The 72,089-nt window shown below is 33.0% G+C and overlaps 1 protein-coding gene across 1 annotated transcript; it reads right to left on the bottom strand.

Moving 5' to 3' along the window:
• Positions 1-28,490: 28,490 nt before the first annotated feature.
• On the bottom strand, positions 28,491-51,956 carry LOC142222689 (uncharacterized). The gene is made up of 4 exons (XM_075292924.1): positions 51,945-51,956; positions 50,140-51,843; positions 49,895-50,097; positions 28,491-28,647 (listed from the first exon to the last, which is right to left on the bottom strand). The coding sequence occupies exons 1-4, from the start codon at positions 51,954-51,956 to the stop codon at positions 28,491-28,493; spliced, it is 2,076 nt and encodes a 691-aa protein (XP_075149039.1).
• Between the last annotated feature and the right edge of the window lie 20,133 nt (positions 51,957-72,089).

The following is a 72,089-nucleotide window of genomic DNA, read 5'->3' as shown; positions in this document are numbered from 1 at the left end:
GATTCGAAAAACACCTATCGCACAGAAAAAAACTTTCACGAAAATTTTTCCTATTAAAATCTTAATTGAGTTTTAAAAAGTATTCAATTAAAAATTTAATTGGTTCAACAAATTTTTTAATTGAAACAAAAATCAATCACACAAATTAATAGTATCAATTAAGTTTTTAATTGGATCAATTAATTTTTTAATTGACACTATCATTTATGTGATTAAAGACATTTCAATTAAAAAACAAGTATATACGGCCGTAAGTTCGGCCAGGCCGAAGCTTATGTACCATCCACCATGGATTGCGTAGAAACTTCTACTGAAGACTGTCATCCACAATCGAATTATTTGGGTTGCGGTTGCCGATGATCATAAAACTTCCTAACACCGTCTTCTAAATTGCAAGGTAATCAATATGTGGTATATATTAAACTAAAAAAGGCCGCTTATATACGTATATAATCAAGATTTACAAAATTTTCTATAGAAATAAAATTTTGATAAAAGTTTCTATAAAAATTAAATGTTGACAACATTTTCTATAGAAGTAAAATTTGGAGAAATTTTTCTATAGAAATAAAATTTTAACAAAATTTTCTATAGAAATAAAATTTTGACAACATTTTCTATAGAAATAAAATTTTGTCAAAACTTTCTACAGAAATAAAATTTTGACAAGATTTCCTATAGAAATAAAATTTTAACTAAATTTTCTATAGAAATAAAATGTTGACAAAATTTTCTATAAAAATAACATTTTGATAAAATTTTCTATAGAAATAAAATTTTGACAAAATTTTCAATAGAATTAAAATTTTGACAACATTGTCAATAGAATTTCAATTATTGACAACATTTTCTATAGAAATAAAATTGTGCCAAAATTTTCTATAGAAATAAAATTTGACAAAATTTTCTATAGCAATAAAATTTTGACAAAATTTTCCATAAAAATACAATTTTGACAAAATTTTCTATAGAAATAAAATTTTGGTTGCTCGAGTGGCAACCATGATTATTAACCGATATGGACAAATTTTTGTGTGATTGGGGATCGGCTATATATAACTATAGACCTATATGGACCAATTTTGGCATGGTTATTAGCCATATACTAACACCACGTTACAAATTTCAACCCGATCGGATGAATTTTGCTCCTCCAAGAGACTCCGGAGGACAATCCTTGGGATCGGTTTATATGGTGGCTATATATAATTATGGACCGATATGGACCAATTCTTGCATGGTTGTTAGAGACCCTATAGTAACACCACGTACCAAATTTCAACCGGATCAGATGAATTTTGCTCCTCTACGACGCTCCGGAGGTCAAATCTGGGGATCGGTCTATATGGGGGCTATATATAATTATGGACCTATATGGACCAATTTTTACATGGTTGTTAGAGACCACATACTAACACCACGTACCAAATTTCAACCGGATCAGATGAATTTTGCTCCTCTAAGACGCTCCTGAGGTCAAATCTGGGGATGGGTTTATATGGGGGCTATATATAATTATGGAGCGATATGGACCAATTTTTGCATGGTTATTAGATACCATATATTAGTAGCATATACCAAATTTCAGCCCGATCAGATGAAATTTGCTGCTCTTAAAGGATCCGCAAACCAAATCTGGGGATCGGTTTATATGGAGGCTACATATAATTATAAACCGATATGGACCAATTTTTGCATGGTTGTTAGAGGCCGTATACCAACATCATGTACTAAATTTCAACCAGATCGGATGAATTTTGCTCCTCTAAGAGGCTCCGGAAGTCAAATCTGGGGATCGGTTCATATGGGGGCTATATATACCCAGCAAAAAAATCGTCGCCAAAAAAGTAGTGAATATGTTCTTTTTGGACCCGGAAGTGGTGCCAAATTGACGCAGAAGCGGTGAATTTAACATGGGCTTGTCATAGGACGGATGTCCACCATTTCAACAGCCGCTTCACTGAATTTGCATCACTTCTTAAGGTTTTAGGCGAATTCAGTGTTTTGGATGTGAATTAAGAAATTTTGTGATTTTTTGACAAATAAATAATTTGTAAAATTTTTTATGATTTTTAATGCATTATAACGCTTGTCTGGAACTTTTGTGATCAAATATTTTCAAAAATTCGAAATTTTTCTACAAAGGATTTAGCATTTTTTTCGGCTAAATTTAAATAATTTCTACCATTTTATTAATTCTTAATCTGTTTTTGACTTATTTGAAACACAAAAAAATTTCCCTTTACAAATAGGAAAAAATTAGTTATAAAGAAATTGACTCAATTGAACTTCCTGTGCAGTTAAAATAAAGAACATCTTTGGGAGAACATTTTTGGAAGTTCTTTTAAAGTTGTGCCTTAAGAAGAACTTCCAAATTTTTTTGCTGGGTAATTATGGATCGATATGGACCAATGTTTGCATGGCTGTTAAAGACCATATACTAACACCATGTACCAAGCGACTGGGCTTATTTCATCTGACGTTATAACCACTATATTTGGATCAAATAGACGCAAAGTAACCTAAGGATCAGTAAACATATGCGACCTCAACATTGCATGTATGTTAGCAGGAGTTGGAAAATGTATGTATTCTATTCTATGCGAAATTATTTATACTTTCTCACAAAGAAAAATATAATATAAAGTTATGAATTACATAATTGATTCAATTAATTTATTGCCCAAATGAAAAACAAATTGCTTAAGTTAATAGTATATATTAATTTTTATACCCTGCGCCACACTGTGGAACAGGGTATTATAAGTTAGTGCATATGTTTGTAACACCCAGAAGGAGACGAGATAGACACATGGTCTCTTTGGCAATAATGCTCAGGGTGGGTCCCTGAGTCGATGTAACCATGTCCGTCTGTCCGCCTGTCCGTCCGTCTGTCTGTGAACACATTTTTGTGATCAAAGTCTAGGTCGCAATTTAAGTCCAATCGCCTTCAAATTTGGCACGTGTTCCTAATTTAGGTCAGAATATAACCCTATTGATTTTGGAAGAAATCGGTTCAGATTTAGATATAGCTCCCATATTTATCTTTCGTCCGATATGCACTAATATGGACCCAGCAGCCAGATTTTTGGCCTAATTTGGTTGAAATTTTGCACTTGGAGTACAATTAGTAGTATAGTCAAGTGTGCAAAATTTGATTGAAATCGGTTCAGATTTAGATATAGCTCCCATATATATCTTTCGCCCGATATGGACTAATATGGTCCTAAAAGCCAGAGTTTTGGCCCAATTTGGTTGACATTTTGCACAGGGATTATATTTAGCATTGTAGCTATGCGTGCCAAACTTGGTAGAAATCGATTCAGATTTAGATATAGCTCCCATATATATCTTTCGCCCGATATGCACTTATATGAACCCAGAAGCCAGAGTTTTATCCCGATTAGCTTGAAATTTTGCACAAGGAGTACAATTGGTAGTATAGTAATGTGTGCCAAATTTGATTGAAATCGTTTCAGATTTAGAATAGCTTCCATATATATTTTTCGCCCGATATGGACTTATATGGCCCACGAAGCCAGAGTTTGGCCCAATTTGGTTGAAATTTTGCACTAGGAGTACAATTAGTAATATAGTCATGTGTGCCAAATTTGATTGAAATCGGTTTAGATTTAGATATAGCTCCCATATATAGTTTTTCTGATTTCGACAAAAATGGTCAAAATACCAACATTTTCCTTGTTAAATCGCCACTGCTTAGTCGAAACGTTGAAAAAATGACTCTAATTTTCCTAAACTTCTAATGCATATATATCGAGCGATAAATCATAAATAAACTTTTGCGAAGTTTCCCTAAAATTGCTTCAGATTTAAATGTTTTTTTTACTAACATTGTGATCCACCTTAGTGCATTAGCCGACTTAAATTTTGACTATAGATTTTGTAGAAGTCTATCAAATGCTGGCCAGATCGAGTGATATTTAAATGTATTTGGGACATCCCAACATATTTGACGGATGTGATATTGTATCGAAAATTTAGATGTACAAAGTGGTGCAGGGTATAATATAGTCGGCCCCGCCCGACTTTAGACTTTCCTTACTTGTTTTAATTGTTATTGAAGATTGATACTGAAATTTGTGTGATTACTCGAAAATAGTTTTTTTCTGCTTCTTCATATATTTATCTTTTAACTAAAGGCCTTTTATGGGCCAGCACAAAAATTCGCATCCATTATTGTGGTTGCTATTGCTTCTCATTGCTTTTCTATGTACATTCTATTACATTGCGAACGTTTGTAAATATTTGATTACTTAAGTGGATCTCTTCAAATGTTGTCTAGTTGACAAATGTGTATAAACAACAAACCTCAAAGGGTACAAAAAGCCTAACTATGAGAAATTCCCTTTTGTGCTTGTTCACTTTCGAAAACTGTGTGCCCTCTAGGACATAAAATGAGATATACCATGATATTCGAATGATTCAATATCCATATTGGCTTACAAGCATTTTAATGCAATTATTGGAAACTGCATTAATGTAGTCATAAAACTACTGCAATGAGTTTTGAAAAAAAAAATTGACATAATAAGTTGTCGTTTATACTATGAGGGAGAGGTATAAATAAATGATCTAAAGAGTCCTTCGCCGGTAATGATTGACACTTTAGTTTTTTTTTTTTTTGTCAATCTTAACATACTTTCCAAAATGCCTCAGGTGCAATAGTCCAATGGATACAGATCTGGTAAATTTAGTGGTCATTGCACGGTAGAAATAAAACCACTTGTGGTTAAGGCATTTGTCTGCCCAGGGCTTTGATACCCGCTTTAGGACATTTTCCAGGTAATATTCGTCATTTATATTGAACCCACCATGGATGATTACGAACCTGGAGCGACTATCGGCCTTTACAGTGGGAAATTCTACTTCTAGTTTCATGTAATTTTGATGCCAATTGGATAAAAGTTCCGGTGTCTAGATACTCAAGACCCCAAATCGATCGAGAAATCGATCTATATGGGGTTGTACCAAAATATGGACCGATATGTACCATAATCGGCAAACATCTTTGTGGAACTCAAGTAGCTCTAGATTTTCAATTTCAGGCAAATTGGGATGTCAAGACGCCCAAGAAATCAAATCGGCAAGTTGATTTATATGGGGATCATATAAAAACCTGGACCGATATTGCACGTCTTCGAACGTAGCCTGCGTGCAGTTAAAGAACGAATCTCTGGCAAATTTCAGGATGCCATTATTGAAGGCTGTAGCGTGATTGTTACAGACGGACATGATTATATCGATATATTTCTCCCTTAAAAAAATCACTAAAATTTTACAAATTAAAGTCTTAATTGAGTCTAAAACAAGTATATACGGACTTAAGTTCGGCCGGGCCGAATCTTAAATACCCGCCACCATGAATCAAAAAATATAATTGTTTCCGTAGAAAACTCTTCATCAGGTTACTTGAAAATACATATATATATATAGGCTTTCAGGTGCATTTAATGACATGTACTCTGCCAAGCAAATATATATACCAACATGGAAATCGGTAGACTTAACACATGGGAGCTACACCAAATCATGGGCCGATCCACACCATATTCGCTACACCTCTTTATAGACCGAATATCTCTCTCAATTTTGAATTTCCGGCAAATCGGATAAGAAATGCGGTGTCTCAAAGTCAAATCGGGAGATCGGTCTCTATGGGGTGTGTATCAAAATTTATTTTTTAATTGAAACAAAAATCAATCGCAAAAATTAATAGTATCAATTAATTTTTTTAATTGGAGCAATTAATTTTTTAATTGACTTTAAATTAATTTTTTAAATGATACTATCATTTCTGTCATTGAAGACATTTCAAATAAAAATTATTTGGATCAATTAGTTTCGTAACTGAAGAAAAAAAAATATTTTTTTGTGTGCTTTCCGTTTCCGTAATGCAATGGCAAACTTTTCCTACGCCTATCACCATTCTATGTTGGTGGATATAAAAATAATTCATACTATTAAATTTTGTGATTGATTTTAGTTGCGATTAAAATTGTTGTTGAAACAATTAAATTTTAATTAAATTTTAAAATTTTTATTGAAAAAAATTAATTTTTTCCTGTGTAGCTTTTGACTCCTTGTACCTTTGACTCCTTGAACATCTAGGTGTTGCAATTTTGATACCATGTAATAGAATGTATATAAAATATTTTTAGTAATTTTATATCTATATGTTGTGTGTATGTATTTTATACCAATAGTGGAATATGAACCAAGACATTTTTGTATTCTAGAAAAAAAAAAAATATCTACCAAACCAAAAGAGAATAAAATGTGTATTATTTTTTTCCTTGATGTTTCTTTTTTGTTTGGCCTTGCAAAATGGGTAATATTTCATTTCAGTACCTCTGACCTCTCATGCATATTCGCCAAAGTGTTACAGAATGACAATAGTACATGACAACACTTTTTCACACACACACACACACACCTACACATGCTTGTCGTTGGGTTGTGGTCTTATTGCCATGGCAACATAAGGATTGGCCTATGTATGAGTATGCAAATGAATTCATTAGAAGATAAAGGACAATTTATTACAAAGCCTATTTGACAAATAAAGGAAGTACCGAAAAGTTTGGTTTCTGCGTAATTTTTCGGGTCACTAAAGACAAATTGTGTTCGAAAACAAAAGTTTTGTTCTTCATTTTGAAAAATTACAACATATTTGAAACATTTCGCCTTCACCCAGAATGAAAGCAAACTAAATTTTGTTAATTTTTTTTTTTTTAAATCTGTAATTTGGCAGTGGCATGAGGTATTATTATTTGTTTGTTGGGTTCGTTAGGGGGAGAGAACTAAAATTAATTGCCATGAATTTAGTTGATCGAATTCATTGTCAAATAATTTCAATTAAGAGGACGGGTTGGCGTAGATCACGTTGTTTAACTCAGCATAAATATAAAAGGCAGTGACCGTGATATTGAATTTAAATTTAAATTAAATTAAAATAAAATATTCATAGAATTTCTAAAAATTAACCCTTTCACTACCGATATCCACCTAAGAGGACATTAGAAAACGACACCAAACTCTATTTCCCCGTTTAGTTTCGATTTTTTCTCGATGTTATTTTAAAGTATAGGCTTTAATCTAAATAAACTATAAATATTTGGTTAGCACTAAATATATTGGTTAGCACTAAAATATATGTTTAATAACTTCTTTAGCAATAAACGAAAAATACGAAAATTTGAGTCCATTTTTCTACTGTATGTCTCTAGTAAAAGAACATTCGTACAAAAACTATAGCTGATATTGTTTCGGATTATATTTTGTATTTTTTCTCACACTTCGATAGATGTAATAGGTCAAATAGCGCTTATTTTCATAGAGCTATTTGGTCACAATTCAAGAATCAAGTTTTCAGAACAAACGCATATAGCTCTTGAAGTAATTGAGGCAGGTCCTCAGAATTACAATTTTAATTCTACATGCTGTTAATACAAGTAAAAACAGAAGAAAAATTAAAGTTTGTAACATTAGGTTTATTTCGGTAGTGAAAGGGTTAACCATAATATGATTAGTAGGGCCATGATATGGTTCCAACGAATTTTTCTTGGTTTTCATGATTTATTTCAGGCGGATCAAATAAAATATGATCCTCCAGGACAAACATACAATTTAGAAGACGATGTGAAGAAGCAACCCAAATAATTCGATTGTGAAGTACAGCCTTTAGTAGAAGTTTCTGCGCAATCTATGGTGGAGGGTACATAAGATTCGGTCTGGCCGAACTTACGGCCGTATGTACTTGTTATACCCACTACGGGGTATAACAAGGGTATAATACGTTTGTCATTCCGTTTGTAACATATTGAAATATCGATTTCCAATATATATACTTGATCAGGAGAGATTGTAAGACTATATAAGCATGCCCGTCTGGCCGTCTATCTGTCTGTTGTAATCACGCTACAGTCTTCAATAATGGAGCTATCGTCTTGAAATTTGGCACAGAATCGTCTTTTGTTTGCACGCAGGACAAGTTCGAAGTTGGGCTATATCGGTCCAGGTTTTGATATAGCTTCCATATAAACAGATCGCCCGATTTGGGGTCTTGGGCTTATAGAAAACGTAGTTGTTATCCAGTTTGCCTGAAATTGGAAATGTAGAGGTAGTCATGAAGACATGTGCCGAAAATGGTAATTGCCCCCATACAGACCGATCTCCCGATTTTACTTCTTGGGCTTCTAGACTTCATAGCTTTTACCCAATTTGCGGGAAATTGGAAATCTGGATGTATCCTAGGACCATAAAGAGGTGTGTCGAAAATGGTGATTATCGGACCATGTCTTGATATAGCTCCCATATAGACCGATCTCCCTATTTTATTTCTTGGGCTTCTAGAACCCGTAGATTTTACCCAGTTTTCCTGAAATTGGAAATCTGGAGGTATTCTAGGATCGAAAGAGGTTGTCGAAAATGGTGATTATCGGACCATGTTTTGATATAGCCCCCATACAGACCGATCTCCAAATTTTACTTCTTGGGCTTCTAGAATCCATAGTTTTACCCAATTTGCGGGAAATTAGAAATCTGGAAGTATTCTAGGACCATAAAGAGGTGTGCCGAAAATGGTGATTATCGGACCATAGTTTGATATAGACCCTATATAGACCGATCTCCCGATTTTACTTCTTGGGCTTCTAGAATCCGTAGTTTTTATCTAATTTGCCTAAAATTGGGAATCTGGGGGTGTTCTAGGATCGAAAGAGATGTGCCGAAAATGGTGATTATCGGACCATGTTTTGATTTAGCCCCCATACAGACCGATATCCCGATTTTACTTCTTGGGCTTCTAGAATCCATATTTTTTATCCAATTTGTCTGAAATTGGAAATATAGAGGTAGTCAAGAGCCATAAAGAGGTGTGCCGAAAATGGTGAGTACCGGTCCATGTTTTGATATAGCCCCTATTTAGACCGATCTCCCGATTTTACTTCTTGGGCTTCTAGAATCCGTAGTTTTTATCTAATTTGCCTGAAATTGGGAATCTGGGGGTGTTCTAGGATTGAAAGAGATGTGCCGAAAATGGTGATTATCGGACCATGTTTTGATATAGCCCCCATACAGACCGATCTTCAAATTTTATTTCTTGGGCTTCTAGAACCCGTAGTTTTTATCTAATTTGTCTGAAATTGGAAATGTAGAGGTAGTCTAGAGCCATAAAGAGGTGTGTCGAAAATGGTGAATACTGGTCCATATTTTAATATAGCCCCCATATAGACCGATCTCCCGATTTTATTTCTTGGGCTTCTAGAAGCCTTAGTTTTTATCCAATTTGCCTGAAATTGGAAATCTGGAGGTATTCGATTACCGCAAAGATGTGTGCCGAAAATGGTGAGTACCGGTCCATGTTTTGATATAGCTCCCATATAGACCGATCTCCCGATTTTAGTTAGGTTAGGTTAGGTGGCAGCCCGATGTATCAGGCTCACTTAGACTATTCAGTCCATTGTGATACCACATTGGTGAACTTCTCTCTTATCACTGAGTGCTGCCCGATTTCATGTTAAGCTCAATGACAAGGGACCTCCTTTTTATAGCCGAGTCCGAACGGCGTTCCACATTGCAGTGAAACCACTTAGAGAAGATTTGAAACCCTCAGTAATGTCACCAGCATTACTGAGGTGGGATAATCCACAACTGAAAAACTTTTTGTGTTCGGTCGAAGCAGGAATCGAACCCACGACCTTGTGTATGCAAGGCGGTTATGCTAGCCATTGCACCACGGTGGCTCCCGATTTTACTTTTTGGGCTTCTAGAATCCGTAGTTTTTATCTAGTTTGCCTGAAATTGGAAATCTAGAGGTATTCTGGAGAGGTGTGGAAAATATATTGTGTATCAGTACAGTGTTTGATATAGCCCCCGTATAAACCGGAACTCCGATTTGAGGTCTATATTCTAGGGCTACAATTAGATGTGCTGAATATTATTTGTATCCCTCCATGTTTCTGGCATAGCCCTCATTTGACCGATCTCCCGAGTTAACTCCTAGGGTTTCTAGAAATTGTAGTTTTTATCCAATTTGCCATAAATTGAAAATATACTGGCATATTAGACCTACAAAAAAATGTATATGATTTAGTTTTTATCGGTCCATTTGGTAAGGCCTCCGATTTCAGATCTTGAGGGTACAGAAGGTGCATTGATCATTGCTTGAAGCTGAATGTAAAATTTCCTGATTTTATTTCTCGTAATCATTTAAATAATTGGGGTAAAAATGTACAAATTTTAGATTTCACATCATCGCGTTATTTCATAATTTTCTTGCACACTTACAAGAGATGTTAATGATTCCTCTAAAAGGCAAACAAAAAATGGTTCTTATAAATCCAGAATCTGATCTAGTCTTCATACGTAATATCTTTACATTTATCTTCGGAAAGCGTACTGGTTGAACTGATCTGCTTGGAAAGATATCTGCCATCAAACCCCTCTGAAATTTTCAAAGGAACTGGTATATTTAATTCATGGTGGTGGGTATTTAAGAATCGGCCCGGCCGAACTTACTGCTGTATATATTTGTTTTTATTTCAGACGGATCAGATAAAATTTGATCCTTTAGAAGGCTCCAGAAATCAAATCAGCATTAGGGCTATACCTAAAAGTGCATCCATATCACAATACCATCCAACCTACATCAATAGCAATTAATTGTGCCAAGTTTCAAGTCGATGGCTTGTTTTTGTTCGGAAGTTAGCATGTTTTCAACAGACAGACGGACGGATCACCTCGACCAGCAATATTCATTCTTTATGGAGTCTTTTCCATTCCCTATGGATGAGCATATAATAAGCCAATGGATTTTATATGCACGAAATGCATATTACCTTCTTCATTAAATTAATTTTAACATTTTCTTAATGCTTTATGCTGTACCTCTTTTCACCTCTTAATTAATATGATTTTACTACAACCAGATGAAGATGCATTGACACATTACCATCGATTTATATTAAGAAGCAGTTCCATTCCCATTTCGCAATTGCAATCTTTACAATTAAAATTCAATTATATTGTCATTTAAGTTCACCAGGTGATTTCGTTAAGTAAAATGTGGAGAAATAGTTGAGAGAATTCATATATATGCAGGTGAAGAGAATTTCATTTAAATTGAGTCAAAGAGGGTTTTCGATAACATAGCAAAGACGTAACAAGTATATGCGGATAAAAGTTCAGCCGGGCCGAATCTTAAATAATAAAGGAGAAATTCTAAGAAGACATAACCATGCCTATCTGTCTTAATTAAGCCTTCAATAACACTAGTTTACAAAATATAATTTTTTTCATGTACATTTGATGACATGTGACTTTTCTTATGTATTTTGATCTGCTGATTTCGAAAAAAATTTAAAAAAAAATTTATGGAACAGTTTTTGAGATATCCCGTTATTTTTAGTTTTTCGCTGTTTTTTCACTAAACAAATTATATCTCGAGTTAGAAATGTCCGATTATATCGTTATGGGAACTTATATGAAAGGTATTGAGATGACGAATAATCGTGTATAATTGGATCTGTGATAAGTTAAGTGGTTCACAAAATATACCCATCACCATAGTATGATGATTGGGGTATAATAAATAAGTGTCATGGCCTTTGTAACATATCAAAATATCAGGCACAAATTTTGAGATGATTTACGGATTTCCGTTTTTCTGTTCAATTCACGCTATTGTCTTCACTAACGAAGATATTGTGCTGAAATTTTGCATAAACTTTTGTCTGCAGGCAGTCAAGTTCGAAGATGGGCTATATCGGTCCAGATTTTGATATAGCCTCTATACAAACCGACCCGATAAACCTGCGTCTAGGCATCCTAATTCGCATCTAGGCATCCCAATTTTTACACGATTTTCCTGAGTCCACACATAATTACGCGGAATATAGTGCGTATCGGTCCATATTTCGATAGACCGATCTCTCCATTTGACTTCTTGGGCTTCTAGACACCGCAATTTTTATCTTACTCTTCTGAAATTCAAAATTTAGTATTTTAGTTTCGGTCCACGATTTGATATAGCCCCCATATAGTCTGATCTGCCGATTTTACTTCTTGGGCTTCTTGACACCGCAATTTTTATCTGATTTTTATGACATTCAAAATTTAGAGGTATTTTAGGTCTACACATAAGTACGCCGGATATGGTGTCTACGTTTCGATAAAGCCCCCATATACCGCGATGAATTCAAAATAACTCTATATTACCAATTCGAAGAAAATCGAATGAAAATTGTGCCTTCCATGCCCACAAGAATTCAAATCAGGAGATCGGTGCAGGAACTATCGAACCATGAACCAATATATACCATGGTTCGAAAGATCTCCAAAAACACCTCTAGATTTCCAATGTCAAGCAAATCGGATAAAAATTGCGTCTGCTGTTCCTTAAAAAGTCAAACTGAGAGATAGGTTAACTTGGTGGTCAAACGAGTTTTTGCAAAGTTTCACTACGATTACATCATTATTAAAAGCTCTAGCGTGATTGCAACATATATACAGAGGGACATCGTAAGACCTTCTTAGAACTTCATCCTGATTAAAAGTACATAGTCTTTATATAGTCGTAAAGCGATATTTCGATGTGTTGCAACACCATCGCCATATATTCTGAGTTATGGTGAAATTCTGGGCCGACCTAGAGATGTCCGTTCGTCCGTCCGTCTGTCTGTCGAAATCACGCTAGCTTTCGAACGAAACAAGCGACTCGGACGGTATTGCAAGTGGGCTATAAAGGACCACTTTTATGTATAGGCCCCATATAAACCGAATCCCAGATTTGGGTTGCTGAGCCTTTAGAAGAAACAATTTTCAACCAATCCATTTGAAAATTGGTACGCAATGCGAATATATGGTAACAAATATATAAAAATTGGTCCATATCGGCCCCCATATAAAGCGATACCCAGATTTGGATTACAGACCTTATTTAAGAATCAAGTTTCATCTGACCCAGTTGAAATTTTTTTACATGATGTTAGTCTTGACCTCAAAAGCCCATACAAAAATTGGTATATATCTGTCCATAATTATATATAGCCCCCATAAAAACTGATCCCCAGATTTTCCTTACAGGGTCTATTAGAATAGCAAATTACATCCGATCCAATTCAAATTTGTTAAGTGTTGTTAGTGAATGCCTTCTAATCATCATGCAAGAATTTGTCTATATCGGTCCGTAATTATATATAGTTATAATAAAAATCGACACACCAAGACTTCATATACACGGACGAAAAAGGCTGTTTTTCATACGTTTGGGTGTAAAAAATATAGGTTTGGAACTCAATTTTTTTAACACAATGTTTTTATGTGCAAGCATATAATGTTCATAAACTAGCATAACATGTTTGGGACATATATTTAATATGTTAGAACATATAATGTTTGGGACATAAAATGTTTGTAAATATAATATGCTTACATGCAAATATATATTTATTTGGAAAGAGCTCTAAACATATATATGTTTAGAAAGAGAGACCTATAGAGTATGCTTCAAGTAAAATAATGGAAGTAACCAATTGGCGCTTTAAAATATATCCACACAAAGAAAATTTCATTAAAATTTTTTACTACTAGTGTATGCCTAAGGTGAAACATAATATGTTTGAACAATACAAACAATATTTTGTTTGCACCAATCTTGAAAATAGATATGCTTGAAGCAAAATGTGTTTGGGGTATATGTTACAGAAGCGATTTTTTATACCCTCCATCATAGGATGGGAGTATATTAACTTTGTCATTCCGTTTGTAACACATCGAAATATTGCTCTAAGACCCCATAAAGTATATATATTCTGGGTCGTGGTGAAATTCTGAGTGGATCTAAGCATGTCCGTCCGTCTGTTGAAATCACGCTAACTTCCGAACGAAACAAGCTATCGACTTGAAACTTGGCACAAGTAGTTGTTATCGATGTAGGTCGGGTTGTATTGAAAATGGGCCATATCGGTCCACTTTTACGTATAGCCCCCATATAAAGGAACCCTCAGATTTGGCTTGTGGAGCCAAAGCATATTTCATCCGATCCGGCTGAAATTTGGTACATGGTGTTGGTATATGGTCTCTAACAACCGTGCAAAAATTGGTCCACATCGGTCCATAATTATATATAGCGCCCATATAAACCGATCCCCAGATTTGGGTTCCGGAGCCTCAAAGAGAAGCAAATTTCATCCGATCCGGCTGAAATTTGGTACATGATATTGGTATATGGTCTCTAACAACCATGCAAAAATTGGTCCACATCGGTTCATAATTATATATAGCCCCCATATAAACCGATCCCCAGATTTGGCTTGCGAAGTCTCCAAGAGAAGCAAATTTCATCCAATCCGGTTGTAATTTGGAACATGGTGTTAGTATATGATCTTTAACAAGCGTGCCAGAATTGGTCCATATCGGTCCATAATAATCTATAGCCCCCATATAAAAGGTTCTCCAGATTTGACCTCCGGAGCCTCTTGGAAGAGCAAAATTCATCCGATCCGGTTCAAATTAGGAACGTGGTGTTAGTATATGGTCGCTAACAACCATACCAAAATTGGTCCAATCACACAAAAATTTTTCCATATCGGTTCATAATCATGGTTGCCACTAGAGACAAAAATAGTCTACCAAAATTTTATTTCTATATTTCTAGAGAAAATTTTGTTAAAATTTTATTCGGTTCATAATAAAATTTTCATCATTGTCAAAATTTTATTTCTATAGAAAACTTTGTTCAAATTTTATTCGGTTCATAATCATGGTTGCCACTCGAGCCAAAAATAATCTACCAAGATTTTATTTCTATAGAAAATTTTGTCAAAAGTTTATTTCTATAGAAAATTTTGTGAAAATTTTATTTCTATAGAAAATTTTGTTAAAATTTTATTTCTGTAGAAAATTTTGTTAAAATTTTATGTCTATACTTTGTCAAACTGAATTATATAGGTATTGGATCGATCTTTTTTGATTTAATATATACCACGTATGGACTTACATACAATTCAGAAGATGGTGTTAGGAGGTTTTAAGATACCTTGCCATCGACAAGCGTTACCGCAACTTAAGTAATTCGATTGTGGATGGCAGTGTTTAGAAGAAGTTTCTACGCAATCCATGATGGAGGGTACATAAGCTTCGTCCTGGCCGAACTTAGGCCGTATATACTTGTTTTTTTTTTTTTTTTTTGAGTGTGTAGGAAGCCTCATGAAGAAACAAATTTCCAATGATACGGTTGAAATTTATTCTGTAGTTTTTATTTAATATGGCCTACATATGAACTAACATTTACTTAAGAAGTCAAACGTTTATCAGCGATTCACTATCCCCTCCCCATTATCCCACTCAGTAATGGTGGCATTTCTGAGTGTTTCAAAGTGGTTTCTCCTAGTGGTTTCACCGCAATGTGGAATCCCGTTCGGACTCGGCTATAAACAGTAGGTCCCTTGTCAATGAGCTAAACATAGAATTGGGCAGCACTCAGTGATAAGAGAGAATTTCGCCACTGGGGTATCACAATGGACTTAATAGTCTAAGTGAGCTTGAAAGATTGGAACCTGAATATATTCGGCCGTATTTACTTCTTCTTCTTTAAATCCACCTGAAATTCACTACGTTCAATTTAAGACCTTTAGTGTTCATAACTGATATGGTCGGTAAAAATCAAAAATATAATATAAACTCGGTATTAATCAATTGTCAACCATTTTATGTTCACATTAAAAATCTGTATATACGAGTATATCTACTTCTCCGTGAAATTCCTTAAAAGTAATATCTTCTTATATATTTTTGTATGTAGTTCATTGTCTTTCTCTTATTGTTATAAACATTTTCTTAATATATCGACTTTATCCTTAAAAAAAAAAAAAAAAAAAAACATTTCTGTTCTCTTCGATAAGCTGCAATGATAATATGCCATTTGTTTTCCTAAGATATTTCTATAATTATAACATGAATGTAGATTAATTAGTGGATAGAATTTGTTTATAATTACGTTACAATATATTGTACAATATCGACGCTTTTGCCAATAATAGATTAACCTATGATAATCGTTTGAAATGTAATTTTCTGAGTAAGGTCTGACGTATTACAGAAGTTTGTTATTTTCATACAAAAAAGAAACAAATACCCACATAACACACATACTCGTAGGTATCTGAGATATATTGATTTCATTGTAACAGACGTATCTATTTAGAGATGGCTAAGAATGGGATATGCCGACTAGAATACACCGACTACTTTTTGTACCCACCACCATAAAATGGTGACGGGGGTATAATAGTCGTAAATTTGTCATTCCGTTTGTAACACATCGAAATATCGATTTCCGACTATATAAGGTATATATATTCTTGATCAGGGAGAACTTCTTGGACGATATAAGCATTCCCGTCTGTCTGTCTTTTGTAATCACGCTTCAGCCTTAAATAATCGCGCCATCGTCCTGAATTTTGGCACAGATTCGTTTTTTATTTGCAGGCAGGTCTAGTGCGAAGATGGTCTATATCGGTCCAAGTTTTGCATATAGTCCCCATATAAACCGACCTCCCGATTTGCGGTCTTGGGCTTATAAAAACCGTAGTTTGTATCCAATTTATCTGAAATTGGAAATCTAGAGGTCTTTTAGGACCACAAAAAGGGTCTGTCAAAAATGGGATGTATCGGTCCATCCTTTGGAATAGTATTTACTATCCGATTTGCTTGAAATTAAAAATCTAAAGGTATTTTAGGACCATAAATTTGTGTGTCGAAAATGGGATGTGTCGGACCATGTTTTGGTATAGCCCCCCATATAGACCGATCTCCCGATTTTAAATTTAGGGATTTTCGAAAGTGTATTTATTATCCGATTTGCCATAAATTTGAAATCTTGAAGTATTTTATGACCACTAATAGGGGTATATCGGTCCATGTTTTGGTGGAGGCCCCATATAGATCGATCTCCAGATTTTACTTCTTGGTCTTCTAAAATCCGTAGTTTGTATCCAATATTCCTGAAATTGGAACTCTAGATGTATTTTAAGATCATCAAAAGGTAAGCCGAAAAAGGTGCTTATCGGTCTATGTTTGGGTATGGCCACCATATAGACTGATCTATCGACTATATTTCTTGGGCTTGTAGAATTCGTAGTTTTTACCCAATTTGTCTGAAATTGGAATTCTAGAGGTATTTGAGGACCATTAAGAGGTGTGTTGAAAATTGTGAGTATTGGTCCATGTTTTGGTATAGCCCCCATATAGGCCTACCTCCCGAATTTATCTCTAGGACTTCTAGAAACCGGCTGACCACAAATAGGTCAGCCGAATGTGATGTGTGTTGATCCATGTTTTGGACCGATCTCCTGATTTAATTCCTTGGGCTTCAAGAAAACGTAGTTTTTATCCGATTTGCTCGAAAATGTAAATATACTGGTATTGTAGACCCTCAAAAATCTGTATCGCATTTATTTTTGCCGGCCCATTTGGTAAGGCATCGAAGTAGGTTTAAAGATTACATTAACTTTTTTAAATATTTGGGATAAACATCTAACTTTCTAATCGATTATAGTTAATTTTCTGAACCTTTAAGAACGAAATATACTTAAGAGCGAGTACTTATTTCAGATTTTCAACCTTATTTTGTCTATCCGATGACAAATTTACTTTCGATGTGAAATTTTTATAAATTTTATCCAATTATCGACATTTAGCTTTTTTCGGTTGTTTGGAACTAAAATTTATTTTTATACTGAATCAACCATGTTTATCGTTTAAAATGTCATTATTTGAGTTAGGTTTGGCATATTGTTGATAAATAGCGGAAACAAATATTAGACAAAATTATAAGAATCTAAGAATATTAGTGAATTTGGAGTAAATATTTCAATGATAATCTTTGAAATTTCTTCAGTTCCCTATTTTTGTCAATTTCCATTGAATTATCTCAAAATTACTAGTGAACTTACAACACTGATAGACAGCATGCCAAGAATAAAATAGAAATTCAAGACAATGACTCCGAAAACAGCCTTATGCTAATTAGAGCCGTAAAAATGGCGCCATGTCCTTCTAATTACAAGATTAAAGTGATTTGCCGTTCATTTCAAAATGGGAGAAATTGTTATGCTTCTTACTGTGTATATTTGGAATTTCAAATCAGGGCGAACAAATTCTAGCATAGAAGGCAAATGTGTATAACAATTTATATTTGGAAAATAGACACATATCTAAACGGGCTTGAATACTATAAGATACGAGTATTTGAATTTATTATTTATTTATTTTATTTATGCGAATTTCCTATACAACAAGATATAAATCTTATAATTATAGCATAGGAATATATATTGATTAAGTTATATTGTTCAGCAAAATTAGGTATATAATATGTAAAACTAATACAATTTATATAATCACAAACAAATTAAACGTAACCGTGAAATTCTAAGTATTTAAAAAGTAGTTATATATTTTTGTTTTGAATTGATAGGTGTTGCTGATGGTTTGTAGTGTTGTCTGGAACTATTTTTTTTACAAGACAAAATAAAGAATTACACTTTTAAGAAATATGTATGCTCTAATCGATCGATTTAGTCGATCTTCGAAATAGACCTACCTGTGATAGCTATAATTTGACAACAGACCGGCAGGCGGACGGCAATATTTGGATTATTTATATACTGAGAGAAGGATTATTTATTTGCTCAGAGAAGAAGGTAACACTTTCCTTGCAAAAATAGGGTTTCCTCGTACATACTTGTCGAAATTAGACACATAATTTCCTAGAAAGAAAAAAAAAAACATAGTTGCAACCAACATGTTACGTATTCAACATAAACAAGTATATACAGCAGTAAGTACGGCCGGGCCGAATCTTAAATATCCACCACCATTAATCAAATATTAGGGTTTCCTTTGAAATTTCAGGGGGGTTTGAGGGCAGATCAAGCAGAGCAGTTCAGCCAGTACACTTCCCGAAGATCAATTTAAAGATTTTACCTATGAAGACTATATCAGATTCTGGATTTATAAGAACAATTTTTATTTGAGTTTTAGAGGAAACATTAACATAACTTGTAAGTGTGCAAGAAAAATTATAAAATAACGTCTTGATTTAAAATCTTACATCTGTAGATTCTCACACGAGGAGTAAAATCTGGAAATTTTACATCGAGTTTCAAGAAATTTTCATGATCAGTGCACCTTCTATACCCTCACGAAGTGAAATCGGTCTATAAGGAGGCCTTACCAAATGGACCGATAAAAACTTAATCCGATACAAGTTTTTGTTAGCCTAAAATACCAGATCGGATAAAGACTACGGTTTCTAGAAACCCAAAGGGTTAAATCGGGAGATCGTTCATAGGGGGGATATACTAAAATATGGACCGATACTCACCATTTTCGGCACACCTCATAATGGCCCGTAAATACCTCTAGATTTCCAATATCAGGCAAATTGGATAACAACTTCGGATTCTAGAAGCCCAAGAAGTAAAATCGGGGGATCGGTCTATATGGGGGCTATATCAAAGGTTAGGTTAGGTTAGGTTATGTGGCAGCCCGATGTATCAGGCTCACTTAGACTATTCAGTCCATTGTGACACCACAGTGGTGAACTTCTCTCTTATCACTGAGTGCTGCCCGATTCCATGTTAAGCTCAATGACAAGGGACCTCCTTTTTATAGCCGAGTCCGAACGGCGTTCCACATTCCAGTGAAACCACTTAGAGAAGCTTTGAAACCCTCAGAAATGTCACCAGCATTACTGAGGTGGGATAATCCACCGCTGAAAAACTTTTTGGTGTTCGGTCGTAGCAGGAATCGAACCCATGACCTTGTGTATGCAAGGCGGGCATGCAAACCATTGCACCACGGTGGCTCCCTATATAAACGTGAATCGATACTCACAATTTTTGGCGCACCTCTTTATGGTCCGAAAGTACCTCTAGATTTCCAATTTCAGGCAAATTGGATGAAAACTACGGTTTCTATAATCGCAAGAAATAAAATCGCCAAATCGGTCTATATGGGGGCTATACCAAAACATGGACAGATACTCACCATTTTCGGCACACCTCTTTGTGGTCTTAAAATACCTCAAGATTTCCAATTTCAGGCAAATTGGATAAAAACTACGGTTTCTTTAAGCCTAAAAATCCACATAGGGAGGTCGGTTTAACAGGTTGGCAGATAAGTCAAGGTCGGTCTGACACATAGATGGCGTCGCTAGTATTAAATGCATATTATTTCTATATAGTACCAACCTTCAAATGATTCGTGTCAAAATTTGACGTCTGTAAGTCAATTAGTTTGTGAGATAGAGCGTCTTTTGTGAAGCAACTTTTGTTATTGTGAAAAAATGGAAAAAAAAGAATTTCGTGTTTTGATAAAATACTGTTTTCTGAAGGGAAAAAAATACGGTGGAAGCAAAAACTTGGCTTGATAATGAGTTTCCGGACTCTGCCCCAGGGAAATCAACAATAATTGGTTGGTATGCAAAATTCAAGCGTGGTGAAATGAGCACGGAGGACGGTGAACGCAGTGGACCTGCGAAAGAGGTTGTTTCCGATGAAAACATCAAAAAAATCAACAAAATGATTTTGAATGACCGTAAAATGAAGTTGATCGAGATAGCAGAGGCCTTAAATATATCAAAGGAAGGTGTTGGTCATATCATTCATCAATATTTGGATATGCGGAAGCTCTGTGCAAAATGGGTGCCGCGCGAGCTCACATTTGACCAAAAACAACAACGTGTTGATGATTCTGAGCGGTGTTTGCAGCTGTTAACACGTAATACACCCGAGTTTTTCCATCGATATGTGACAATGGATGAAACATGGCTCCATCACAACACTCCAGAGTCCAATCGACAGTCGGCTGAGTGGACAGCGACCGGTGAACCGTCTCCGAAGCGTGCAAAGACTCAAAAGTCCGCTGGCAAAGTAATGACCTCTGTTTTTTGGGATGCGCATGGAATAATTTTTATCGATTATCTTGAGAAGGGAAAAACCATCAACTGTGACTATTATATGGCGTTATTGGAGCGTTTGAATGTCGAAATCGCGGCAACACGGCCCCATATGAGGAAGAAAAAAATGTTGTTCCACCACGACAACGCACCGTGCCACAAGTCATTGAGAACGATGGCAAAAATTCATGAATTGGGCTTCGAATTGCTTCCCCACCCACCGAATTCTCCAGAACTAGCTCCCAGCGACTTTTTCTTGTTCTCAGACCTCAAAAGGATACTCGCAGGGAAAAAATTTGGCTACAATGAAGAGGTGATCGCCGAAACTGAGGCCTATTTTGTGGCAAAACCGAAGGAGTACTACCAAAATGGTATAAAAAAATTGGAAGGTCGTTATAATCGTTGTATCGCTCTTGAAGGGAACTATGTTGAATAACAAAAACGAATTTTGACAAAAAAATGTGTTTTTTTTTTTTTTTGTTAGACCGGGGACTTATCAGCCAACCTGTTAAATGGGGACTATATCACAACCTGGACCGGTATAGCCCATTTGCGAACTTGACCTGCCTGCAGACAAAAGACCAGTTTGTGCAAAATTTCAGCACGATTGCTTCATTATTGTAGACTGTAGCGTGATTACAACAGACAGACAAACAGACGGGCATGGTTATATCGCCTTGGAATTTCTCCCTGATCAAGAATATATATATATATATATATACTTTATGTAGTCGGAAATCGATATTTCGATGTGTTACAAACGGAATGAGAAACTTATTATACCTCCGTCACCATTCTATGGTGGTGGGTATAAAATGTAGGTTAGGTTAGGTTAGGTTGTAGTGATCTTACTCGTACTTCTTCTTTGATTGTATTGTCGGAAATAGATTTTGTCTATGTGTTTATTTTTTGCTATCTAATACAAATATTTTAAAATTTGGAATTTAGTTTCTTTGGCATTCCAACTGAATGTCTTGCCCTGATGACCCAAAGTTCCTTTGTTCACTTAACTAACTACCCAACATAACTGCGAGCATTTTTAATTAAAACAAAACTAATTTTCGAGCAAAACCTATAGATATAATTCAATTACCGTCTATGTAGTATCGGTACTTTTGCTATAAAACAGATAATGAAAAAGAAGAATGATATTTTCATAAAACAATGCATAACGCAGAGTGAATTAAGCTCCATATTCTGACAATTTGTTTGGAACTGATTTAATTGGTTTATCGGAAAACAAAAGACTAACACCTCTTTTTTAAGTTCATTAATAGGATGAATATGGAATATGAAAATTTGTTTATTACAAAAATGAGGTAGTTAATTTTTAAAATTGTTACTGCTATATAAAATACTAATTAGCTAAGGTGCTTAAAATTCGCAAGAAGAAAAATATTTAAAATAAAATTGTTCAGAATAGGAATTGCTTAGGAATTGCTTAGTACACAAAGCGTGCTTAGTACTAAAGATTTTCTCTGTGCTTAAATTATTTCGGTATTAATTTCGCGCCAAAGAGAGTGAGAAATTTCACTGAGGTATACAATATTATCATCACGTATATAAATTTCTGGACGTGATGAAATTTTGAATTGATCTAGCTTTGTCCATCTGTTTAAATCACGCTCACTATAGATTTTGTAGAAGTTTTTATATTGTAAAATGTAGATCTACAAAATGGTACATTGTGTTTCTACCCATAGTGTTAGTGAATTTAAATTTTAAGTCTAGAGATTTTCTTAATGTGTAAAAAATGTTTCCAAATTGGTTCCGGTTTAAATATATGTATATGGGAATATACGCTTTTATATAGCTTCCAGCGAAATTGAAGGATTTGAGATGGTATCAAACATTTTGGTCTACACAGTAATGAAGGGTATAATATAGTCGGCTCTGCCCTTAATAGCCCCCATATAAACCGACCCCCAGATTTGACTTTTAGAGACTCATGAAAGAGCAAATTTCGTTGCTTTTTTTTTTTTTTTTTTTTTTTGGAGGAGCGCATTTGATCCCATCCGTTTAAAATTGGGTACGTGATGTCAATATATATATGATTTCTAACAAGTATGCAATTCATATCGGTTCATGATTATATATAGCCTGGCCAGCCTGAACTTGCGGTCACGTGAACTTGTTTATTATACTTCTAAAATGTCAATTAGTATTTGGCTGCACTGTAAATATTTATTTAAGTAGCTTCATAAAATATATAAATGGCAACACCTTGTATTATTTCATTTTTATTGATTTAACAGAATTATTTAATGTGCTAATCTTAGAAATGAATCCATTAGGTGTAAGAAAATAAATACAAAAAATTATTGATGTCATTAAACCGTAACATAAAATGAAATTGCATTTCTACTCTACGATTGAAGATACAATTAATTGCGATTTCTAATCAATAAAAGAAACCAATTAAATGCCAATAAAAAGTAGCTTTTGATGGAGAAAAGCAAATGTGACAAATACAATTTTTTGGTTGTGTGGAATTTATAGCAAAGTTTAATGGCCATGTAATTAATACATTCCTTAATGAAAAAATAATTGTACCTTCATCTAACGAGACTACAAGAATAATTAATGATATCACAAATGCCTATTGTAAAAAAAAATTATACAATTGGCATATTGAAAATATTGTAGGTAAAATAAGGATTATGTGAGACGTGATAAGAATCATAAGTGAATATAATACCGATTCAGACTGAAGAAGATACACCTTAAAGGGGTCAACAAATGCCTTCACAAACCTTTTCGGAAAATGTTAAATATTGGTGTGATAGATCTTTTCAATATCTTAATAAAATTAGCAACTAGTGAATTATGAACCTTTTGATGTACTGTGTAACGATCCAACTTTGACGGCCCTACTAACCCTGAGAATTGCTACCTCCTTGCAACCGACCGTGCTTAGCCTTGGGGCGGTTCTTTCTCGGTAAGAGTAGGTTCTGAAACGTTTCCATAAAAGCTAAAAAATAAGCTAGCTCTTGGTTAGAAAGTATTTTTTAAAGTATAGAAAAGAACAATTAAGGAATTCTAAAGTCAGACGGGGCCGACTATATTATACCCTGCACCACTTTGTAGATCTAAATTTTCGATACCATATTCTTGTATTAAAAATAACCACACGATAGACGATTTAATTTTTTATAAAGAAATTCAATCGTCTATCGTGTGGTTATTTTTAATACAAGAGGTTATGGGCGAAAAAGAGCAACACGGAATACCTCAGTTTAACGGCAAGGGGTACGACGATTGGCAATTTCGTGTAAAGATTCATTTGGACTCCCTCGATTTGTTGACCGTTCTAACCGGCGATCCTCCAATCGAAGCTGCTCAAAAGGCGGAGTTCTTAAAAAAGGATAAAAAGGCGAAAGACAAGATTGTAAGCTTCCTCCATGCTGACTACATTTAAATATCACTCGATCGGGACAGAATTTGATAGACTTCTACAAAATCTATAAACTCAAACTTTAAGTCGGCTAATGCACTAGGGTGGAACACAATGTTAGTAAAATTTAAATTTGAAATTTAAATCTGAAGCAATTTTAAGAAAACTTCGCAAAAGTTTATTTATGATTTATCGCTCGATATATATCTATTAGAAGTTTAGGAAAATTAGAGTCATTTTTACAACTTTTCAACTAAGCAGTGGCGATTTTACAAGGAAAATCTTGGTATTTTGACCATTTTTGTCGAAATCAGAAAAACATATATATGGGAGCTATATCTAAATTTGAACCGATTTCAACCAAATTTGACAGGCATAGCAACAATGCTAATTCTACTCCCTGTGCACAATTTCAACTAAAGCGGAGTTAAAAATTTGCCTCTGTGGTCATATGAGCGTAAATCGGGCGAAAGCTATATATGGGAGATATATCTAAATCTGAACCGATTTCAACCAAATTTGGCACGCATAACTACAATGCTAATTCTACTCTCTGTGCAAAATTCCAATTAAATCGGAGTAAATGATTGGCCACTGTGGTCATATGAGTGTAAATCGGGCGAAAGCTATATATGGGAGCTACATCTAAATCTGAACCGATTTCAATAAAATTTGACACACTTGACTACACTACTAATTGTACTAGTAGTGCAAAATTTCAACCAAATTGGGATAAAACTCTGGCTTCTGGGACCGTATTAGTCCATATCGGGCGAAAGATGTATATGGGAGCTATATCTTAATCTGAACCGATTTCAATAAAGTCAATAGGGTTATATTCTGAGCCAAAACACATACTTGTACCAAATTTGAATTGGACTAAAACTGTGACGTAGACTTTGATTACAAAAATGTGTTCACGGACAGACGGACATGGCTATATCGACTCAGGAGCCCACCCTGAGCATTTTTTCCAAAGACACCATGTGTCTATCGCGTCTCCTTCTGGGTGTTGCAAACATATGCACTAACTTATAATACCCTGTTCCACAGTGTGGCGCAGGGTATAATAATATAATTCAAAACAATTGCAGTAGCGGCACCATAGGATGGGGAGGGTATAAAAATTTATACTTTATGGGGTCTTGCTCTAAGACCCCATAAATTATATATATTCTTGGTCGTGGTAAAATTCTGAGTCGATCTGAGCATGTCCGTCCGTCCGTCTGTTGAAATCACGCTAACTTCCGAACGAAACAAGCTATCGACTTGAAACTTGGCACAAGTAGTTGCTATTGATGTAGGTCGGATGGTATTGCAAATGGGCCATATCGGTCCACTTTTACGTATAGCCCCCATATGAACGGACCCCCAAATTTGGTTTGCGAGTCCTCTAAGAGAAGCAAATTTTATCCTATTCGGCTGAAATTTGGTACATGGTGTTAGTATATGGTCTCTAATAACCACTCAAAAATTGGTCCACATCGGTCCATACTTTATATAGCTCCCATATAAACCGATCCCCCGATTTGAACTCCGGAGCCTCTAAGAGAAGCAAATTTCATCAAATCCTGCTGAAATTTGGTACGTGGTGTTAGTATATGGCCTCTAATTACCATGCAAAAATTGGTCCATATCGGTACATAATTATATATAGCCCCCATATAAACCGATCACCAGATTTGAAATCTGGAGCCTCTTGGAAGATCAAAATTGATACGATTCAGTTGAAATTTGGTACGTGATGTTAATATATGGTCTCAAAAACCCATGCAAAAATTGGTCGAAATCGGTCCATAATTATATATAGGCCCCATATAAACCGATCCCCAGATTTGACCTCCGGAGCCCCTTGGAAGAGCAAAATTCATCCGATTCGGTTGAAATTTGGTACGTTATATTAGTATATGGTATCCAGCAATCATGCAGGAATTGGTTCATATCAGTCCATAACTATCTATAGCACCCATATAAACCGATCCCCAAATTTGACCTCCGGTGCCTTTTGGAGCAGCAAAATTAATCCGATCTGGTTGAAATTTGGTACGTGGTGGTAGTATATGATATTTAACAACCATGCCAAAAGTGGTCCATATCAGTCCATAATCGTACATAGCCCCATATAAACCGATCCCGAGATTTGGTTTTGGAACCTCTTGGAGGAGCAAATTTCATCCGAGTGAGTTGAAATTTGGTACATTGTGCTAGTATATGGTCGTTAACAACCATGCCTAACTAGGTCCATATCGGTCTATAGTTATATATAGCACTCAGATAAATCGATCCCCAATCACACAAAAATTGGTCCATGTCAAGTTCATAATTGTATATAGCCCTCATATAGGCGACACCCCATATTTCATTTCTGGCTCTCTACGTGCAAAAAGTCCATATCGATTCGTAATTATTTGTAGACTTACCGATACATAACTTTTTTTTTCTAATATATACAACGTATGGACTAACTCACAACTTAGAAAAAGATGTAAGAAGTTTTAAGATACCACAACCCAAGTAATTCGATTGTGGAGGACAGTCTTTAATAGAAGTTTCTATACAATCCATGGTGGAGGGTACATAAGATTCGGCCTGGTCGTATATACTTGTTTTTTTATATTAATTATTTTATTATTAAGTTTTAGAATTTTCTTCTTTATACTTGAATTGACTGGAATGTTCAGCTTTCAATTTGAAATGAAAATTTCATGACGTTGAAAATATTAAATACAAAAGACACAGCAAAGTCTGCTTGGTTTAGAATATATTTGAAAAGTTGAATCATTCCTTAACATAATGAGAGCAGTGAAGTAAATTGAAATGAAACATTTTCAAATTTGAAAATATATTTAACAGCATTGGCTGCTTTGTTTCTATTGCAATTAATTTGAACAAGTGGGAATAAACTTATATTGCTTCAAATTAGGACAATGCTACAACTGGCATCACATACCAAATTTCAAATGGATCGGATGACATTTTCACCTGCGGGAAATCAAATCTGGGGATCGGTTTTCGACCAATTTTCGGCCGCAGGCCATGAATATTCCAGCAGGACTCATCACCAGAGAATGAACCCGCCGCAGTTGCCGCCGACTATTTTTTGCCAGTCGACTTCGCCGACGAATATGTCGACTCATCTCGACTCAAATTTAGCCGCCAATTAATCCAAAATATCACCAACCAATAATTTTCAAGCTGCTTTAATAATTTTGCAAACTTTTAACTCAAATAATTTGAATGAAAATTAAATTAGTTTGTAAGATTGGTTGTACAACTAATTTCATTACCATTCGAATAACTTCAAATTGATTTTATAATGGATAATTGTCCGCCGCCGAATGGACAAATTTATATGGGATTAGCCGTCAAACCGTCGCTCCCGGAAGCAAAAATTTAGTGTCAGCCGCCGCCAAAAATTTGTCGCATTACATATTGACCATCCTGTGTATATCATGAAACAGGGCTTTATGGAGTATTTTCATAAATATCAAGATCAAATTTTGCATCAAAAATATTCTTTCTTTATTATGATTATGTTATTACATTGAAATTTCTCAGATTTTTGGCATAATCATATTTTTTTGTTTTGCCTTTAATATTTCATTTAATTAAACTGTCAATTACATTTTGCTTGCAGCTTATTTTAGCTTCATTATTAATTATATCTGAGATTGGGTAATATGAAAAAAAAAATATCATTTTCTTACCGTCTTTTTGCGATGTGTTTCCTTTGCCTTTTGTATAGCCAAAGCCAGACATAGCCTGTGGTTCACTTTTATCCAGCAAAATGAGTTTGGAAAATGTAGCGTAATTGCAGGAAGGAAATAACCAAATTAAAAAATTATATTTCTTTTTTTTTAAGATTTTTAAACATTATTGCATATCCGAAAAAATCGACTACTACTACTACTACTACTATATCAACGTAATGAAATTTGATCATTTTGTTATTTCTATATTAAATTTTGCAACAGATACAATACACTAATTAAAAACGCCCATCAAATTTAGTCACGTTCTCTAAATCGAATAAACCAATATCCACAGACATATCAACCATTTGGCGTCTAAACAGAATTCAATTTGCCAGTTAACTTCGAAAATTAAAATGTGTTATAAACACACCAATTGAACAAGAATCGAACACTTTTTGATATTTCCAACATCACTTGCATGTTGCTGTTCAAAACTTGGGCTCCCATATACAAGATAGCATTTGCCATTTTTGTATATAGCAGATTTGGGGCAATGTGCATTTTTAGTATTCCATCTAAGGTCAAAGAGATTATGTATGAAAAAGAAAATATATCGATGAAGAATTCAAATTTGTTTAGAAAAATATTTCTCATCTACTAAGAGGTAATTAATAAAAAATCTATAGAAATACAATTTTGAGAAAAATTAAAAATAAAATTTTGACAAAAATTTCTAAAGAAATAAAATTTTGACAAAATATTCTATAAGAATAAAATTTTAACAAAATTTTCTATAGAAATAACATTTTGACAAAATTTTCTAAAGAAATACCATTTTGACAAAATTTTCAATAATAAGAACATTTTAACAAAATTTTCTATAGATAAACAATTAGACGACATTTTCTATAGAAATAAAATTTTGAAAAAACCATCTATAAGAATAAAATTTTAACAAAATTTTCTATAAGAAAATATTTTAACAAAACTTTGACAAAATTTTCTATAGAAATAAAATTTTGACAATATTTTCTATAGAAATAAAATTTTGACAAAATTTTCTTCAGAAATATAATTTTGACAAAATTTTTTATAGAAAAAAAATTTACACAATTTTCTATAGAAATAAAATTTTTACAATATTCAAAGTTTTCTATAGAAATACAATTTTGACAAAATTTTCCATATAAATAAAATTTTGACAAAATTTTCTATAAAAATAAAATTTTGACAAAATTTTCTAAAGAAATAAAATTTAAACAAAATTTTCTATAGAAACAAAATTTTCACAAAATTTTTCTGCAGAAATAAAATTTTGACCAAGCTTTCTGTAGAAATAAAATTTTGACAATATTTTCTATAGAAATAAAATTTTGACTAAATTTTCTTCAGAAATATAATTTTGACAAAATTTTTTATAGAAAAAAAAATTTACACAATTTTCTATAGAAATAAAATTTTTACAATATTCTCTATAGAAATAAAATTTTGCAAAAAAATTTTAACAGAAATAAAATTTTGACAAAATTTTCTATAGAAATAAAATTTTGACAGAATTTTCTATAGAAATAAAATTTTGACAAAATTTTCTATAGAAATAAAATTTTGACAAAATTTTCTATAGAAATAAAATTTTGACAAAATTTTCTATAGAAATAAAATTTTGACAAAGTAGAAATTTTAAGAAAATTTTCTATAGAAATAAAAATTTGAAATTTTTTTTAAATAAAATTTTTCCAAAGAAATAAATTTTTGACAAAATTTTCTATAGAAACAAGTATATACGGCCGTAAGTTCGGCCAGACCGAATTTTATATACCCTCCACCATGGATTGCGTAGAAAATTCTACGAAAGTCTGTCATCCACAATCGAATTACTTGGATTGTGGTATTTTAAAACTTCTTAAATCGTTTTCTAAATTGTGAGTTAGTCCATACGTAGTATATATTGGACAAAAAAGGTATGTATAGGTAAGTCTACAAATAATAACGAATCGATATGGACTTTTGCATGGTACATAGAGAGCCAGAATTGAAATATGGGGGCTATATACAATTATGAACTTGATATGGACCAATTTTTGTGTGATTGGAAAATCGATTTATCTGAGGGCTATATATAACTATAGACCGATATGGACCTAGTGAGGCATGGTTGTTAACGGCCATAAACTAGCACAATGTACCAAATTTCAACTGAATCGCATGAAATATGCTCCTCCAACAGGCTCCAAAACCAAATCTCGGGATCCGTTTATATGGGGGCTATATATGATTATGGACTGCTATGGACCACTTTTGGCATGGTTGTTAAATATCATATACTACCACCACGTACCAAATTTCAACCAGATCGGATGAATTTTGCTTCTCCAAAAGGCACCGGAGTTCAAATCTGGGGATCGGTTTATATGGGGCTATATATAATTATGGACTGATATGAACCAATTCCTGCATGGTTGTTGGATACCATATACTAACATCCCATACCAAATTTCAACCGAATGGGATGAATTTTGCTCATCCATGAGGCTCCGGAGTTCAAATCTGGTGATCGGTTTATATGGGGGCTATATATAATTATCGACCGATGTGTACCAATTTGCGAATTTGCATGGTTGTTAAAGATCATATGCTGACACCACGTACCAAATTTCAGCCGGATCGAATGAAATTTGCTTCTGTTAGAGGCTCCGCAAGCCAAATCGGGGGATCGGTTTATATGGGGGCTATATATAATTATGGACCGATTTTTGCATGTTTGTTAGAGACCATATACTAACACCAAACGAAAGGACAAAGTTAATATACCATCATCCTATGGTTGAGGGTATAATAAAATTTTATATAGAAATTACATTTTTACAAAATTTTCTATAGAAATAAAATGTTGACAAATTTTTCTACAGAAATAAAATTTTTACAAAATTTTTCTACAGAAATAAATTTTTTACAAAATTTTCTGTAGAAATAAAATTGTGACATAAATTTCTGTAGAAATGAAATTTTGAGAAAATTTCTATAGAAATAAAATTTTGAGATTTTTTTAATAAAATGTTGACAAATTAAAAAAAAAATCGACGAAATTTTCTACAGAAATAAAATTTTCACAAAATTTTCTAGAGAAATACAATTTTGACAAAATTTTCTATAGAAATAAAATTTTGACAAAATTTTCTATAGAAACAAAATTTTGCCAAATTTTCTACAGAAGTAACATTTTGACAAAATTTTCTATAGAAATAAAATTTTGACAAAATTTTCTATAGAAATAAAATTTTGACAAAATTTTCTATAGAAATAAAATGTTGACAAAGATTTCAATAGAAATGAAATTTTGACAATATTTTCTATAGAAATAAAATTTTGACAAAATTTTCTATAGAAATAAAATTTTGACAAAATTTTCTATAGAAATAAAATTTTGACAAAATTTTCTATAGAAATAAAATTTTCACAAAATTTTCTAGAGAAATACAATTTTGACAAAATTTTCTATAGAAATAAAATTTTGACAAAATTTTCTATAGAAATAAAATTTTACAAAGTTTTCTATAGAAATAAAATTTTGACAAAGTATAAATTTTAAGAACATTTTCTATAGAAATAAAAATTTTACAATTTTTTTAAATAAAATTTCTACAAATTTTTCCAAAGAAATACATTTTTGACAAAATTTTCTATAGAAATAAAATTTTCACAAAATTTTCCATAGAAATAAAATTTTCAAAAAATTTTATATAGAAATAACATTTTTACAAAATTTTCTATAAAAATAAAATTTTGACAAATTTTTCTATAGAAATAAAATTTTTACAAAATTTTTCTATATAGATAAATTTTTTACAAAATTTTTCTTTGGAAATACAAATTTGACAACATTTTCTATAGAAATAAAATTTTGCAAAATTTTTTATAGAATTAAAATTTTGACAAAGCAGAAATTTTAAGAACATTTTCTATAGAAATAAACATTTGAGAATTTTTTTGAAATAAAATTTTACAAATTTTACCAAAGAAATAAATAATTGACAAAATTTTCTACCGAAATAAAATTTTCACAAAATTTTCTATATAAATAAAATTTTCACAAAATTTTATATAGAAATAACATTTTTACAAAATTTTATATAGAAATAAAATTTTGATAAATTTTTCTATAGAAATAAAATTTTTACAAATTTTTTCTACAGAAATAAATTTTTTACAAAACTTTTTTATACAAATAAATTTTTTGCAAAATTTTTCTATGGAAATAAAATGTGATAAAATTTTCTATAGAAATAAAATTTTGAGAAAATTTTTTATAGAAATAAAATTTTGAGAACATTTTCTATAGAAATAAAATTTTGAGAACATTTTCTATAGAAATAAAATTTTGAGAAAATTTTCTATAGAAACAAAATTTTGCAAAGTTTTTTATAGAAATAAAATTTTGACAAAGTAGAAATTTTAAGAAAATTTTCTATAGAAATAAAAATTTGAGAATTTGTTTTGGAAATAAAATTTTTACAAATTTTTCCAAAGAAATAAATTTTTGACAAATTTTTCTATAGAAATAAAATTTTCACAAAATGTTCTATAGAAATAAAATTTTCACAAAATTTTATATAGAAATAAAATTTTTACAAAATTTTCTATAGATGTAAAATTTTTACAAAATTTTCTGTAGAAGTAAAATTTTGAGAAAGTTGTCTATAGAAATAAAATTGTGACAAAAATTTCTATAGAAATAAAATTTTCAGAAAATTTTCTATAGAGAATAAAATTTTGACAAAATTTTCTATAGAAATAAAATTTTCACAAAATTTTCTATAGAAATAAAATTTTCACAAAATTTTCTATAGAAATAAAATTTTGACAATATTCTCTGTAGAAATAAACACTAAAAATATGTTGGTATCTTTATCCAATCAACATTTTCAGAATTATTTTAATAAAATGTTGACAAATTAAAAAAAAATCGACGAAATTTTCTAGAGAAATACAATTTTGACAAAATTTTCTATAGAAATAAAATTTTGACAAAATTTTCTATAGAAATAAAATTTTACAAAGTTTTCTATAGAAATAAAATTTTGACAAAGTATACATTTATAGAAAATTTTCTATAGAAATAAAAATTTTACAATTTTTTTTTAAATAAAATTTTTACAAATTTTTCCAAAGAAATACATTTTTGACAAAATTTTCTATAGAAATAAAATTTTCACAAAATTTTCCATAGAAATAAAATTTTCAAAAAATTTTATATAGAAATAACATTTTTACAAAATTTTCTATAAAAATAAAATTTTGACAAATTTTTCTATAGAAATAAAATTTTTACAAAATTTTTCTATATAGATAAATTTTTTACAAAATTTTTCTTTGGAAATACAAATTTGACAACATTTTCTATAGAAATAAAATTTTGCAAAATTTTTTATAGAATTAAAATTTTGACAAAGCAGAAATTTTAAGAACATTTTCTATAGAAATAAACATTTGAGAATTTTTTTGAAATAAAATTTTACAAATTTTACCAAAGAAATAAATAATTGACAAAATTTTCTACCGAAATAAAATTTTCACAAAATTTTCTATATAAATAAAATTTTCACAAAATTTTATATAGAAATAACATTTTTACAAAATTTTATATAGAAATAAAATTTTGATAAATTTTTCTATAGAAATAAAATTTTTACAAATTTTTTCTACAGAAATAAATTTTTTACAAAACTTTTTTATACAAATAAATTTTTTGCAAAATTTTTCTATGGAAATAAAATGTGATAAAATTTTCTATAGAAATAAAATTTTGAGAAAATTTTTTATAGAAATAAAATTTTGAGAACATTTTCTATAGAAATAAAATTTTGAGAAAATTTTCTATAGAAATAAAATTTTGAGAAAATTTTCTATAGAAATAAAATTTTGCAAAGTTTTTTATAGAAATAAATATTTGACAAAGTAGAAATTTTAAGAAAATTTTCTATAGAAATAAAAATTTGAGAATTTGTTTTGGAAATAAAATTTTTACAAATTTTTCCAAAGAAATAAATTTTTGACAAATTTTTCTATAGAAATAAAATTTTCACAAAATGTTCTATAGAAATAAAATTTTCACAAAATTTTATATAGAAATAAAATTTTTACAAAATTTTCTATAGATGTAAAATTTTGACAAAATTTTCTGTAGAAGTAAAATTTTGAGAAAGTTGTCTACAGAAATAAAATTTTGAGAAAATTTTATATAGGAATAAAATTTTCACAAAATTTTATATAGAAATAAAATTTTCACAAAATTTTCTATAGAAATAAAATTTTGACAAAATTTTCTATAGAAATAAAATTTTGACAAAATTTTCTATAGAAATAAAATTTTGACAATATTCTCTGTAGAAGTAAACACTAAAAATATGTTGGTATCTTTATCCAATCAACATTTTCAGAATTATTTCCAAAAAAGGGGATTTGGAACCATTGTGCATCAGTACTTGTGTCTCTGTGTACTTACGACCGCCTGTATTTACCTGTCCTTTCTTTTTTCTTCAAAAATTTTCCAAAACAACACCATTGAATTTGTATTAAATGTAGATGTAGCTCCCATATAAAAGGCTATTCTAATTTTTTTAAGAATTTTTGAAGGCAAACACAAATATTTTTTTTTTGGTTTCAGATTTAATCCTTTTATCCACCGAATCATTGGTTTCGTATGCGTTGTAAGTTGAATTTTATAATTCACATACTCAAATCGAAGAATGCAAAACACAAGCTCTGCTTGAACTTTTGACATGTGTGAATTTCAATAAAAGTTTTCTTATGCATGCACAAAAAAAAAACTTTTTGCATGGTTACCAAAATTGAATGTATCGACATCAAATTAAAGTTGTTTGAAAAGTTTATTGGACATGGAAATAGAAACAAATTGTTGAATAGCTAGATTAAAGATTAGGGTAAACCAAGGGATGCGTCAATTGATTGGCAATATACGAACGAAGAAGGTTTGCATATTTGATCTGATTTCAATAAGGAAAGAATTATAAAAATAAAATATTGTTTGGAAAATTGTTAAAAAAATATTTATAAATTTGTAGGAAAAGGAGTTTGTTACTACAGTTGTGTTTTACGATCTTCTATTAATTTCATTTTTTAAGATACCCATTTTAAAGTGGAATCTTCTAAATGTATTGAAAACCGCTTTCATTGCAAAATGTATCTTTTGGTCAAAGAGAAAATCCTTGTGTTCGAAAAATGCGTCTTATATGCCAAACATATCTCTCATTCGTATTTTAAGGACATGAAATCTTTGTGCTCAAGATAATATTTTGTTCAGTGTGTGTCACACACACACACAAATGCATACAGTTTTTATATCCTGTACCAAAGTAGAGAGAGAGAGTAGGGTATATATATCACCAAGGTTGATATTTCTAATTTCGCCATAAAATGTTCTCATTTACAACAAAAGGTATTCATAGTTTTCTTCTTTGTTTGTTTTTTTTTTTCATGAACAATTTCCCAGGAATTCAATTCTCCATGTTGTGGAATAAAGCAGTATTTTATTACTTTACCTATTCCTTGATTAAATTGCTCATTTGATTACAGAAAATCCAATTCCCTTATGTTTTCCTTTCTTTGGTTTGGTCTACCTTCTTTTTGTTTTCTTACATAGGCCCCGGATAATCCTTACAAAAAGATCCTCGAAGAAAGAAAAGGAAAACAATAATTTTATGATGTCCTTTTTTGTGGCCTTCGTTACGCTTAAATCCAGTGGAATTACTTATTTTCGGGTCTTACATTCCAATAGCAATACCGTGTCGTTATCACCCATGAACATAAGTGTGAAATATGACAACCTTTTTGTCGTGAAGCAATATTTTGGGCAAATAACCTTTTTAGTCGACAGTGACGGTTTGCTCAAATACTATTTTGGTATCAAAATAAAATTTTCCACTTTCATTCGGGTGAGAGAAATTAAGTGGTTTATTCGCAAAAGAGAAGCCGGAAGAAAGAATCGTTTTAAGGGTTCATTTACATTCTGCACATACTTACATATGTATGGATGTGTGAGTTGGAGATCTTACACTTTACGATTTGTACAACCATCATTACCATCACCATTCTGATGTAGTTTAACTCAAATTCTCATGCACACACACATACACTGTTGTATCTATACCCCCAGTTAATTTGTTTAAGTGCCATAGCACATCAATTTCCACTTTTATGGTAACACAATATGACCCAATACATACCCAATACATATCAACACATATTCATTTATAGAAGTACACATATGGTCACGTTGGCCAACAATTCCATTTATGAATGTACATTGAAAAAAAAAAAATAGACAAATTGGAGGAAACGCTCTTTCATGCGGACACGTGTACCGCCTGAAAATAGGCAAAGCAAAAAGTGACTTCAAAACTACATACAAAAACAAGTAAGGAAAGTCTAAAGTCGGGCGGGGCCGACTATATTATACCCTGCACCACTTTGTAGATCTAAATTTTCGATACCATATCACATCCGTCAAATGTGTTGGGGGCTATATATAAAGGTTTGTCCCAAATACATACATTTAAATATCACTCGATTTGGACAGAATTTGATACACTTCTACAAAATCTATAGACTCAAAATTTAAGTTGGCTAATGCACTAGGGTGGAACACAATTTTAGTAAAAACAAATATGGGAAACATTTAAATCTGAAGCAATTTTAAGGAAACTTCGCAAAAGTTTATTTATGATTTATCGCTCGATATATATGTATTAGAAGTTTAGGAAAATTAGAGTCATTTTTACAACTTTTCGACTAAGCAGTGGCGATTTTACAAGGAAAACGTTGGTCGAAATCAGAAAAACATATATATGGGAGCTAAATCTAAATCTGAACCGATGTCAACCAAATTTGGCACGTATAGCTACAATGCTAATTCTACTCCCTGTGCAAAATTTCAACTAAATCGGAGTTAAAAATTGGCCTCTGTGGTCATATGAGTGTAAATCGGGCGAAAGCTATATATGGGAGATATATCTAAATCTGAACCGAGGTCAACCAAATTTGGCACACATAGCTACAATGCTAATTCTACACCCTGTGCAAAATTTCAACTAAATCGGAGTTAAAAATTGGCCTCTGTGGTCATATGAGTGTAAATCGGGCGAAAGCTATATATGGGAGATATATCTAAATCTGAACCGATTTGAACCAAATTTGGCGCGCATTGCTACAATGCTAATTCTACTCCCTGTGCAAAATTTCAACTAAATCGGAGCAAAAAATTTGCCTTTGTGGGCAAATGAGTGTAAATCGGGCGAAAGCTATATATGGGAGCTATATCTAAATCTGAACCGATTTGGCTGATATTTTGCAAGTTTTTCGAGACACATAAAATATTCGGATGAACGGAATTTGAGGAAGATCGGTTGATATACACGCCAATTATGACCAGATCGGTGAAAAATATATATGGCAGCTATATCTAAATCTGAACCGATTTTTTCCAAAATCAATAGGGATCGTCTTTGAGCCGATACAGGACTCTATACCAAATTTTAGGACAATCGGACTAAAACTGCGAGCTGTACTTTGCACACAAAAATACATCAACAGACAGACAGACAGACAGACGGACAGACAGACAGACGGACATCGCTAAATCGACTCAGAATTTAATTCTAAGACGATCGGTATACTAAACGATGGGTCTCAGACTTTTCCTTCTTGGCGTTACATACAAATGCACAAACTTATTATAACCTGTACCACAGTAATGGTGAAGGGTATAAAAATCTAAGGAAATTATATATAAGGTGGCTAACAGCTTCAAGTTGCTATCATTTTTATATCGCTCATTTGCCAGTCGAAAGATTTATTCCACCACACCACCACCACTCCTCCGATTGGCCACCAGACCTCAAGGTGTGAACTAGAGATGGTCTGTATCAAACTTTTTTAGATTTGTGACTGTCGCAAACTTGTAAACGTTGTAAACATCAGAATAAGTAACAAACGTCGCAAATTCAAAATACGTAAGTCACTTTAGATATCCGGTGAAGCGATGATATCAAAATTAATGATGATATGTGCGAAGTAGTTTCAAAGTTCATAAAATTATTAACGAAATTAAAATACTTAAGAATAGACTTATTCAATGAGAGACTCCAAGCCAAAGTTGCTATGAATTACTCGATGGCCCAGCAAACGTCACAGTCGTTACTCGCTCATAATTAACCTTTCACAAATTTCTGCAGAGAGTGGAAAGAAGGAAATCTACATATGTCTTGCATAAGTGAACTAGACAGAATTTTATAAAATCACTTTTTGGCGTTTTAAAGCCATTGTCCATACTAATTAATTTTTTTTTCAAAATTGTAGCTATGCATTCTATGATGCAACTAAAGCTGGGAGGTGTAAAACTCTATAGAGTTTTGAATAAATACAATATAAAAGCATTATTTTTCTTCCCTTTTATCGCGGAGCCAAACTAAATTAAATTAAAAAATATCCACAATTTTTTTATTTAAAGCAAAAGTCACAGTTTGCGACTGACCAACCCTGGCGTGGGCCGGCCTAGAGACCGATGGTTGATCCCCGCTCGTATTCATTGAGGGTGGAGTCAAATAAATGACAAATATTATGTCATTACTGTCCTAAAGTCAGTATTAATCCTGGTCCTGGTCGGACAAACATTTCGCTCCTCGCTATATTTTCACCTCACAACGACCACCAAAATCTTGGGTCTCAATCCATTTGACGCTTGCGCCTGAAGTATTTTAGAGAATAAGGTTAGTACTAAAATATACCATAGTGTCGATCATCTTAAGACGCCGCTTCGCCGGGAATGGAACAAAATACCACAGAGCTGTATTCCTGCAGCGTATATGCCCTCCAACAACCATGCTCCATGGTCCACAATTATATATAGCCATATAAACCAATCGCCAGATTTGACTTTCGGAGATTCCGGAAAGAGCAAATTTCATTCGATCCGGTTCAAATTTGTTAGGCTATGTTGCTATATGCCCTCTAAAAATTATACAAAAATAATTCCATATACCCTTCATATAAAACGATACCCAGATGTTACCTATCGAACCTCTTGGAGGAGAAAATTTCTTACAATCTTCTTGAAATTTGGTCCTCTTACTCCTCTGCATAAACGGATCAAGCAGGGAACGAAAACCAAGTACTTCCATCCTATGATAAGTCCATGTAAAATTTATTGAAGATGATCCAAATTTGCATTACCGCCGCATCACAACTTGGATATCAAAACTAATTTTTTAGATGTGCTGGGCAGTCGTTAAGATAGAGCAGCCCTCGTATTTATATTGTCCAAGAAATGTACACTTATTAAGAATACATGCCATTGAACTTGTACGGTCGGAATTGCAATTTCTGATATACCCCTTCCTATGGTGCAATATATAAACAATTATTCTTTCAGTGTAAAAATGTGGTACACATATTTTAAGTTTCTAACTATTTATATACATATGTATTTTTATGTATGTACATATATGGCAAACCATGCTGATGTTTTTCTTTACACAACCGCCCATTGATTCTGCATTCTCGTGAAAATGTAGGTCTCTATGGCCAAAGGTCATGCACACTATTTTCTACGTTGACCTTACTGTGCCATATATATTGGTTCGAAAATGTTTTGAAATCTCCATTTATGGTAAACTCACACATACTCACATATAAAGATGAATAGCTAGGTTTGCCAAAGAAAGCAATTTGCACACACACATACCTTCATGGGACACTCTCAAACAAACGAACACACACACACACAAACACAAAATTCAAAAGAGCGAAGCATTCATATGAGTCTTTTGTGAACGGAGAGTAGAATGTATGGCATGTATATAAGGGTTAAACTAATTGAATGGAGAATGCAATTGACTTGATTTCGATTATGCTAGCAATTGGTTAGTGTGCGAGGGCATGTTAGTGCTTGTTTTATTTTTTTTATAAAATGTTCATGCTGATAGCCTTTAACGGAAAACTTTCATGTATGTTCTTATGTTTGTCTGTAAATACATACAAATGTTGTTGTTTGGAAAATGGTAGATAACATCATGGTATTTACACTAAAATAATGATAAAATAAGTAAGTGTTTTAAATGATATGAAGGCTTTCCCCTGGTCGGTGGAATTTAAGCAAAAATCTGAATAATTTGTATGTAAGTAGAAATCAATAGCAATTTTTAACAAGTATATACGGTCGTACGTTCGGCTAGCCAATTTTTTTTTCAAAATTTTATTTCTATAGAAAATTTTGTCAAAATTTTATTTCTTTAGAAAATATTATTTCTATAAAAAATTATGCCAAACTTTTATTTCTATCGAAAATTATGTCAAAATTTTATTTCTATAGGAAATTATGTCAAACTCTCATTTCTATAGAATTTTTATACCCACCACCATAAAATGGTGACGGGGGTATAATAAGTTTGTCATTCCGTTTGTAACACATCGAAATATCGATTTCCGACTATATAAAGTATATATATTCTTGATCAGGGAGAAGTTCTAAGACGATATAAGCATGTCCGTCTGTCTGTCTGTCTGTCTGTCTGTTGTAATCACGCTACAGCCTTCAATAATGGCGCTATCGTCCCCAAATTTGGCACAGATTAGTTTTTTGTTTGCAGGCAGGTCAAGTTCGAAGATGGGCTATATCGGTCCAAGTTTTGATATAGTCCCCATATAAACCGACCTCCCGATTTGGGGTCTTGGGCCTATAAAAATCGTAGTTTTTATCAGATTTGCCTGAAATTGGAAATCCGGAGGTATTTTGGGACCATAAAGAGGTGTGTCGAAAATGGTCCGTATCGGTCCATGTTTTGGTATAGCCCCCATATAGACCGATCTCCCGATTTTGCTTCTTAGGCGTCTAGAAACGGTATTTTCTATCCGATTTGTGTGAAATTGAAAATCTAGAGGTACTTTGGGACCATAAAGAGGTTAGTCGAAAATGGTCCGTATCGATCCATGTTTTGATATAGCCCCCATATAGACCGATCTCCCGATTTTGCTTCTTGGGCGCCTAGAAACTATATTTACCATCCGATTTGCCTGAAATTGGAAATCTAGAGGTATTGTGGGACTATAAAGAGGTGTGTTGAAAATGGTCCGTATCGGTCCATGTTTTGGTATAGCCCCCATATAGACCGATCTCCCGATTTTGCATCTTGCGCGTCTAGAAACAATATTTTCTATACGATTTGTATGTAATTGAAAATCTAGAGGTAGTTTGGGATTATAAAGAGGTGTGTCGAAAATGGTCCGTATCGGTCCATGTTTTGATATAGCCACCATATAGACCGATCTCCCGATTTTGCTTCTTGGGCGCCTAGAAACTATATTTACCATCCGATTTGCCTGAAATTTGAAATCTAGAGGTATTGTGGGACTATAAAGAAGTGTGTTGAAAATGGTCCGTATCGGTCCATGTTTTGATATAGCCCCCATATAAACCAACCTCCCGATTTGGAGTCTTGGGCCTATAAAAACCGTAGTTTTTATCCAATTTGTCTGAAATTGGAAATATAGAGGTATTTGAGGACCATAAAAAGGTGTGCCGAATATGGTGCCCATCGGTCCATGTTTTGGTATAGCCCCTATATAGACCGATATCCCGATTTTGCTTCTAGAAACTATATTTACAATATGATTTGCCTGAAATTGGAAATCTAGAGGTATTTTGGGACCATAAAGAGGTGAGTCGAAAATCGTCCGTATCGGTCCATGTTTTGATATAGCCCCCATATAAACCAACCTCCCGATTTGGAGTCTTGGGCCTATAAAAACCGTAGTTTTTATCCAATTTGCCTGAAATTGAAATATAGAGGTATTTGAGGACCATAAAAAGGTGTGCCGAATAGGGTGCCCATCGGTCCATGTTTTGGTATAGCCCCCATATAGACCGATATCCCGATTTTGCTTCTAGAAACTATATTTACAATATGATTTGCCTGAAATTGGAAATCTAGAGGTATTTGAGGACCATAAAAAGGTGTGCCGAAAATGGTGCTCATCGGTCCATGTTTTGTATATAGGCCCCATAGAGACTGATCTCCCGATTTTGCTTCTTGGGCTTCTAGAAACTATATTTTCTATCCGATTTTCCTGAAATTGAAAATCTAGAGTTCTTTTGGGACCATAAAAAGGTGTGCCGAAAATTGTGCCCATCGGTCCACTTTTTGGTATAGCCCCCATATGGACCGATCTCCCGATTTTGCTTCTTGAGCTTCTATAAACTGTATTTATTACCCGATTTGCCTGAAATTCGAAATCTAGAGGTATTTTTAGACCACAAATAAGTGTGCCAAAATTGAGGTATACCGGTCCATTTTTTGGTATAACCCCCATATAGACTGATATCTCGATTTTTACTTCTTGGGCGTCTAGAGACTATGTTTTCTAGCCGATTTGTTTGAAATTCTGGAGGTATTTTAAGATCACAAATGTGTGAGTAGCAAATGGTACCTATCGGTCCATGTTTTGGTACAGTCCCCATATAGACCGATATCCCGATCTCCCGGCTTTATTTCTTGGGCTTCTAGAATCCATAGTTTTTATCCGATTTGCTGGAAATTAGTAATTTATAATGAAATTTTAGACAAATGAAATTTCCTTTTCTTATAAAGTATTTTCGTTTATTCAACTCTAAAATTCTCTAAAATAGCAGGCGCACTGATCATGAAAATTGCTTCAAACTGAAAGTAAAATTTCCAGATTTTACTCTACAGATTTAAGATTTCAAATCAAGGCGTAATTTAATCATATACACGATATGTTTATAATTTCTCTGCAACTCAAAGAAAATTGGTTCTCATAAATCTAGAATCTTATCTGGTCTTCATAGGTAGATCCATTAAACTTTGTCTTCGGGAGCTGACTGCCTTGGGAGAAGATTTGTCATCAAACCCCCTACAATTCTATATACTATCAAGTAATCCACTACGACGTAGAGTTTTCAAAGTAAACTATCATATTTGATTCATGGTGGTGGGTATTTAAAATTCGGCCCGGCCGAATTTACTACTGTATATACTTGTTTTTAAATATTTTTTCTCTAGAAGATTTTGTCAAAATTTTATTTTATAGAAAATGTTATTTTATGGAAAATTTTATCAAAATTTATATCTTTAGAAAATTGTGTCAAAATATTATTTCTATAGACAATTTTGTTAATATTTTATTTCTATAGAAAATATTATTTCTATAAAAAATTATGTCACAATTGTATTTCCTTAGAAAATTTTGTCAACATATTAGTTTGTCTAAATTTTGTCTAAATTTTGTTTCAACCCATTTTTATACCCACCACCATACAATGGTGACGCGGGTATAATAAGTTTGTCATTCCGTTTGTAATACATAGAAATATCGATTTCCAACTATATAAATTATATATATTCTTGATCAGCGAGAAATTCTACGACGATATAGGCATGGCCGTCTGTCTGTCTGTTGTAATCACGCTACAGTCATCAATAATGGAGCTAACATCCAACAAATTTGGCACGCAGGCCAAGTTTGAAGATGGGCTATATCGGTCCAGATTTAAATAGCTCCCATAGTTTTTATCCAATTTGCCTGAAATTGGGTATTAGGAGTATTCTAGGACCATAAAGAGGTGTGCCGAAAATGGCGATTGTCGGACCATGTTTTGATATAGCCCTCATATAGACCGATGTTCCGATTTTATTCCTTGGGCTTCTAGAATCCGTAGTTTTTATCCAATTTCCCTGAAATTGGGTATTAAGAGGTATTCTATGACCATAAATAGGTGTGTCGAATATGATGATTGTCGGACCATGTTTTGATATAGCCCTCATATAGACCGAACTTCCGATTTTATTTCTCGGGCTTCTAGAATCCGTAGTTTTTATCTAATTTGCCAGAAATTGGAAATCTAGAGGTATTCTAGGACCATAAAGAGGTGTGCCGGAAATGGTGATTATCGGTACAGTTTTTGATATAGCCCCCTTATAAACCGGCCCTCCGATTTGGGATCTTGATTCTAGAACTACAATTAAATGTGCTGAATACTGTGTGTATCTTTCCATGTTTTGGTATAGCCCCCATTACACCGAACTACCGATTTAACCCCTAGGGTTTCTAGAAATTGTAGTTTTTATCCGATTTGCCACAAATTGAAAATATACTGACATTTTATACCAATAACAAAGTGTATATGATTGAGTTTTATCGGTCCATTTGGTAAGGCCTCCATATAGACCGATTTCACTTATTGAGGCTACATAAGGTGCACTGGTCATGAAAATTGCTTGAAACTGAATGCAAAATTTCCAGATTTTACTTCTCGTAATCATTTAAATAATTTGGGGTAAAAATCTACAAATTTTAGATTTCAAATCAAGGCATTATTTCATCAATTTCTTGCACACTTAAACGAGATGTTTACGATTCCTCTAAAACGCAAACAAACAATGGATTTATAAAATTCAGAATCTGATATTTTTTGATATTTTGCGAAGTCTACAAAAACATCAACCATTCTACCAATCTTTCAAACAGTAAAAATCTACCATTTTTTTGTAGAATTTTTCCACCTTTGGCTATATAAAACTAAAATTAAGATTATTAAAGATAAAATTCATTTTTTATAAAAAATTCATTCAAATCAATTTTTATTTAAATGAAAATCAAACTTTTATTTCAGTCTAAAATTTTGTGACAATTTTATTTCTATAGATAGTTATATTAAAATGTTATTTCTATAGAAAATATTGTCAGCATGTGATTTGTATAGAAAATTTTGGTAAAATTTTATTTCTATATAAATTTTTGTCAAAATTTTATTTCTATCGAAAATTTTGTCGAAATTTTATTTCTTATTTTTTTTTGTGTTAGCCTGATACTGAAACAGGCGATTAACGTCCAAATGCATGATTTTTCCTTAGTGTACAATTAATTATTATTCGAGCTTTATGGACAAAGAAGGTTAAGAAACTTGATCAATAGAGTCAAGAAAGCGCCAAATACAATTCTATACATGTCTGAAAGTACATGTCTCAGTTCGGGCGAATGAACCTTTCCACAGCCTTTACTATTGATCAGGCTGGGATAGATAACTCTATTTTGGGCCCTTTATGCTAACTTATTATGGAGAAAACATCTAGGAATTTTCCTCTTATAAATTGAATCATCTTTACTCCCTCTGTGCATCATCTGTTCATATAATTACAAATCCCTTAATCGAAATAAAATAACGTCCCCAGATTTGATTCCAGAGGCTCTCGAAGGGACAAATGCGAAGTTATTTAGCCTATTGGAAGAGAATATCTCATCCAATCCAGTTGATAAGTAATATTGGTATTTAGCTTGTACTATCCATTCAAAACTTGGTCCATATCGGCTCGCATATAACAGGTTGGCTGATAAGTCCCCGGTCTGACACATAGATGGCGTCGCTAGTATTAAATGCATATTATTTTTATATAGTACCAATCTTCAAATGATTCGTGTCAAAATTTGACATCTGTAAGTCAATTAGTTTGTGAGTTAGAGCGCCTTTTGTGAAGCAACTTTTGTTATAGTGAAAAAAATGGAAAAAAGGAATTTCGTGTTTTAATAAAATACAGTTTTCTGAAGGGGAAAAATACTGTGGAAACAAAAACTTGGCTTGATAATGAGTTTCCGGACTCTTCCTCAGGGAAATCATGATTGGTATGCAAAATTCAAGCGTGGTTACCGAGGTGGTTACCGAAGAAAACATCAAAAAAATCCACAAAATGATTTTAAATGACCATAAATGAAGTTGATCGAGATAGCAGAGGCCTTAAAGATATCAAAGGAACGTGTTGGTCATATGATTCATCAATATTTGGATATGCGGAAGCTCTGTGCAAAATGGGTGCCGCGCGAGCTCACAATTGATAAAAAACAACAACGTGTTGATGATTCTGAGCGGGGTTTGCAGCTGTTAACTTGAAATACACCCGTGTTTTTCCGTCGATATGTGACAATGGATGAAACATGACTCCATCACTACACCCCTGAGTCCAATCGACAGTCGGCTGAGTGGACAGCGACCGGTGAACCGTCTCCGAAGCGTGGAAAGACTCAAAAGTACTCTGGCAAAGTAATGGCCTCTGTTTTTTGGTATGCGCATGGAATAATTTTTATCGATTATCTTGAGAAGAGAATAACCATCAACATTGACTATTTTATGGCGTTATTGGAGCGTTTGAAATCGCGGCAAAACGGCCCCATATGAAGAAGAAAAAAGTCTTTTTCCACCAAGACAACGCACCGTGCCACAAGTCATTGAGAACGATGGCAAAAATTCATGAATTGGGCTTCGAATTGCTTCCCCACCCACTGTATTCTCCAGATCTGGCCCCCAGCGACTTTTTCTTGTTCTCAGACCTCAAAAGGATGCTCGCAAGGAAAAAATTTGGCTGCAATGAAGAGGTGACCGCCGAAACTGAGGCCTATTTTGAGGCCAAACCGAGGAGTACTACCAAAATAGTATCAAAAAATTGGAAGGTCGCTATAATCGTTGTATCGCTCTTGAAGGGAACTATGTTGAATAATAAAAAACGAGTTTTGACAAAAAAAATGTGTTTTCCTTTGTTAGACCGGGGACTTATCAGCCAACCTGTTATATTCCCTATTTTTTCCGCAGTGGAGTGAGACCCAAATTCATTCCAGTATTCACAAATTAATATCGGACATTCATTACATTATTTCCATCTTCTTTCCTTTATGCCATTGTTCAATTTAATCAATTAAAAAAAAATTAGTTTGATTGCATGAAAAATGTTTTACCTTATTCAATATTCTTATTGATTTAATTTCTCTTCCCCAAAAATTTCCTTTCACTACAATCGTTGGCTTTAAGGCTTCAATTGCTTACATCGAAGGCACTTTGTCATTGTTTGCTGTTAGACTTAACATTGATCGATTATGTGTTGCGAAATATGTCATTAATAGCTTCCCATGTGGATAATGTTTAATAATATTACGAGTAAATATTTGAACAGAAATTAACAGAAAGTGTTTACCAAGAAAGTTCAAGTGACTACAGGCAAGATAAATAAAAACAAAACCAGGATTGGTATAGAATGTTCTACAAAAGACTCCTGGAACGGTAATAGTTGTCGATGGCAAGGTATCATCAAACTATTCTAACTAGTAAGTTAGTTCATATGGGGTCTATGTTAGATAAAATATGCAGTTTAAATATCTATGTAAACCACTTTAGATATTGACCAATAATATAGAGGGATTTATATATAATTGTGAGTCGATCTGGAGTAATTCATAAAAAATTTAAACCGAATTGAATGAATTTTTACAATCATAGATATATATACCCCCCATTGGGAATTTGTGAGAGGAGTGTCCTGTATATTATTTTGCAAATTTAAAATACAATATAAATTGAAGAAGCAATGGAAAGAAACATTGCCAATAAAAAGATTCCTGAATTTATAAAAACTAGGGATACAAAAGTAGAAAATATACCGGTAAAAGAAAAATGGTTTCGTGGCGTGGTTAATACGCAAAGAATGAAACCAAATCAGTTTGGTCATTTATTTCTTTACAACAATACTAGGAAATTTGACGCCTCCCGAGATATTAATCAGTACACTTATTAATTATAAATATATTTTTGTTTTGGGAAATTTCCATTATTAATTTAAAACAAGTAAGTAAAGTAGAAAGTCGGGCGGGCCGACTATATCATACCCTAAACCACCCCTACTGAATTAGTAATCATAAGCATTTTTGGGGTAACATTGGTATAGGTTTGGGAGATAAACCGCAGTTGCATATTTAAGAAAATTATGGGTGCTTTGTCTCAATCTGACTATAGCTCATAGTGAGTGTTGCCAGGGAAAATGTTCGGTTTACCCTACAAGGACAAAAAAAGTTCCCTACTTTCCCATACAATTTTCCCTACAATATTTTTCGTTAAATTTAAACAAATTTTACAAAACAAAATGGTTGTAAGTACTTTATTATCTTAAAACATGAATATGCAACGTATATAACTTAGCATATAAATTTGTATTACCACCACGGTTGCCACAGTTGGTAGAATTCTACCCAAAATAGTATTTTTTTTTGTTAAATCTCTATAAAAATAAAAATTTGGAACAAGCTTCTATAAACAAATTTTTGTGAGAAATTTTTCTATAGAAATAAAATTTTGACAATAAATTCTATAGAAATAAATGTTGGAGAAAAAATTCCATAGAAATAAAATTTTGAGCAAATTTTTTATAGAAATAAATATTTTATCAAAATTATTGATAAAATTTTTTATAGAAATTGTATTTCTAGCTATATACATGGGAGCTATAGCTAGAAATACAATTTTGACAAACTTTTCTATAGAAATAAAATGTTGACAAAATTTTCTATAGAAATATTTGTTTGGTAGATTTGTGGTAATTTTCAAATTTTGTTAGATTTGTTTTGGCACGAGTGGTAAATGTTGTTAAAGATCAAGCCTTGCCGGCTTCTAATTTCCTCCTCTAGAGGCAAATGTAAAAATTATTACAAATTTTGTTGAGTGAAAATATCCCTACATTGTGGTCCAACGTGTCTACAAGACGCTAGTACATCAAAATTTGAAATTTGTGTAACCTTGGTTAATAAATATGAGTACTATGGCCAAATTTGGGAAAATCGAGCGATGCATATATATGGAAGCTATATCTAAATCTGAACAAATTTGCATAATATTTTGCGGGTTTGATTAATACCACAAAAGGTTGCCTTGTGCAATATTTGAGTAAGATCAGTTAAGAAATGAGGCCTGTATGGTCAAACATAAGGTTATTAGGGGCGAATTTTTCAAAATCGGTCAATATGTATATGGGAGCTATATCTACATCTAAACCGATTTCGATGAAATTTTGCACATATAGTTAATACTATAGACGACTGGATCTAGCCAATTTTGAGTAAGATCGGTTAATAAATAAGGGTTTTTTTTTTTTTAATGTGATTTTATTGAACAATTTAATTAATAATTCCTTATATATATGGTCCCGCGCCAAGAAGGCATTAATGGGACAAATTGGCAAAAATTATTTCATAATGTTCAGATAAAAAAAACCAAAAACTATATATGTATGTATAAGAGATGCTAACAATTAATATTGCTAACCAAATTCAAAGTATAATAATAATATAGTGAATACTATAGGTAAAACTAGTGCAGAAAAATAAATAAAAATTAATTATTAGAGCAGAAGCGATTCATAGTTATTAAAAATATATCTTTTACATAGCATTTTAAATCTCGATATTGGAAAACATGCCTTTAGTTCTACGGGTAACCTATTATAGGTTATCCCGCCAATGTAATCTATACGTTGTTTTGTCTTTTCCAGACGACATCTTGGTACTCGCAAATTTATTCCATTCCTTGTATTGAATATCGTTTGGTTCTGAGAAAAATGCGTTGTGTGGTAACCGATTTTAAAAATGGATCTAAAAACATATTTAAGGATATTGTATTTATATAACCCATTGATTGGCAAGGTAGTTTTTGCAACATCTTTAAATAATGTCAAACTGGAGTAATTCGATGGCAAATTATATACAATTCGTAACGCTTTGTTTTGCATGGATTGTAGTGATTTCAATATACTGTTAGTTTTATTATAAGCATAAGCTGTAACTATATAATTCAGATGTGATTGTATTAGGCAAGAAAAAATCTTAAGTTTCGTACTAGTATCAAATTTGTTCTTTATCTTGTACAAAATTCCAATGGCGGGTGCAATCCTCATCTTTAAAGCCTCAATATGCGAATCCCACCTCAGATTACTTTGTAAAATAACACCTAGATATTTCACAGAATTAGTCTCCCGAATCAGTTCTCCGTTAATACGCACACTAAACTCATTATTGACTGAAGGATTAGGCCGAAATCTTATCAGCCTCGTCTTCTCTGGATTCAAAATAAGCCTGTTCAGTCTTGCGAATTCGAAAAGCAACGCCGAATCTCTCTCTATAGCTGTCTTTAATGAAATATCGAAATTATACGGATAAAATAAACATACATCATCAGCGTACAGAATAAGTTTACCACTGAGTTGAAGATTTGTTAAGTCATTAATATATATCAAAAATAGTAAAGGTCCTAAACAACTTCCCTGTGGAACTCCGTGAATAACTGAACCTATAAAACTCCGCGATCCGTCGACATCGACATACTGCTTTCTATGTGATAAATAACTCTTAAATAAAAGCAACTCCTTCCCTTGAATTCCGTAATAACACATTTTTTCAAGCAATAACTGATGATCTACCAGATCGAACGCTTTAGAAAAATCGAAAAATATTCCCGCAACTCCGTTGAAACCATTATCCAAACCACTACATATATATTTCATGACACTAAGTACTGCCTCCTCAGTTCCACATCCGCGTCTAAATCCGTATTGATAATCATACAATAAACGGTTTTCCATACAATACGAAAATAAATTATCGTAAATAATTTTCTCATACACTTTATCTAATGTAGATAAAACTGCTACAGGTCTGTAGTTTCTAACGGAACTCGTATCTACTGCCTTTGGTATAGGTACAATTCGATGCATCTTTAATATATCTGGATACATGGATGTGCTAACCATTTCATTAAAAATTTTTACCAAATGGGGTACAATCGCATTACTACACCTTTTAATAAACTTTGGCGATATATTGTCATGACCAGGGCTTTTATTCGTTTTCAAAGAATTTATAACTTCTATTAAACAATCACTTTCGATGGGATTTATGGAGAAATTACTATCTACATGGGTCAGACTACGTAGTGAATTAACATTATCGCTAGGAAAGATCTCAATACCTCTTTTTAAATCCTCAACTGAACTAAGAAAGAATGTGTTTAAATGGTTAGCCTTTTCATTATTACCCAACACGTTCTCACCTCGACTATCAATAAGTCGAATTTCCTTCCGTTTCTTTCTACCAAGAACTTCATTTATGAAACTCCAGCCCCGCTTGGGATCATTTGCCGCTCGATCAATACCCTCACTATAATACAAATATCTACTTCTCCTGTTCGCCACACTTATAACCTTGCTAATACGTTTCAAGGATATATCTACTATTGGATTCTTCTCTCCCTTCCGCCTCTTTTTGAGTAGTTTCATTTTCATAAGAATCATCTGTTGTAAATTTCCATTGATCCATGGTGTCATCATAAATCTAGCATGTTTTCTAGTTTTGGTCTCAGTTGTTGAAAGTTTAATTGATCTTTCCATACATGAAATAAGTTCTTCCATCTTTTCCGATACAGTTAGCGAATCAAAATCTGAATCTGAAGGCAACTCATTCAGCAAATAATTTTCAGCTTTTCGATAATCACAATAACGCTTTACTACTTCAGTATGATCATTTCTAGATATTTTTGCCTTAATCTTGCAGTATATAAGATTGTGATCAGACAAACTGCACTCAACGGAACCAACATAAATCCTCCCCACAAAATTGCTAAAAACATGGTCAATGCACGACTTGCTTGCGGGTCTTGTCACCATTTCATGGACATTTTCGCAACCAAAACTTTGTATTACTGCAAGCAACTCACTGCATAAGGATTCTTGGAGTAGATCTATATTTGAGTCCCCAACTAAAACTAATGGATCACTTCCGTGTTCATTCAAAACTGCTTCAATTATCGTTTTAAATTGCCCAACTGAACATTTCTGGGAACGATAATAGGATACTAACTTCACAAGTTTCCCATCAATCTTAAAATTCAGTAAAGAAATAACGATAATCTCTACAAATGATTCACTTCTACAGAACTCCACATTATATACCCAGAAATCTCTTATGTAAATTGATGTACCACCGTACCCATCTTCCCGACAACAATGAATTCCTTTATAGCCTGGAATTGAATAAATTTGCGAAATTGAGTCTTGAAACCATGTTTCCTGAATTGCTATAACATCAGGCAAAATCGGAATATCAGCTAATAATGATTTTAACCGATTAAATTTATGCAAAGATGAAACGCTTCTGCTATTTAAACTTACAATATTGAAATCAGAATCTTTAAAATTACAAACGTAGTTTTTAAAAGATGAAAAATTCTTGAAATACTTGTTTTTATTAATCATAAATAAATTTAAAATTGTATATCAATTGAAAAAAAAGATAACAAATACATGTGTAATTATGAAGATAAATAATCATCATCGCCTTCATTATTATCATCATCTTCTTCATCATTGTGAATATTTTCAACCACTTCGAAAGTTCTCGCCTGAACTTCAGATCTTCTTTTCCAATGTTTATTTGTTGTAGCATCCAAAAGCATTTTGTCTACATCATCTAAAGTTTTAACCATCTGAGCTCGTGCGATATTCTATGGCCAAATTTGGGAAAATCGGGCTATACATATGTTATATATGGGAGCTATATCTAAATCTGAACCGATTTCGATGATTTTTAGTTCGTGATATAGTTCGTGCTATAGAAGATTACATTTAGCCAAATTTGAGTAAATCGGTTGATAAATAAGGGTTTTATGGCCAAATTTAGAAAAATCGGGCGGTACATATATATGGGAGCTATAGCTAAATCTGAACCGATTTCGATGATTTTGTGCACATATAGTTAGTGCTACAGAAGATTACATTTAGCCAACTTTGGGTAAATCGGGCGATACATATATATATGAGAGCTATATCTAAATTTGAACCTATTTGGATGAAATTTTGCAGACTTGAAGGGCGATGAAAAGGATTACCTTTTGCCAAAATTGGTGACGATCCGTTTGAAAAAGAGCGCAACGTGACCCCATTTGTCGAAATCGGGCGATACATATATATGGGAGCTATATCTAAATTTGATCCGATTTCTTCCAAAGTCTATAGCCTTCGTCCTTGTGCCCAAAAAACTCCCTGTACCAAATTTCATCAAAATCGGTTAATAATTGCGACCGGAATCCTGTGAACAACAAATACATGGACAGACGGACGGACATCAAGCGCTAGATCGACTCAGGAGGTGATTCTGAGTCGATCGGTATATATTTTATGGGGTCTAAAATCAATATTTCTGGTAGGCACATTTTTTGGCAGATCAAACTTAAAAATATAATTTATTGAAAAAAAAAGTAAAACAAATGATTTTTATACGTCACCTCAAACAATCTTCTCATGAAGTAAAAATTAAATCCATCTCTAGAAGATCATTTATGGCTTTACATTAAATGTTGTCGTAGAAAGAACATTCAAAATTTTTTTTGGGTGTTCACCGAGATGAGCCGATATTATTGGCGACATCGTTGACTGGCCAAAAATAGACAACTGCCCAGCAAAAAAAGCGTCGCCAAAAAAGTAATGAAAATGTTCTTTTTGGATCCGGAAGTGGTGCAAAATTGACGCAGAAGCGATGCATTTAACATGGGCTTGTCATAGGACGGAAGTCCTCCATTTCAACAGCCGTTGCACTGAATTTGCATCACTTCTTTAGGTGTGATTCGAATTCAATGTTTTGGATGAAAATTAAAAAAGTCTGTGATATTTTGTCAAATAAATAATTTTTATAATTTTGTAAAATGTTTAATGGATTCTAACGCTTGTCGGAAACATTTGAACTCAAATATTTTCAACAATTCACAATTTTGTCAGATTGGATTTAGCATTTTTTTCGACAAAATTTAAATGATTTGTACCATTTTATGAAGTCTTACCCTGTTTTTAACCTATTTGAAACAAAAAAGTTAAAATTACCTATTAAAAGTATGAAAAAACCAATTTATAAAAAATTGAATTAAAAGAAATTCCTGGGGAGTTAAACAAAAGAACATCATTGGGAGTGCATTTCCCGGAAGTGCTTTTAAAGTTGTGCCTTTGGAAGAACTTCCAAATTTTTTTGCTGGGTGTTTATAAAATCAACGGCGCAACACGGCGGCTTCATTCCGTAGTGGCACGTAAAATTAAAGTTGCGTACTCTTTAACACCCGGTACATACTTTTGTCAGTGTGATGTTTTTCCTACATTATAAAGAAAAGTTTATCCAAAAACGTGTTTAAAAGTTAAGGATTTACATAGATATGGATATACAATATTTTTAAGACAAAAATTAACAAATATGGTCACCATGAAAATACTCAATGATACATTCTACAAACGTCAGTTTTTAACATCAGTTTTTAAAGTTATAGAGTTGAAAATTTATCTCTTCTAGAAGTTAAAAAATTTATGTAAAAAAAAAATAAATAATAATAAAAATCGTATTTCTGAATGAGATTGCAAGCCCTAATAAGAAAATATATACATTCACATACATCTTTTTTTTTTGCAAATAAGAAAATACATATACTTAAGAGCATAAAGTGAGGAGAAAATATCAGTGATGCCAACTCCCGAAGGGCAAAAAGCACCAAAAATATATTATAAATTCTAACATACCACCTCCCACCACAAACACTACTAAAGCCAGTTAAAATTTAATGCTCTACTTAAAAAAAAAAAAAAAAAAAAAAAAAAAAACTTCTAAAGCTGTATTATAAAACTTTTGTGTATTGATTCAAGTGTACACCTTGATCAGTTTTAATGCTTTCATCCAATTCATTTCGATCAGTACTGTCTTTCAAATTTCAAAATATATATTTTTTTTAGAGGAGAAAACCTTTTTTCGACATTAAATTTGGAAATATTAATATTTGGAGGGAGTGCATTTCTTATTTCAGTTTTGAGTGCTTTTGTGAATTTACTACAAACGTTTTTGATGACATCTTCATCAAGTTCAGAAATTCCAAATACCAATGATTAAAAAACGAATCAATTCCACCTCCATAACAATCAAATTCTATATTTGGGAATATAGCTGAGTTTATTAAACTTTTGAAAGTCTAATCCGAATTTTTGTATGAAAATTAAATTAATACCGTTCAAATTGAAAAAGCACCAAAAGCACTAAATGAATATGCAAGAAAGCACCATGTTGGTGCTTTTTTGGAAAAGGCACTAAAAAGGCAATTTGGTGCTTTTCGGAAATCAAAAAGCACTAAATTTGGTGCTAAAAGCACCAAATTGGCATCACTGGTAAATATGAACTCCCATTTGTATATGTATAGGCTCGTGCACACACGCATATACTCTCTTCTATTGAATTTGAAATGTAATGTTCAACTATAAATCACATTATGAAAATGCTTGGAAAACACAAACACGACAAATTTTAAATTCCACTTTTCACAAATAAAGAAAACAAAATCACATATTTATGTACTCTCAGAGGGAAAGAGCTAGAGAGAGAGAGAAGGTAATATTTTATTGTTTTATTGTTGGTGGCTCACAAGTGAAAATACACATTAAAGTGCTTCATTGTTTTATAAATTGTCTTGCATTGATAACGTGCCAAAATGGCAATATTGCGGAAAACTACAAGCAAATATTGCAAATTTTTATTTCCATGTTTTATTTTTTGTGTGTTTCTTTTTTTTTTTTTTTTGTTTAACATCTGCTATGAAAGCATTTTATGCTGCAGAAACCTTGACTGCAATTTCCAGAGTATGAAAGAAAATCAAATATAAAGGGTGATTCTTTTGAGGTTAGGATTTTCATGCATTAGTATTTGACAGATCACGTGGGATTTCAGACATGGTGTCAAAGAGAAAGATGCTCAGTATGCTTTGACATTTCATCATGAATAGACTTACTAACGAGCAACGCTTGCAAATCATTGAATTTTATTACCAAAATCAGTGTAAGGACGAAAGTTCACCACGGCGCATAAAACTTTTACTAACGACTGTCATCCACAATCGAATTACTTTCGTTGTCGGAACAGTTTCCCATGGTTAGTGGTCTTAATCCTATGTTAGAAAAAATTTCATATTAAAGAAATATATACCCCACTTTAATTTTTGATCGGTTTTCATAAAACAAAATCAAATTATGGGCTTATAACAGGTTGGCTGATAAGACCCCGGTCTAACAAAGAAAAACACATTTTTTTTGTCAAAATTCATTTTTATTATTCAACATAGTTCCCTTCAAGGGCGATACAAAGATTATAACGACCTTCCAATTTTTTGATACCATTTTGGTAGTACTCCTTCGGTTTTTCGTCAAAACAGGCCTCAGTTTCGGCGATCACCCTTTCATTGCAGCTAAATTTTTTCCCTGCGAGCATCCTTTTGAGGTCTGAGAACAAGAAAAAGTCCCCGGATCTGGAGAATACGGTGGGTGGGGAAGCAAGTCGAAGTCCAATTCATGAATTTTTGCCATCGTTCTGAATGACTTGTGGCACGGTGCGTTGTCTTGGTGGAACAACACTTCTTCTCCACATGGGGCCGTTTTGCTGCGATTTCGACCTTCAAACGCTCCAGTAACGCCATATAATAGACACTGTTGATGGTTTTCCCCTTCTCAAGATAATCGATAAAAATTATTCTATGCGCATCCCAAGAAAACAGAGGCCATTACTTTGCCAGCGGACTTTTGAGTCTTTCCACGCTTCGGAGACGGTTCACCGGTCGCTGTCCACTCAGCCGACTGTCGATTGGACTCAGGAGTGTAGTGATGGAGCCATGTTTCATCCATTGTCACATATCGATGGAAAAACTCGGGTGTATTACGAGTTAACAGCTGCAAACACCGCTCAGAATCATCAACACGTTGTTGTTTTTGGTCAAATGTGAGCTCGCGCGGCACCCATTTTGCACAGAGCTTCCGCATATCCAAATATTGATGAATGATATGACCAACACGTTCCTTTGATATCTTTAAGGCCTCTGCTATCTCAATCAGCTTCATTGTATGGTTATTCAAAATCATTTTATGGATTTTTTTGATGTTTTCGTTGGTAACCACCTCTTTCGGGCGTCCACTGCGTTCATCGTCCTCCGTGGTCATTTCACCACGCTTGAATTTTGCATACTAATCACTTATTGTTGATTTCAACGGGTCAGAGTCCGGAAACTCATTATCAAGCCAAGTTTTTGCTTCCACCGTATTTTTCCCCTTCAGAAAACAGTATTTTATCAAAACAAAAAATAATATGCATTTAATACTAGCGACGCCATCTATGTATCAGACCGGGGACTTATCAGCCAACCTGTTATTGACCATTTGTATACCCATCACCATAGGATAGGGGGTATATTAACTTTGTCATTCCGTTTGTAACACATCGAAATATTGCTCTAAGACCCCATAAAGTATATATATTCTGGGTGGTGAAATTCTGTTTCGATCTAAGCATTTCCATCCCTCCGTCCGTCTGTTGAAATCACGCTAACTTCCGAACGAAACAAGCTATTGACTTGAAACTATGCACAAGTAGTTGTTATTGATGTGGGTCGGATTTGGCTTTCGGAGCCTCTAAGAGAAGCATATTTCATCCGATCTGGGTGAAATTTGGTACATGATGTTGGTATATGGTCTCTAAAAACCATACAAAAATTGGTCCACATCGGTTCATAATTATACATAGCCCCCAATATAAACTGATCCCCAGATTTGGCTTGAAGAGCCTCAAATAAGAGCAAATTTCGTCCGATCCGGCTGAAATTTGGAACATTATGTTGGCACATGGTCTCTAAGAACCATACAAAAATTGTTCCACATCGATTCATAATTATATATAGCCCTCATATAAACCGATCCCCAGATTTGGGTTGCAGAGCCTCTAAGAGAAGCAAATTTCATCCGATCCGGTTGATATTTGATACGTGGTGTTAATATGTGGTCTCTAACAATCATGTCAGAATTGGTCAATATCGGTTCATAACTATATATAGCCCCCATATAAAACGATCCCCAAATTTGACCTCCGGAGCCTCTTGAAGGAGCAAAATTCATCCGATCCGGGTGAAATTTGGTACATTTCGCTAGTGTATGGCCGATAACTACCATGCCAAAATTGGTCCGTATCGATTTATATTATATATAGCACCCAAATAAACCGATCCCCAATCACAGAAAAATCACAATTGTCACTCCAGCCAAAAAAAATTTACCCAAAATTTTATTGCCATAGATTCATAAATTTTGTCAAAATTTTATATTTCTATAGAAAATTTTGTCAAAATTTTATTTCTATAGAAAATTTTGTCAACATTTTATGGCTTTAGGAAATTTTGTCACAATACAATTTCTATACAAAATTTTGTCAAAAATTTATTTCTATAGAAAATTTTGTCAACATTTTATTTCTATAGAACATTTTGTCAAAATTTTATATCTGTAGCAAATTTATGAAGCATTTCATAGTTGGAGAGGAATGTTTTGCAAAATCTTCCAAAACATCAAGAATTCTACCAATCTACCAAACAGTAAAAAAAAAATCCATTTTTGGTAGACTTGTGTTCATAATTGTATATAGCCCCCATATAAACCGACACTTATATTTCAATTCTGGCTCTATAATTACCGCACAAAAGTTCATATCGGTTCGTAATTATTTCTTCCATATATATACCGGTCAAAAACTAAATATATACGTATTGAATCGGCCTTTCTTTTGTCTAATATATATCACGCATGGACAAACTAACAATTTAGAAGATGATGACAAGTTTTAAGATGCCTTGCCATCGGCCGCAAACCAAATAATTTAATTGTGGATGGCCGTCTTAAGTAGAAGTTTCTACGCAATTCATGGTGGAGAGTACATAAGATTCGGCCTGGCCGAACTTACGGCCGTATATACTACTTATATTTTAAAATGTTTTGGCTATCACAGAAATAATGTAAACTACATTATTGGAAAAATTAACTATCTCGTGTGAAAATTGAACTAAATTGTATTAACAATTTTGAGATTTATTAAATTAACGAAAATTTTCCGACATTTTTGGATTTTTAACTACCGTTTATGAAAACCATCTTTCTCGAAAATCAAAAATCAACTAAAAATAAAGGAAAAATCGTACACGCCAGATCATTCCCATTTTAACCACTCTGTAGTTCATTCTCACTATTTTTGAGAAGTGTACGAAAAAATTGTGTTTTAGTTAGAATTTAACTAATTTCTACGTCATTGAAATTTTAATGCCACATAGTACATAAAATTTTTGAGACATAATTGGAATAAAGAAAAAATTCGTGTGGTGGGGAAAATTCTTACAAAAGTGTAAAAATAAACTAAAACAAAATAAAATTTTTGCAATAAATATTAGTTCATTTTAACATCAGATTTACAACAGAATTTTTATTCTGTGTATATATAATTCCCAGCAAAAAAAAAATTGGAAGTTGTTCCACAACCATTTCTTTTAAAGCCCATCCCAGAATTCCCCATCGAGTTTTTTCATATCGATGGGGAATTCTTCAAATCGTGGGATCCCCCAATGATTTTTTTTCCACTTTCGATGCAGTCCTTTTGGACAAGTGCACAAACATTTCTTCTAAAGCGCATCTTGGGATCTCCCAATGAGTTTTTTCCACTTCCGATGACGTCCTTGTGGACAAGTATTAGAATGAACGCAATCAGGCTATTTTAGGTGCAACTTTTGGACAATTAAATTTTCCAAAAATAAAAAATACTAATAAAAAAATAGAAAATTAAAAACAAAAATAATAAAAAAAAAATAAATTTCATCCCCCTTGGTATTTGAACCTGTGCCGTTTGACTTTTTCGATTCCATGTATGTAATTTTGAAAAAGTTTTGCAAATTACGAAAATTTTTAATTTTGTTGTTGAATTTTAATGGAAAAAATATATTTATACGAAAATATATGCTGAAAATAAAAAATAAAAACAATGCTTAATATAAAAAAATATTTTTTAGAAAAATATTGGATAAAAATTGCCGCTGGTGAGATTTGAACCTGCATTTCTTATTTTTTCGTTCATACTAATAAAGAACATCTCGAGAATCAATTAGAATGTTATTCCTTGGTGTCGTATTACGATCATATCACAAACATTTGAATTGACTTTTCTACGCTTTATGTTCAATGCCGTTTGTGGCTGAGTGTGCTAAGGCGTTCTGTTATGGTGCCAGCAAAACCAGGTTCAACCCCTGGTCGGAGCAAAAAAGTTTTTCAAATTGTAAAAATTAGATAATAGGAAAATAATAGTGTAATAAAACATATGGATAAAAAAAAGAGAAATTGGTTGAAAAAAAAAATTTCGCTCTTTAAATTTCTTTATTCAAATTAACTTCCAAGGCACAACTTCTAAAGCAATGCAAAAGATCCAAAAAGGGAGTACTTCCGTCCTATGACAAGCTCATGTAAAATTCATTGGAGATGATCCAAGTTTGCACTACCTCCGGATCACAGATTGGAAGTCCTTTTTTGCTGGGATTATGAACCGACATTAACCAATGAGGTGAGAGCAGGATACATGTAGCATGTATATCGAAACCATGTTATATATTTTACCATGTTAAATTATGTATCTGATTTCGGCAAACATTATATGCTTGGCGAGAAAGCAAACATTTTCCATGTTCTCCATTCAAAGTAACATTTTGCTCTAACTATTTTTCATACTATGAAGAAGAATATACGATAGTCTCAGTTTCAATAGTTTCTTAACCAATTAATCATTCAATTTTAAGTCAATCAGAGCTTTTGTCATTATACTCGTATTCTTTAAAATAATTTAAGGATTATATCTTTGGTAGTGAATAGGCTGATTTCTTTCTATGTGGAAAAATGGCATCTTAATAACAACAGCATGACGTTTTCAAAACATAAATGCTGCCTACGTGAATTGCATAAAATTAGTAAATGTTGTACTATGTGTACGGGTTATTCCATAAGTCTGGAGTGATTAGTTTCAATATTTCAAAAGAAATTTGTTTAACCCAATATACATATCACGAAAGTTTGAAATATATACAACTTCCACCGAACTTCAAGATAAGAGATCACTTTTCGACCTTTTCAAAAATTGACTTTTTAAATATCTTGAATTTCACTTAAAACGGGTAACTTAAAAATTCGTATTCAATGAATGTGTGAACATTTCATATCCCGTTTAGCATTACACTCAACACCATAGGTTAGGTTATGGATGATTACACGAATCGGAAAGACGAATTTGTGCCCACTTAGACCGTAGATGGACCATTGCGCTTCCTCCTTTTCTCTTCCTCTTCGTGACTCTCCTATTCCGGCCGGGATAATACCAATATAGTATAATTTCCTTCAGATCTTCCTAGATCCTCTACCCAGAGACCTTAATGAAAGCGAGAATACTCCTCAAACTGCAGTTTCGCAAATCGGTAATAGTCTGAAAGAAATAAGAGCCCAGTGGACACTGATACACCAAATGGTGTGAATCTCCATAACCTCTGGGTCTAGACACCAACTACAAATATCATCATTTGTTAAACCAATCCTTACCATGTGTTTTCCCAGATTATTTTGTCCTCTTATAATTCCAAATAACGGCCTTACCTCCTGCCGTTGCATAGCCATTAGTATTCCAGAGCTTATACTTTTATTTTCGTCACATCGCAATAAACACAAGCATTGGAAAAGTGTTTATATTCAATACGCTTTCAAACATTTTTTCAAAGAATTAGATTAGAATTCAATTTTAGAAATTGTTGAGAAAATCGTGTTCTCAACAAAAAACAGACATAACCCTCAACAGTAGAATTCAAAATGTTAGCAACAATTTCTCAACATATCAGCAACAACTTTTCAAACTAAATTTCATTTTAATGCTTCAAGCCTATTGGAAAATTTGTTGAACGCAAGCAATTTGCAAGGCCGTTTGAATTAATGTCGAAGATGGGATTCACTATCAAATTGATATGGCGTTACCTATGAAAAATGCTCATCCTTGTGTTTGTTGGGATATGAGTTTTACTTGCTCGCAACCCGCAGAACAAGCCTAGCGTATCCCTACCGTAAGTCGTCACATTTGCCATTGATTCTATAAATATACAAAGAAAGGGGTGGAAAAACGTTCGTAGTGACGTTTTTTGTGCCGTTTGCACCTTCCTTAACCAGTAGATCTGCATCTTCATTTCCTATTATGCCCCGACTGACTACCTTCGATTTTATGTTTGTATTGCTTGTTGTTGAAAATGCTGATATAGCATCTTAATAACGACCTCTTCGATGGAAGTTCTGCAGCTTTTACAATAGCGAATATCTCCGCCTGAAATACGCTGCATTCGTCTGCTTCTTCATTTCCTATAATGTCGTAACGCCCAGGTAGCCAGTGCTGAGTTATATTATGCTGTTCAGTGAGTACTGCCCAGGGCCTTTATTGCTGTTTGACTTTAAGTTGACATTCATCGCCCAATTTAAAGGATTCCCCAATTTCCAACTCCTTGCAGTAAATACCACTATTCTGAGATGTTCAGATCTCCGAAGTGTATCCTGTTCTCATCCCAGTCGTCTATGTTAGGGATAATTGAGTTTAGATTACCCTCATAAAAGGCTCTGTCTCATAGGTTGACGGCTTGAAGCTACCAGTTGAGTATGTCTGTTATTCGTGTTCAGGCCCTTCAGTCGAATTAGTATGACCTCCACAGTCTTCCTGATATGCAAATTCAGAGATAAATTACCTTAAAATTCAGGGTCTTTATATCCGCTAATTTTCCGTCTTCTGATGAAAAGCCAAAAACCCGTTTTCCTCAACACCATTAGTTGGTGATGGGGTATAATAAGTTTGCCCTTTTGTTTGGGACACACCGTAGAACCTATTGGATGTTGCTCCCAAGGCACAACATTAAAAGCACTTCCAAAAATGTCCTTCCAAAGTTGTTATTTTTTTAACTACACCTGTAGTTCTTTTAATTCAATTTTTTATAACTCGCTTTTTTCATATGTTTAACGGGTAATTTTAACTTATTTTATTTCAAATGGGTTAAAAACAGATTAAAAATAAATTAAATTGTATAAATTATGAAATTTTGTAGAATAAAATTCTAAATCTAATCTAGAAAAATTTCGATTTTTTGAAAATATTTGAGGGCAAACGTTTCAGACAAGTGTTAGAATGCATTGGAAAAAATAAAAAATTATAAAAAATATTTATTTCACAAAATATTACAAATTTGTTTTAATCCAATACACTAAATTCGAAACACAGAAAATTCAGTGCACCGGGTGTTGAAGTGATGGACATTCGTCCTATGATAAGCCAATGTTAAATTCATCGCTTCTACGCCAATTTTGCACCACTTCCGGATCCAGAAAGAAAATTTTCACTACTGGAAGGTTGCCACTCGAAGCATAAATAATCTACCAAAATTAGAAGAAAATTTTACCAAAAAAACTATCATATAAAATATATAAAATTTTTTCCATAGAAAATGTCAAAATTTTATGTCTATAAAAAATTTTGTCAAAATTTTATTTCTATACAACAATTTTCAAATTTTTTTTCTATAGATAATTTTTTCAAAATTGTATTTCTATAGAAAATATTGTCAAAATTTTATTTCTAAAGAAAATTTTGTCAAAATGTTATTTCTATAGAAATTGTTTTTAAAATTTTATTTCTGTAGAAAATTTTGTCAAAATTTTATTTCTATAGAACATTTAGTCAAAATTTTATTTTTATAGAAAATTGGCGCGCGCTGAGTGCGATGGCGTTGGATCCTGTTAGAATATCCATGTTCTGCGGCCGGTATGTTTATCTGCCAAGGGCTTCCCGATAATATTCTGATTTTATTTTGTTCCTACTGTCAGTGAATAATGTGGAAAGTGACCATCAGCCGTTACGACCCATACTATTTTGTCAAAATTTTATTTCTGTAGAAAATTTTGTCAAAATTTTATTTGTGTCGAAAATTTTGTCAACATTTTAGTTCTGTAGAAAATTTTGTCAAAATTTGATTTCTATAGAAACTTTTGTCAAAATTTTATTTTATATAGAATTTTTTTAATTTTATTTCTGTAGAAAATTTTGTCAAAGTTTTATTTCTGTAGAAAATTTTGTCAAAATTTTATTTTTGTCAAAATTTTTTTTTTATAGATTTTTTTTTTCTTAATTTTATTTCTGTAGAAAATTTTGTCAACATTTTATTTTTATAGAAAATTTTGTCAAAATTTTATTTTTATAGAAAATTGACGCGCGCTGAGTGCGATGGTGTTGGATCCTCTTAGAATATCCATGTTCTGCGGCCGATATGTTTATCTGCCCAGGACTTCCCGATAATATTCGGATTTTATTTTGTTCCTACAGTCGGTGAATGATGTGGGAAGTGACCATCAGTCGTTAGGGCCCATACTATGTTATTACCATCACAGGCGTTTGAGCTCTGGTGGCCAATTGAAGGTGTACATTTTCAGCTGACCTTTTAGGCAAGTAAACCCGATCATTTTGTTTGTTCGCAAATTGCTCAATATTGAGGGGCTTCTTATCGAAAAAACCAAATTGTTGCTGTTACTTAGACCTGTTTTAGTTTTTAAACCCTTTTCATTCGCTTGCTTGTTTTCAATAGACTTACCCATATGCCCACATGTGAATCCCAAGAATTTGTAATTCATGCAGAATAAACGTAAACAGATGTTTTCTTTAATTTCAATAAAAGCATACAATTTGGTTCGTTTCAATGAAAATCATTTTAAACTCTCTCCTTGAACGGGGGGAAAGGGTCCTGTGAAATGATGCCTCGTTCCCCACAAACCCACCAAAAAAAAGGTTCTTCAAAGAGCCTGTAATTGACAGCAAATTATATTTCGCCAACAGTTGTAAACAGAACAGCAGTAGTTCTTAGAACCCACACCACAAGATATGCCAAGGATATCTGGAAGGGTGTCGGCTACATTCTAGGGTACTACCCATGTAGTCAGCTTTGCTGCTACGGAGGGTTTAACAAAAAGATTGCTTGAGATTCATAACATGCAAACGATTTAATGATGTTGTTAATTTCCATGTTCCTTGAGGACCCTTAACGTAAGCATCCCACTCCACCCATCCCCCACCAGCAATATGGCACAGCAGTGTACAACCCAAGTTGGCATAGTTTAATTAAAGCCATATGTTTGCCTTAAGGGGGGTGATAATAGAGAAGGGACCACCTTTTACGGCTAAGATGATGGAAAGGCTAGAGCCGAAAACTCAAATGGCATTTTTACCAATAGTGGTTAATTTTTACTAAAATATTATATGCGACACTCATATCTGGTGCTGATGATGTGCTTGTGTGTATGATGACATGGATGTTGGAATTAAATTCGCTTCAATGAGTGTAAATTAAGAAGTGATGAATTTCTGTGAAATTTACATTTAGTTAGGCTGTGTTTGTGAGAAACTTTCGAAAGATGATGTGAGAAATTTTGTGGATTCCCATTCCCAAGAAATACAGTTTGAGATAAATATAATTGAGTGCTAGAACTTTCTTTGCATCAAAGAATTATTTATTTTTAATGGGAATTGTAATTATGTCTTGTTATACACACACCATGTGAAATGAAATTGTGGTAAACTTTTTTACAATTTCGTTTAATATCAAATTAACGATAAGAACTCCAACTGAGATTTCGTAGAACTAAATGATGTCTTGGAATTTTGCAGTTTCTTGTTAGTCAACTTTTCAAAATCATTATATAAACGATATACATAACAAAAAACAAGTAACAAGTATATACGGCCGTAAGTTCGGCCAGGCCGAAGCTTATGTACCCTCCATCATGGATTGCGTAGAAACTTCTTCTAAACACTGCCATCCACAATCGAATTACTTAAGTTGCGGTAACGCTTGCCGATGGCAAGGTATCTGAAAACCCCCTAGCACATTCTTCTAAATTGTATGTAAGTCCATACGTGGTATATATTAAATCAAAAAAGATCGATCCAATACGTATATAATTCAGTTTGACAAAGTAGGCATAAAATTTTGACAAAATTTTCTACAGAAATAAAATTTTAACAAAATTTTCTATAGAAATAAAATTTTCACAAAATTTTCTATAGAAATAAACTTTTGACAAAATTTTCTATAGAAATAAAATCTTGGTAGATTATTTTTGGCTCGAGTGGCAACCATGATTATGAACCGAATAAAATTTGAACAAAATTTTCTATAGAAATAAAATTTTGACAATGATGAAAATTTTATTATGAACCGAATAAAATTTTAAAAAAATTTTCTCTAGAAATAAAATTTTGACAAAATTTTCTATAGAAATAAAATTTTGGTAGACTATTTTTGGCTCTAGTGACAACCATGATTATGAACCGATATGGACCAATTTTTGTGTGATTGGACCAATTTTGGTATGGTTGTTAGCGACCATATACTAACACCACGTTCCTAATTTGAACCGGATCTGGGGATCGTTTCATATGGGGGCTATATATAATTATGAACCGATGTGGACCAATTTTTGCATGGTTGTTAGAGACCATATACCAATATCATGTACCAAATTTCAGGCGGATCGGATGAAATTTGCTTCTCTTTGAGGCTCCGGAACCCAAATCTGGGGATCGGTTTATATGGGCGCTATATATAATTATAGACCGATGTGGACCAATTTTTGCACGGTTGTTAGAGACCATATACCAACACCATGTACCAAATTTCAGCTGGATCGGATGCAATTTGCTTCTCTTTGAGGCTACGCAAGCCAAATCTGGAGACCGGTTTATATGGGGTCCATATATAATTATGGACCGATGTGGACCAATTTTTGCATGGTTGTTAGAGACCATATACCAACATCATGTACCGAATTTCAGCCGGATCGGATGAAATTTGCTTCTCTTTGAGGCTCCGCAAGCCAAATCTGGGGATCGGTTTATATGGGGGCTATACATAATTATGGACCGATATGGCCTATTTTCAATACCATCCGACCTACATCGATAACAACTACTTGTGCCAAGTTTCAAGTCGATAGCTTGTTTCGTTCGGAAGTTAGCGTGATTTCAACAGACGGACGGACGGACATGCTTAGATCGACTCAGAATTTCACCACGACCCAGTATATATATACTTTATGGGGTCTTAGAGCAATATTTCGATGTGTTATAAACGGAATGACAAAGTTAATATACCCCCATCCTATGATGGAGGGTATAAAAACGGCCGAATGTTCGGTCAGGTCGAACTTTGTGCACCCTCCACCATGGATTGTGTAGAAAGTTTTGCTAAATACCGACTATATCATAACCTAAACCACCCCTACTGAATTTGTAAACATTGTTTGTGGGGTATAGTTTGTATGGTATAGATTTGAGAGATAAACCGCATTTCCCTATTTAACATTAAGGGGTACAAGTTTGTAAGAGTTGTATAACCATCTGAACAGAAATGTCTGATATTAAGAGCTGTAGTTTATTCTGTACCTGCAGACATAGTATGCCACTAATATTGAGTCCATTATTAAAAATCGTGAAACCGCTCAATTAGTGTAGGTAATAAATCCAAATTTTTGGAACATGGGAAATATATTTATGTAAGAGCTACATGTAAGTCAAACTACGATCGACCAATAATTGAAAATTTGAAGTTTGTGTAACATTGGTTAATAAATAAGAGTATTATGGCCAAATTTAATTCCATGATTTTCCGCACATATAGTTACTACTATAGAAGATTAGAATAAACCAAGTTTGAGTATGATGGGTTGATAAATAAAGGTTTTACGGCCAAATTTGGCAAAATCGGGCGATACATATACACAGTCTCACATAAGTTTACATACGGTTAAAAAAATTATATTTTCTTTAAATAATAAAATTTTAGAAAATATACATATATATCCTTTAGTTTTAGTAAATTAATTTGAAAAACAAAGTATTTGTTAATTTTCAAGAAGATTTTTTTGGCGTGGGTTATAAACAACAACAAGAATCAGTTTTAGTTAAGAGGTAAAAAACTCAGGGGTATGTAAACTTGTGTGAGACTGTGTATATGGGAGCTATATCTAAATCTGAACCGATTTCGATGAAATTTTGCACACTTAAAGGGTGATAAAATAAATTACTTTGTGGTAAATTTGATCGGTTAGTAAATGGGCGCAATCTGACCCCATTTATCGAAATCGGGCGATACATATATATGGGAGCTAACATATATCTAAATTTAATCCGATTCGATAGTATTCGTCCTTGTACCAAAAAAACGCCATATACCAAATTTCATCAAAATCGGCTAATAATTGCCATCGGAATCCTGCGGACGGACAACAAGGTCTAGATCGACTCAGGAGGTGATTCTGAGTCGATCGGGGTCTAAAATCAATAGTTCTGATAGGCACATTTTTTGGCAGATCAATGTTATTATACCCTGACCACTATGTGGTTTGGGGTATAATGAGCTGAAAAAAACCATAAAAACTCTTATTTATTTGAGTGCTGGAGCACACATGAAGTTCGGCACTTTTTAAAAAGAGCATGCCGACGTGGCAGCTCCGCCCACAAGTGCCAATGAAATGAACAGCCCTTTTCAAAAACTCGAAGAAGTGTTCTATAAAAGGAGGGTTGGTTTGAATTTTGTATACATAACTGAGATGTCATATTGTAAATGTATGCAAATATGGAGCTATATCTAAATATGAACCGCTTTCAACCAAATTCATACAGAATTTGGTATAGTAAAAATGCTAATTCTACTCCATGTGAAAAATTTTGATAAAATCCTCAGATCGGTTAATATGGGAGATAGATATAATTATGGACCGATATCAAACAATTTTCGCACATGCATTACACTGAAAAAAGCATGTCCTGTTCCAAAGAATGTTGGTATTGATTCCGAGCCAAAGAAGCGGAGAATACAAGTAAGGATACATTTAAGACACAATTCTCTTTTAAATTTGCGTTTTGTGAACTTGCTTCTAGGAAGCAAATTTTATTTTTTCGGTTTTTCAGCTTTTTATACCCTCCACCATAGGATGGGGATATATTAACATTGTTATTCCGTTTGTAACACATGGAAATTTGGCTCTAAGACCCCATAAAGTATATATATTCTGGGTCGTGGTGAAATTCTGAGTCGATATGAGCATGTCCGTCCGTCCGTCTATTGAAATCACGCTAACTTTCGAACGAAACAAGCTATCGACTTGAAACTTACAACAAGTAGTTGTTATTGATGTAGGTCGGATGGTATTGCAAATGCGCCATATCGGGCCACTTTTACGTATAGCCCCCATATAAAAGGACCCCCAAATTTGGCTTTCGGGGACTCTATGACAAGCACATTTCATCCGATCCACCTGAAATTTGGTACATGGTGTCAGTATATGATCTCTAACAACCATGCAAAAATTGGTCCACATCAGTCCATAATTATATATAGCCCCCATATAAACCGATCCCCAGATTTGACCTCCGGAGCCTCTTGGAAGACCAAAATTCATCTGATTCAGTTGAAATTTGGTACGTGGTGTTAATATATGGCCTCAAACACCCAGGCAAAAATTGGTCGAAATCGGTCCATAATCATATATAGCCCCCATATAAATCGATCCCCAGATTTGACTTCCGGAGCCCCTTGGAAGAGCAAAATTCATCCGATTCGGTTGAAATTTGGTACGTGATGTTAGTATATGTTATCCAACAACCATGCAGGAATTGGTTCATATCAGTCCATAAATATATATAGCCTCATATAAACCGATCCCCAGATTTGACCTCCGGTGCCTTTTGGAGAAGCAAAATTCATCCGATCTGGTTGAAATTTGGTACGTGGTGGTAGTATATGATATTTAACAACTATGCCAAAAGTGATCCATACCAGTCCATAATCATATATAGCCCCCATATAAACCGATCCCGAGATTTGGTTTTGGAGCCTCTTGGAGGAGCAAATTTCATACGAGTCAGTTGAAATTTGGTACATTGTGCTAGTACATGGCCATTAACAACCATGCCTAACTAGGTCCATATCGGTCTATAGTTATATATAGCCCTCAGATAAATCGATCCCCAACCACAAAAAATTGGTCCATATCAAGTTCATAATTGTATATAGCCCACATATAAGCGACCCCCATAATTCAATTCTGGCTCTCTACCACGTATGGACTAACTCACAATTTAGAAAACGATGTTAAGAAGTTTTAAGATACCACAACCCAAGTAATTCAATTGTGGATGACAGTCTTTCGTAGAAGTTTCTACGCAATCCATGGTGGATGGTACATAAGATTCGGCCTGGCCGAACTTACGGCCGTATATACTTGTTAAAAAATTTAATTATTTTAAAGAAATTTTAGGCAACCCAAATTTAAGGACACGAAATTTACACAATATTAAGTAAATATCGTGTCTTTAAATTTAGGTTATGTAATCTTTAATACCACATAAATATTTTTTTCAGTGCACCATATTTAATATGTCTTGTTGTAGTCCGCAAACAAAACCGCATTTCAAAATTTAAAGAAATAGGCAGGAAATTGCATCCGTCTAACCATCTGCAGTCTAAACAGATTTGCTCCAATTAATTTAGCAAAAATAATTTTCCTCCGTTGTTTAAGCTACTATTGTAGTTTTGTCAACATATGGCTTTAAGATGAAATTAAACCAGTATTAAGATGATAATCATCTGTTTAATTATTCAAATTCATTTGATTGCTTGTTTAAATGTTTATATATTTCCTTTAGTTGCAATCGACATACTTCAAGTGATTTAAAGTGATTAAAATTTGAAGTGACATCTAAAGAATTTCTCCAACACTTGTGAATTCTCACTTCTCAATTGATTTTATACTTCAGATATTTTGGGTTGATATTAAGTTTATAAAATTGCAAGGCAAAGACCTTAAAACCCACATAACAACTAACCAGCTACGGCAATCATCAAATTTCACAAATGATTAATGTTCGAAAAATTTTTAATTGTAATAAATATTTAATAACTTCAACCCTTAATACTAAATGATTGCCCAATTATTAATAAAAAATCCTTAATTATATCATAAGTTTTGAGAAGGATAAACGAGGCAATCATTAATAATACTTTACATCAAGTTAACCATAATAGCTGATGAGCCTTTATCATCCAACTCAATAGCTCGTGTTTTGTAATTTCATCTCGACAAAGGCTTGCCAATCTCTTTTGATGGAAGGGAAAACGCTTGTGTCAATCAATAAATTTTATTAAGAGAAAAATATTTTCGAAAATCATTGAATAAGTTTATTGAAGAAAAAAAGCAAAATATTTTCAAGGATATTCTTTTACAAATATACATACATATATGTATGTGTAGGTCCATGTGAATTTTTATTTCAAGATATGAATTTGTTATTACAGTATCATTGTAGTCAAGGCAAATGGTGGGTGACATAGTTTGATTGATATCCATTAGATGTGTACTTGAGCAATGACATGCGTTTTATCATAACAGTTACCATTAACATAAAATTAATTATTTCACTCACGAATTTATGCAATAATACATTAAATACAGTTGCCCATATATTTATGATATAGTAAAAATATACATAGAGAAATTTCAGATTTTAAAATTGTAGATATTATATATCTAAATCCATTTTGCATTATTTTTATATCCAACACCGCTATATGATCAGGGTATCAAAAAAATTGATCTGAGGACGAAACGTATTTATCAGAAATCTTTGAAACCTATAAAAATATATATTTTTCCGACCCTATAGATGATATAAATTCTTCATCTGGTTAAAATCTTAAGACGATCTAACGATATGCTTGTGTCTTTCACATTGAATGTCGTCTCTCTAAGGTAATCACGCTATAACTTTCAATAATGAAGTTCTCGTCCTGAAATTTGGAAAAGATTTGTTTTCGATAACATTAAGACCCAGTTCGAAAATAGGGTATATCGGTAAATTGGTTTTGATATAGCCCTCATATAAATCGATCCCCGATTTGACTTCTTCTTGTTTTTAATTAAAACTTTCAAAGGTATTATACGTTCATACAAAAATTTTTTATTATACCCTCCACCATAGGATGGGGGGTATATTAACTTTGTCATTTCGTTTGTAACACATCGAAATATTGATCTAAGACCCCATAATGATTATAATAAAGATAATTAAATTTGAAAAAAAGTATATATATTCTGGGTCGTGGTGAAATTCTGAGTCGATCTAAGCATGTCCTTCCATCTCT

Source organism: Haematobia irritans, chromosome 1, assembly GCF_050003625.1.
Source record: "Haematobia irritans isolate KBUSLIRL chromosome 1, ASM5000362v1, whole genome shotgun sequence".
NCBI lineage: Eukaryota > Metazoa > Arthropoda > Insecta > Diptera > Muscidae > Haematobia > Haematobia irritans.
This window is presented reverse-complemented; position numbering and strand designations above follow the sequence as displayed.

Bases quoted from the DNA above. Each gene is read 5' to 3' on its own strand.
- LOC142222689 (XM_075292924.1), bottom strand. The intron at 50,098-50,139 runs GTATGTTTATTT...ATTTCATTAAAG, and splicing joins TTATTCTGTACGCTGATGAT to ACAGCTATAGAGAGAGATTC. The intron at 28,648-49,894 runs GTGGGATTCGCA...CTTTGACCTTAG, and splicing joins ATTTTACAAAGTAATCTGAG to ATGGAATACTAAAAATGCAC.